General features: G+C 40.9%; 2 protein-coding genes across 2 annotated transcripts; both read right to left on the bottom strand.

Moving 5' to 3' along the window:
- Positions 1-4,345: 4,345 nt before the first annotated feature.
- On the bottom strand, positions 4,346-9,703 carry LOC311018515 (uncharacterized protein). The gene is made up of 5 exons (XM_084017515.1): positions 9,661-9,703; positions 7,669-7,778; positions 7,434-7,541; positions 5,262-5,405; positions 4,346-4,697 (listed from the first exon to the last, which is right to left on the bottom strand). The coding sequence occupies exons 2-5, from the start codon at positions 7,743-7,745 to the stop codon at positions 4,607-4,609; spliced, it is 420 nt and encodes a 139-aa protein (XP_083873641.1). The 5' UTR covers positions 7,746-7,778; positions 9,661-9,703; the 3' UTR covers positions 4,346-4,606.
- Positions 9,704-12,095: 2,392 nt separating this feature from the next.
- On the bottom strand, positions 12,096-35,254 carry LOC311019029 (ceramide kinase-like). Its single transcript, XM_084018190.1, has 13 exons — positions 34,912-35,254; positions 23,450-23,587; positions 22,989-23,111; positions 22,772-22,897; positions 22,613-22,679; positions 22,265-22,410; positions 21,628-21,702; positions 20,618-20,770; positions 19,768-19,873; positions 19,473-19,552; positions 18,508-18,713; positions 17,384-17,598; positions 12,096-17,289 (listed from the first exon to the last, which is right to left on the bottom strand). The coding sequence occupies exons 1-13, from the start codon at positions 35,045-35,047 to the stop codon at positions 17,202-17,204; spliced, it is 1,659 nt and encodes a 552-aa protein (XP_083874316.1). The 5' UTR covers positions 35,048-35,254; the 3' UTR covers positions 12,096-17,201.
- Positions 35,255-60,948: the final 25,694 nt, after the last annotated feature.

Below are 60,948 nucleotides of genomic sequence, written 5' to 3'. Positions count from 1 at the left end.
GGGAAGCATCTTTTTAGTACTGTATTAGAACTACAACCAGTGAAGATGTCCAGCTAGTAACAAGTTAAAAGCAACACACATGGTCTTCTTCTATTCTCTTGTTTTGAACAAGAGTTACTGTCATGTTAACATTTAGACACATTAAAGCTGCATGCTTAGAACCTGATGATGTAAATGTGTCTTAAAGTGATAGCGTATCTAATTCCTCTCTCCATCACAGAGGAGGGGGGTCACATGGGAGAATTTGGGTAGATTGAAGACGAGGCGTGCTGCAGCGTTCTGGATATGCTGCAATGGTTTAATCACAGAGGCCGGGAGTCCAGTCAGGAGAGAGTTGCAGTAGTCAAGGCAGGAGATGACCAGTGCTTGGACCAGGAGTTGTGTTGCATTCTTTGTGAGGAAGGTCCGAATCCTGTGGATGTTGTAGAGGGCAAATCTGCAGGATCGGGCACCAGCAGTGATGTTGGGGGTGCAGAAAAGTAATACTGTGATGAATACTGGGATGAAGAGGAGTTCGGTTTTATTCAGGTTAAGCTTGAGGTGATGTGCAGTTGTCCACTGGTGGAGAGATGCCAAGATGCATGAAAGCTGGGATTACAAATCAGGGTTATTCCACCAAATATTGATTTATGAACTCTTCGCATTAGTATTGTGTTGTTTCAAAAATAATTATGAACTTGTTTATTTTACATTATTTTGAGGTCTGAAAACACTGGATCTTTTTTGTTATTTTGACCAGTAGTTATTTTCTGAAAAAAATGCTGTAAATGTCAATATATTTTTTAATAGAATAAATCAAATATGTTCATTTTACTTGAACACATACCTATAAATAGTAAAACTAGAGAAAGTGTGTGTGTCTGTGTGTGTGTGTGTGTTTGACATACAGTATATATACTGTATGTCTGGCCTTAGTCAGCACTAAATATGACTGAGAGTCTTCACAAGCATCTGCAGATGGTGATGGTTGTCATTCAAATGTTATCAACCTTTCAGAGTCAGATATAATATCTACTGGTGAGAGTCATCAAATCAATCCTGTTACTGCTCCCCAGAGGAGGAACCCTTTAGACAACCACAATCCCTCCTGTGGTCCCACCCTCAGGACAAACGACGTCCTTTGCAGTTTTTTTTCAGTCGCTAACAAGCGTTTGTCCAACCAGTTGTCACATTTTCAAAACTCTAAACACAATTAGCACAGCATCAGTCTTTTGTGGCCATACCATTCACACATGTCATGTTGTTTTCACACAATATGCAGTCAGTGAACACATTTCCACCTCCCAACAAAATTATGGATTGTTTTTGTATTACAGTTTTTTTCAATTGTTTACACGCAATTTTGAAAACCGGGTTCTTTTTTTTCAAAATATAATCCCAATTATCCAAACACCACATTCACTTTGCATAATTCCTAGATTGTTTGCAAAATGACACACTTCAGTCAAAACATACACACATCAGTCAAAACATATACACATATTTGTGAAAATGCTATTAGTTTTCATTTAACCAACACGGTCCTCAATGATCAGACACTATTGTAGCCAGTTTCACACTGCTGTGATAAACAAAAAAACACATTTGTAAAAAAACTAATTTTAGGAAATAGCATGTGCTAGATTTTTGGCCAGACATTGTTATGTAAGTGATCATTTAGATGTCAAAAAAATAGTGACAAACCCACAACATTCTTCATGATTAGTTTAAGATATAGGGAGAATGTACACAAATAGGCCTACTATAAACTTACCAAGCACAACACTGATGCTGCAGACTGAATATTTCAAGTATTTATTTTATCTACCTCTTCCTCTCTCTCCTTCTTCTCCTCTTCCTCTACCTTGGCCTCCTCCTCTACCTCCTTCTCCTCTCCTCCACCGCCTTCATCTCCTCTTTGAGCTCCCCCTCTCATTCTCACTCTTCTTCTTCTTCTTCTTCTTCTTCTAGCTCCTTCCATTTTTGTTGAATACAGGTGAACTCACCTGGGGCCCGTTTCACAAAGCAGGTTCAACAAACTCTGAACCTAACACTGAACTCTGAGTTGACCAACTCTGAGATGGGCAACTCTGAGTTTTCGGTTTCAGAACAGCGGTTTTGAATTAGTTCAGTCAACTCTGAGTATGTAAACTCTGAGTTACGCGCGTGCCTGCCGACTCGACAAAGCCATCATCAATGGAGCTCCGATACTACGATTCACCATGGCAACGGGGAGAGCGTCATTAGATATTACTGAGTGTTTATGTAGAAAACGAGCTCATCCTGAGAAAGCGGAGCAACGTAACTGCAGCAAAGTAGCGATAGTTGGCGTGGCAGACAATTACTGCCCGATCTAATGTGTATAACTGAATGAAACAGTCTATTGATCTAAAGGTAATAAGTCTTTATTTTCAGAGTTGCAGAGCGACACTGTGGTGTAATGGTTAGGACAGGGGTTCAACTCCCGTAGTTCACAAAGTAGCGCAATGAATGAATTATCATTTTCATTGGGTGTAATCCCCCCAGGCACAGAAAGAAAGTGGCGTCAGTTGAAAATTAAGCATAAGAATATTGCGCAAATACGTTGACTAAGGCATATGATTTTAATCATATTTCACATATTAAACAGTAAATATAAGCAGATATTTCAACACAGGAATGTACTTAAACATTTCATAAATCTCCCGTTCGCAAAAACACTACCTCCGCAAAGAATCTGGTTGCGGATTATGTCCGCGATATGAAATGTTGAAAAGGTCGGAGAATATTGTTTAGATAATATCTAATGTGATTGGAAGGAAAGGTAATCAAAATTCTCTCCCGATGCAAAGCTGCTAGAATCACTTTTATTTCCATATCAATTAGGTTGACGATGAAAGGACGGCACATTTTTTTCAGAGTTGGTTCAGATTCCGGAAAAAGGCGGAGACATGTAGGGAGAAACTCACAGTTTGTTGAAGCAAACCTGCTAGCGAGCAGGTTAGGTTCACGGAGTATGTTACCCGGGTAACTGACTCAGATTTATGCTGAACTGGCTTTGTGAAACCGAAAAACCAGAGTTTCCCTCATCTCAGGGTTAACTAACTCAAGGTTTTCACTAAACCTGCTTTGTGAAACGGACCCCAGGTGCCTTTTATAGCACACCTGAGTGCTGCATTTTCAAAAAAGCACATGTGTGCTTCCACACTTGGTGGATGTGATTATCCAATTTGTTCATTAGTGTGGTCATTGGCAATCCGGGGCTTTGTAATGACAAGGAAGTAACCTCACAATCCTTATCTGTGTCTAAGGTGTGAAAATGTGTGTAGCGTTTTACAAATCCCTGTGTGTAATGTTTTGCAAAAGGGGTGAAGCAGACATTGTGTGCAAATCTGTGGAGGTGTTTTACTGCTTGGAGTAGAATTTCGCAAATTGTGTGTAAACAATCGTAAAAAACTGTATTGACGAATGTTAACACACAACATCCCACAATAGCAAAAACAATATTCCAAACCATAGATACAGTATCAAAACCTCTGCTTCTGCAATGATATCAGTTCATAAACAATATATCTCAGCCGATAATAAACAAACAATTGAATAATTGACACACAGCTGATTTAGGTTGGGTAAATTGGGCCAACCACAGCTGATTCCAGTCTGGCTTAGACTCAGTGGCAGGGGTTATTTTTTCTATTACATTGAAACTTATAGAGTAAAAGGAGGACTTTGAGGAGTGATGTTTTCGGAAACAGAAAAATACTTTTTATCTGGGCTTTTTTTTTTTCAGAATGCTCTTGTGTGTTTCATGGATATTTTGTTGTAAGCAATACTGTAAAACTTTTTCTGTTCTATCATACTGTAAACAGTATCTCTACTGTACCTCCTGTAGTAAACAGTAAAGGAAAAAAACTGATTTGCTTTTTACTGGAATGCTTTTGAATGTGAACATTATATTACATACGGTTCCCAACTATGAAATTTAGTGTAAAAACGGTGGATTGCATGTTTTGCATGCAAATACCTGTAAAAATGAAACATAAAAGTCTATGCAGTTATTGTAATGTCAACAATAGCCAGTATTTTGAAACCTGGTATACTTTGAGTGACTGCATGTACCTTGTGAAGTGAAAAAAAATGTTATTCTTTGACAGAATAATTTCATTTTGAGTCAGATTTCCAGTGTTTTGGTAAAGTTAGTGTGCAGAGAAAGATGTGTTCTATTTTGAAATGAAGAGTTACTATATATTTAACAAAATGTGTTTTTGAGAAGAAAATGATCCATTCCCCCAATTGTGTTTTGTAGGTGTGAGTCTGTGTTAAGAGTTTAGAAAAAGTATTTGAAGTATGGGTAGGTGCTTGTTAGCGATTTGAAAAAAAAACTGTAATAGTTCAGACTTTTAGTCTCATTGTTCACATCAATGTATCGGAAAGATCAGCTTCTTTCTCTGGCATCAACAACTCTAATGTAACAATCCTTATGACTAAAGAGTAAAAGCATTACCAAACACACTAAACACGTAAAGTACTCCATAAAACTTACTTTAATAACAAAGATTTCTGTGTTTCCAAATATGATTACAGCTTTATTCAGTACATCAGTAACATGTTTGTCCTTCTACCATCAGCTTCAATGTTTTCTTCACATCTACAGGTCGATGGGCCAGTTGTTGTAGACGGATGGACACATGTATTGTTTGAGCAGCAGGTTCACCCTCTCCGAGTCTCCTCCCACCCCACTGTGGACCAAAGCACAGCGACACAGTGAATGTTAAGAGGGTATATTCATTATTGTTTTGACGTTTATTATTACAACTTATCATGTGATATTGTTATACAGTAAAAAGATGTGCTTGTTGAGATGTGGTTAGAAAAAGAAAAGATTGGAGTTATCAGTTTCTGTTTCATTTTTGAAGAAACGGACCAAAGATGATTATTAGAATGCCAGTTCTCAAATAGTGTTCATTCACCCCGCTCGTAAAGAGAACCAGGCCTTTGTTTGAAAGTTACATTCTGATACGTTTCTCCTGTTTTAAAAGTATATTTCATCATGGTGTAGAAAGGAGCCTCCACTTTTGTATCTGCTGTTGATGTGAACTCACCCCTTCATGTCCATTCCATGTTTAATTGCTGATAGAATAATGTGTTCTACAGCCAACACCTCAAGCCACTGTCTCTGTTTAACACCATTTTCATTCACTGATTATTTTAATCATTTCTACTTTGCTGGTTTTTGGCCTCTCCTAACATCACTAAGCCAAGTGGTTCAACAGTAGACTGTTGCTACAGTCTGAGTGTCGCACCTCTTCCTGACACCCTGCATGCGGCGCAGCAAGGAGCAGATGGAGCTGTGTTTGGCTTTAGAGCGCAGGAACTCTGCGTATCTGTTGGAGAACTCGATGTCTCCCAGCTGCCTCCTGCGGTCCAGACCTGGAGACAGTAGCTGCCTGAAACACAACACAGCATCTTTTTTAAGGCACTTTCACAATTTAGATGTTAAAGTGATGGTTCGGAGTAAAATGCTTCCAAGGTAATTTCCACCGTGACATCCAGCCAAATACCCCTTCGGAAGCATTTTTAGCGATGGTCAGCATTGGTCAAGATAGCCGCCAGGAGTTTATTTAAAAGAACACTTCGTGTCACGGCATCGGACACGGAAGTGGCGTCTACGCTGCGGTAGCATAGCAGCCGAGGATAGAAGCTATCAGGCAAGTGTTCTTTTAAATAAACTCCTGGTTTACTTACAAACTTTCAAATGCCTCGTTTTGTGAGTACAGACCCTATGTGTACTACTGCAGAAGTTTGGTAACATTCCATGCATTATTAGTGGGGTAATTTACGACATATACCCCCTGTACCATAGCGCTAGTACTAAGCCATTCGGCTTAGTGCCCAAGCACATTTGACCCCCAAAGTCCAGTTTGTTTGACTAATGAGTCAAGGTTCCTCGGCCCTGGCATGGTTGGAAGAGGTGGGCTTCAGCACGGTTGGAAGAGGTGGGCTTCAGCATGGTTGGAAGAGGTGGGCTTCAGCACGGTTGGAAGAGGTGGGCTTCAGCATGATTGGAAGAGGTGGGCTTCAGCAGGTTGGAAAAGGTGGGCTTCAGCACGGTTGGAAGAGGTGGGCTTCAGCACGGTTGGAAAAGGTGGGCTTCAGCATGGTTGGAAGAGGTGGGCTTCAGCATGGTTGGAAGAGGTGGGCTTCAGCATGGTTGGAAGAGGTGGGCTTCAGCACGGTTGGAAGAGGTGGGCTTCAGCAGGATGGAAAAGGTGGGCTTCAGCACAGTTGGAAGAGGTGGGCTTCAGCATGGTTGGAAGAGGTGGGCTTCAGCACGGTTGGACATGACGTATAATCAATCGGCTCTTCCGCTCTTTATCACTTAGTGCTCAACTCCGATTGTGACTAAGAGAGAAATTCCACATTTGGACAGTCTGCTTTCTCTATTAAGGGCTGTCAACTCTGGAACACGTTGCCAACTGAAATCAAATCAATTCCTGATATAAAACAGTTTACAACAAAAGTTGGCTAAAAGAAAAACAAACCTGTACCCATTAACTCTTTGTGTTCTGATATTGAACTTTAAAGGTATGATTTTGTGGTGGTACTGTGTAATGTATTTTCTATATCCTGTTATGCTGATTATGCATATGTATTTTATGAATGTGTAATGTAGTTTTAGCAGGTTGATCATTTATATAATAATAATTGGTGCTGATTGTGTTGTTCATGTACAAGCCCAACGAGGGATAAGAGATTAAAATTAGCAATAGCTCTCATCTCTGTATCTCTGTACATCACATCAGTTACATTCTTTGTATTGGAACTATGTTAAACTGTATTTAAATAAAATTCTATACATTTCTAATCTGGGCTGCATGGTGGTGTAGTGGGTAGCACTCTCGACTAACAGCAAGAGGGTCCTGGGTTCGATTCCCGGGTTGGCCCGGGTTCCTTCTGTGTGGAGTTTGCATGTTCTCCCCGTGTAAGCGTGGGTTCTCTCCGGGTTCTCCGGCTTCCTCCCACAGTCCAAAGACATGCAGGATGGGGATAGGTTAATTGATGACTCTAAATTGCCCGTAGGTGTGAATGTGAGCGTGAATGGTTGTTTGTCTCTACATGTCGGCCCTGTGATAGACTGGCGTCCTGTCCAGGATGTACCCTGCCTTCTCCCAATGACAGCTGGGATCGGCTCCAGCCCCCCCGTGACCCTGAATACAGGATAAGCGGTAGATAATGGATGGATGGATGGACATTTCTAATTTATCACTCAAAATAACATCTTCTCCTCTTGTTTTCACACTTTCATTTCATACTTTGTTATTATAAAATTAACGATTATAGCTGCTTCAAGGGACACTTTAAACTTAGACTGTAGCATTTGTGAGAGTGCAAGAGTTACAAGCTCCACAGCGCAGATTTATTTTCTTTCCCAAAAAAAGTGTAAAACCTTCTTTTTCCCTGCGGCGTGAACTCACCTGAGCCTGGCCTCGAGCAGAGCATCTGCAGAGTTCACCCCCAACAGAGACAATGGTGTGTTCAGGTGTCTGAGCTGAGTCAGGAAACTCTCCACCTCATCTTCATCCCTGAGGTCACATGAAAGGAAGACACAGCAATGAAATGGAGGGGCAGTATGTTTTTTAATGACAGGAAGGAGGGAGGGAACTCTTTGGCTGATGTTTGTCAGCACGAGAATCGTCCAGGTGATGGTACCTGACAGGAAGTGATGAGGTCAGGTGGAGGAGGGCCAACAGCAGGAACACCTGAGTCACACTGGTGGACAGCATCATGAGGACAATGAAGAGGAGGCAGATGATGACTTCCTGCAGACACAAATGGATACATCCAAACCTCTGTTAGAATTGACTTTTACTTTGTTCATTTTCATTTTAGACTTGTACTTTTTCACTGAACTCATGTAAATCAGTGGTTGTGCTCTTTAGAACAGTGTGACATGTTAACCTGAAGCAGGAACCTGTTGAATCTTCAAGGCCCTATTTGATCTGTCAGTTAGGTTTTCTGTAATAGATACACGCCTGAAGGACAACACCAATACATGTTTCATATTACATTTCTGTTAGTTCACGTCAGAGACAACTGACCAGTGAGACTTGTGAAAGTCCAACCTCTGTACGGGGCAGTCCCAGCCTAAGAAGATAAAATGTGACCAGCACCAGGAAACGGGGCTCACTCTGACTGAGATCCTGTGGGAGCTCTGCCATTCCAAGCCCAGACCTGCTATACTTTACCTGTGACCTGAATAAATACTATATCTGTGAACTGAAGAGTTCTCTGGTTTATCCTTGGGCTTCCAACAAAAGTGTGGTATTATGGAATAATAGTGTAAAGAATGCCTTTATTTTGTAGTAACCGGGGGTGACGTCAGTTCCGGGGGTTGTGAGCAAGAGAGCCGTGCATGCACACTAGTCGACTGCTGCTGTACAGAGATGCTTAATAAAGACATACTCCGATTACGTCGTTGTACGAGCCTCATTATAAGTATAACTTGACAAAAAGAACCGGGATTAATACCTCCAAACAGACAAATGCATCCTATAATGTCCTTTTCTTCTGGGTCTGTTTGTCCTGGAACACCTCATGCTGCAGCAAAAATCGATCATTTAGATTTAGATCATTTAACAGTTGGCTTTCATCTTTGTAGCAAAACTTTGTGTCTGTCTCGTTTCTGTTTCTACATGACATTGCCTTTGTGCACAAAATCAGCTCCGTAAAGAAATGGTTTTCCCAGTTTGGAGTGGAAGAACTTGACTGGTCTCCACAGAATCCAGGCTGAAACCATGTCCAACACCTTTGGGATGAACCGGAACGCCGCCTCTGAGCCAAAACCAATCACCCAACATCAGTGTTGGAACACATGATTCACAAGCGTGAGAGGGAAGGTTAATTCAACTTCTGACCAATCAGTGTGCGTGGAGCTGCCACTACCAATGCACTTTTCACAGCAACACCCAGGTCTCCTCATTATGACTGTTAAAGCCCAATAAAACCGACGTGCCACTGAACAGACTCTCAAATCAGCCAAAAGCATCTCTCAATGGATTTAAACCCAAATTGAATGGACATGGTGTTATATTGTTTAATCCTTCCCATCTCTCCCTGATAACATCAATGCATTGTTAGTTACTAAGGTCAGTCAAAGCGTTTACGGGTACAAACTTTGATATACAAGCTTACAAAACTAAGATCATATTTTTCAGGACAGGCTTTTTAATGGCCATAATAAAACTAAACAATATGTACATAAAATCAAGTTGAGAACCTCCTCAAAAAACAGGAGGAGCAACAGATTGATACCGCTGGCTTTGGAATGTATGTATGTATATATATATATATATATATATATATATATATATATATATATATATATATATATATATATATTCTAAAATTCTGTTCCGTTTTTCAACCTGAAAGTTTACAAAAATATACAAAAAGGACAAACACAACCACGCGTAAAAAAAAACACCCCAGCAGAGATATTAATAAAATTAATTAATCAATTGATTATCACCAGTTTGTGACTTAAACTGATGTTTAATTAAAGTGCTTAAGGTTTGATTCCACCACACTTCCTGCAGTGTCAATTAAAAAAAAACTAAAGAAAAATAACCTAAAATAAAAGCTTGTTAATCCATATTTAAACACTTCCAAAAATGTCTCCAGTCGGTGTATAAAGAGACTCACCTGGAGAGATCCTGCTCAGAAAGGAGACCAAACCGGATCAGACCTTCAGACTGGGTGTTGAGGTCCAAGCTACAAGCTTCCCTTTTGTACCCGTCAGGTATCGACCCTCCGACAGACTCTCCACTGACTTTACTGCTGTGATTATTTGCCGTGCCAACAGCTGAGCCAGATATTCATGTTTGTTGGCTTCCTGAAGTCTTAATGAAGCTATCTGATCCCACTTCCTTAATGAGCTCTAATCACCTGCGAAAGCTGCCTGCTGTTTGACATCCTCCTCACATCAATACGGAGTATTGATCCACAAACACATGTTTCTTCTTTTTATTACTTTGATTTATGCTTCTATTTGCTCTGTTAACAATTCATCAGAGGTGAGTTTAATATGAGTCACAGGGGCCAATTTTCAATAATGTGTTATTTTTGACACTTTAAGTACATTTCGCTGATAAGACTTTTGTGCTATGACTTATGGAAAAGGGTTGGACTGAGTTAAAAGTCAGCATTCTGACTTTAATAGACTTGGAATTCAGAAAACAGAACAGAGGGGTTGATTTATAACACATTTGAACAGGTCTTGCCTTCCCCTGATGCTCTGGATAAGTCCGTTATTAACGGTAAAGGGGGGAAAGTTGCCTATTCCAAACCATAGATACAGTATCAAAACCTCTGCTTCTGCAATGATATCAGTTCAAAAACAATATATCTCAGCTGATAATAAACAAACAATTGAATAATTGACACACAGCTGATTTAGGTTGGGTAAATTGGGCCAACCACAGCTGATTCCAGTCTGGCTTAGACTCAGTGGCAAGGGTTATTTTTTCTATTACATTGACACTTATACAGTAAAAGGAGGACTTTGAGGAGTGATGTTTTCAGAAACAGAAAAATACTTTTTATCTGGGCTTTTTGCTGTTTTTTTGTTCAGTATGTTCTTGTGTGTTTCATGGATATTTTGAACAATGTAAGCAATACTGTACAACTTTTTCTGTTCTATCATACTGTAAACAGTATCTCTACTGTACCTCCTGTAGTAAACAGTAAAGGAAAAAAACTGATTTGCTTTTTACTGGAATGCTTTTGAATGTGAACATTATATTACATACGGTTCCCAACCACGAAATTTAGTGTAAAAACGGTGGATTGCATGTTTTGCATGCAAATACCTGTAAAACCGAAACATAGAAGTCTATGCAGTTATTGTAATGTCAACAATAGCCAGTGTTTTGAAACCTGGTGTACTTTGCTTGACTGCATGTACCTTGTGAAGTGAAAAAAAAATGTTATTCTTTCACAGAATAATTTCATTTTGAGTCAGATTTCCAGTGTTTTGGTAAAGTTAGTGTGCAGAGAAAGATGTGTTCTATTTTGAAATGAAGAGTTACTATATATTTAACAAAATGTGTTTTTGAGAAGAAAATGATCCATTTGGCCAATTGTGTTTTGTAGGTGTGAGTCTGTGTTCAGAGTTTAGAAAAAGTATCTGAAGTATGGGTAAGTGCTTGTTAGCGATTGATAAAAACTGTAATGTAAGAGCAGTTAAAACAGGCTGGTCTAATTTGACGGGAGCACCAAAGTAAGGGGGGAGAAACCCACATGATACAAAGGTTAATCTTCTTTTTTTTTTTTTTGCCTCACCAGTTACTGTAAATCCCTTTTGCTACAGAAGCAGTTGCTGATCACTCACAGCCGCCACGGACCAGTCAAGAGGAGTCAGCAGTGATCAAACGGTCGATACAGTTGTTTTTTAAATCACCACAACCACGAGAGGTCCTGGAGCACACAGTCATAAATACAAGTATCAGTATCTAGCAGGATGTGAGATTTTAGCCGTGGACAGACAGAACAACCCGTTCTCACGTCCAACTCTTCTTATACCAACGTGGTCAGAGTCCCTCGCCACATGAAATCTTCATGGAGCATGTTAGTGCCTAACACCAATGCAAAAACGCTCTTTTGTCATCAGTAGTCATTAGTGTCATAAGTCTCGTGAACTGTACTTCCGGTTCCCTCGTCTCAGGTCAATGGGATTTTGGTTAGATGTCCCATATTAGATCTGTGGTGAACACAGGGTTAATACGTTTTTACGTTTTGTTCTACGATACAAAAGACATCAGTAGAAAGGCCTCTAATGAATTGAAGTGTTGGTTGCTAACAAGTGGCTAAATGAGACTTGAAAATATCACCATGCCCACCAGTCATGCAACCATGGTAACATGCATTTTGTACTCTTACTAAAACCATAAAGTGCTGTTATTTATTATAAAATAAATTATTTTGCTGACCAAAACATGTGTCATCATGAACTTGTGTTTGCCACAGCGTTTTCTTTTTTGCAATAATCCAAAACTCACTCCTGAGACCGGGGTCCCTGCAGCACTGCATAATTCTTTCAGTGGTCAGATGTTAAGAATAAAATGAGAATTTGTACACAGAAGAGTTGAATATGTTTTTAATTCCTGATAGTTGAAACCGCTACAGCAGAAGAAGATGATTACAGTGCAGATTACAGCTCCTTGGATCAAACTAGATTCCAGAACAGATTAAACTACAGTGTTGAAAATAAATATTACTTGTTAGTTGGACAGATTAGGGAAAAACTAAAACGTCGCTAAACGTTTCAAGAGCCTAAAAAAATCATGTTGAACTCTGCTAATCAGAAAGGTAATTTACTTAAATTAATCCTTATATTCAAGGCTAATCCTTCATTGTATACATTCTATATGCTGTTCGCAAAGACACAAAACAAGAGATGATTTGATTGCACCCTTAACTCTGTTCAGTTTTGCGTTTACATTTCACTCTAAGGTCCCAGCATTTATAAATCTGCTTAATGTAATGACAAAATCTGCTTCAATGTTTTCTCTGCAACCTGTGGAGTAACAAGAGGGAATTCAATTTTAAGTTTATCAAAACGTGATCAAAAGGTGCAGATTTGCATTGCTAGTGTTGACCTCTGAGAGAACGGAAAGCTGGGAAAATTGAGAAGGCCATAATGTTAGCTGTTGATGCAACGGTGTCTCTGAACTAGTTAGCGAGGCCAGCTGGCCAACTGCTAGCTGGTAGAGATACTGTCACAGAATGTGAACAACATCTTTTTGGAAACCGGTGAAATGGTGATGTCATTTGGTCATTCCCAAAATCCCCAAAGAATTATCTAGAAATTACTGAAATTAAACCATTTCCCCCACTTAGTTGCTGATACATGTTTGCTCACATCTCATTTTAATGCAATGAAATAGATTAATTGCAAGTTCATCTACTTTGACGCGCAAATTCATGCTGTTGACTAACAGGAAGTTGTCATAGTGCTGATCGCTGCATATAGTTAAGTGTTTATTTAACCTCTAATGCCCGATGGTGTAGTCTCCCAACCAGACCTGCGAGTGGTCACTACGTCACCCAGCCTCGAGCACGGCCTTGTTGTGAAGAGGCGCAGCATTTCGCAACATTAGCTAGTAGAAAGTCAGCTAGCTAGGCAGTTAGCTAATTCTAGCTATCACCTGTTAGCAACTGAACAATAGCCTCGCTCACCGGCTATGGTCGGCTGATAAAGTATTTATCACATCATTATCACAAACATGCTAATTCATGTGCCAGTTCCTGGTTTGACTGGGCACGTCATCTCAATACTAAAACACAGACATTTCATTCATCAGCACAAACCGCTCATTGTACACAAACAGTTATTTCCCCTCCCTCAGTCACCGTCATGATCAACACATTTGGATTGTTGAAGCTTCAGCAAACATTCAGACTCGTATCAATACAATGCTGGGAGATAAATCCACATGGGACAGTCGGCTGAGCTGGAGGTCTTCGCAGGTCCACTCAGTACGACTGTGTTGTAGTCTCATCTGTAACCATTGTATTCACGTTGTACATTAATGGAGCACGACGCCAGCGTTGCTGCGCTCTCTACCTGCCTCCACATGTGGACCAGGTCTGACATTTGGAGCTGTGAGGACCTCTAAGCTGAGCTGCACCTGTCAGACAGACGGCTACATCATTTAACCCTGTCTGGTGTCGGGTCAGATTAGCATCAAGAGAAAGCTGATTGGTCGGTGTTGTGGCGCATTGTGAGATGCTACTGGTTCCCTCATCTGTCAGTTTGAGTCCAGCTCAACGTCAGCAGAGAGGAAACAGGATGGATGTCAACAAACAAACCACACACAAGAAACAGCATGTACACTGACATTCCAGTGCCCATAGTCACCTTCCTCTCCAGGTCAAAGTTCAAATTATTTTCATTTCATCCATACGGGGCTCTGTAAGTAGTTTGGAAAATAATTATATTATTATTTATAATCTATTTTTCTAGTGGCACTAAACGTTGATTATTTGTCCTGAGGGTGATGGAAGAGGAAAGTTTTAGGGGCTCATTAAAATCCAAAGGGTTCATCCTCTTGAAAGCAGGAATGCGTTTGGGTCATTTGAAGATGATCTGAAACGATCTTTGCTGAGGCTTAGTGAAGAAAATGCAACTTCACCATGAATAATATTACAAAAGAATATGGAAAAAACTAGTATAGATGCTGCTACATTCAGCATGTATTGTGTTGTGTTGTCGGTCACCCTGTGGACACAGTGGAATGTAGTATTTGGCTACGTCAGGCTACGACATGCCCAGGTCTGCTGCTGTGGACATTTCACATTCAACACATTGACCCTGAAAGTAACCCTGTGACATGGTTGGTTATTTGCTTTGTGAGCGGATGCTTGAATATCAACATTGGATTTTACAGTGCACAAAAACCAGAATTCAAAGAAATTCAAATCAATAATACAAACATTTAGGTTAACCATTAGGTTTGCAGATATTATAGACCCTTTTAGGTATTGACCATATGCATTCACATGTTGGCAATGACATCCAATGAGCAAGCTTTAAACACAAAATTAAACTCAAGATCAACAGAAACCCGACAAGAATCTCAACTGTTTCAGTGCAACAGGTGTTACACTTCAAAGCCCGACCGTGTTAACTGGTTCTGCTGAATGAGTCCATAGTTGCTCGTAGTAACCTAGTAAATTGTTGCCGTAGATAATAAACACAGATTATTGGATTTATAATGAACCGAAGGCTTTTACAAGGACACCCACATGTTCTGTGTGTGTTCCACAGCTGCAGCAACGCATTCGGCTGAAGGACGAGTTAACACGGTGACTCATTAAAGCACACACTATGTTAAATCCCAGCCAACTCAAACCTCTGAGTCCATGTGATGTTTGACGTTCTGTACATGAGCACGGATAACGCAGCTGGATCATGCTTGTTACAGGCTTTTGCCACCAAATACGCCTTCAGAAATCCTGGGCCACTTGCTAATGTATTCTACCCGCTCAATAATAACATGCAGATCTGGAAAGTCAATTTGTTGAGGTTGCGTTTGCAACCGTTGGAGCTTAATGCCCTTACATAGCTTGATAAGCTGTTGCACGCTGCTGGATTTCTCTGGCAAACTGTGCGCACTTAAACATAAATCATCATTGTTAAACTGTAAAAGGGTCTGTTGGATGAATTGAAATGGGATTTTGGATTCTGGTCTCAGATGAAACCAAACATGGATGTCTGAACCACATTTTATCAACGTTGTTGAGACGTTTGAGTCTGCATCAAAGTGCTCCAGACAGAGGTACTCTTTTGATCTTTTGTTGAATGCAATCTTATTTGCATCATAAAAGGTTCAGATTATTAAATTGAGGTTTTCCAAAACAAAATAAACAGACGGACAAGTTTAACACATCGTGTTACACAAATCCAGGGATTTTGAGGACAGAGCATCTGCAGTTTGCTGATTTGGTTTGATTTACTGTGAGTCCTGTGTTTGCTCAGTTCACTTGCATATCGAGCAGAAATGGAAGATTGAAAACATTTACACACGTTCAGTTTGCTCAGCCACGACCAGTTTGACTGACATAAACATCTTCTTGACTAAAATGATGGGTTTTTACGTTTTTCTAAATTACTGGGAATTAAAATATGTAAAAATACAATTTCATAAGTATGACTGAGGGAACACGGAGGACTGGAGACTAATCTGACAGACCTGTTTGAGAAGCAGAAACTAAATCTCCTGACCTACATGACCACGTGCAGGAGATTTACTTCCTCCAACTCCTGACCCTTAATGACTACATGATCATAGGAATGACTGGCAGGTGTCCGGCATCATTAAAACATGTAACAGATCATTCCAAATGATTTCAAAGTGCAAATAAGCTAACAATGTCAATGTCATCTATTGATAAGCTGAAAAAATACAAAAACTCAGTGTGTTCTCGTCTGTTCCACTCGAGACAAGTCAGAATCAAATCTTCCACAAATCAGAGAAAAGTCCAGAGATAATGGAAAAAAGTGCTTTAGACCGGATCATTTGGGCACTAATAAAGAATTTGGAAAAATACCTAATTAATAAAAATCTTAGTTAGCAGACTATTTGAATAATGTCCGCGTGAAAGCTGCTTTACTTTCAGTTCCAAATAGGGGTTGAGCTCATGTCTAGCAGTAACGGGTGAGAATAATCGGTGGCCGGGATCAAGACAAGTCAAAACGCCTTCAAGAGACTGTGATGAGTCCGAGGTAAAAGAAAGTGATGTCTGCAGCTCGACTATGTCCACACAATAAAATCAAAAATACAAACGCTAATAAAGACATGAAGCAACAGGCTACTCAACTCTAGTCCTCGACAAGTCTGAGCAGTTTGGTGATCAAGTCAAGGAAGAGTCCAAATGGGGTCATGTTGAGACCCGTAACAGCAACTCTGCTAACCCAACACCTGGACTCATGGACTCTGTCAGAGTTGGCGGCCAACACTGAAAAAAGTCAAATTCAGGTCAGAAGTGGAACAGCCACAAGACTCCAAGACTCCAAGAGTCCAAGTTCAGAGTCAGAGTCAAAATGGCCCAGAGACAGACGAGTCTAAGTCAAACCATCTATGTGACCCAAAACAAGTCAGTCTCCCTGGACCAGATCCAAACCACTTCAAGTGCTTCATCCCACTCTAGAGGCAGTGACGCACAGCATTCTGGGCGACACAGCTGGTTTACTATTATGTTACTGTTACATGTCATTTGTAACCTCCAAGTAACAACATCATCAAGTCATGATCTGAGCATAATAAGACAAAATATCATCAACCAGGACAGCCTCAGTCCAGTCACGGAAATCTCCTCACGTCCCAGACACCCGGCAGCCATTCTGTGACCCAGAAAACGAACCCAATCTGAGGGTGACGCTTTTCTCTCCAGGTCAGACATTTCCTGATGAGTTCGTTATAACAGCTGCCGTTCAGGACATTTAAAGGAAACCACATCTCACTTCCTGTCCGTCTGACCTGGAGAGGAAAGTTTCGTCTCGTTGCCAACGTCTAATCTTTGTTGAGTGAGTGTACAACGTGTTGACAGCTGGGTAAATCCAGTCCAGTCCCCCTGGTGAGGCTTGAGTGTCACATGATGGCGGCAGCAACAGTGAGGCGGGCCGAGGATGGAAACGGGGAGAGGACTCCAGTGTCCGACCGGGGAACCATGGGGACGTGGGCCTACATTGCACAGGGGTTGGTGAGATCCTCGAACACTGTTGGTTCTTCGATGCCTCGAGCAAACAGCTTGATCAACTGGCAATGCACTCTGGGAAAAAACAACCAAGGAGAATATGTTTGGAAATGTAACCCGTGTTAAACTATTTGATGATAGTAAAGTAAGTCCCAGAGGGTCTTGGCACCTGACGTCGATTGCTGTGTGGGTCAGAATCTCGCCGTCGCAGTTCCAGCTACTGTAGGCGGGGGCACAGCCGCACGCTGGGTGGTCTCTGCAGATCTGGCTGAAGATCTGGTGTTTGCCGTTCTCCCGCAGGTCCAGGTCCGAGTCGCTCTGGCAATGACGCGGTGTGAAGCGGAAACGCCGCACCCGGTGGACCTCAACAAAGGTCAGGTCAAACTGGTCAAGACAAAAGGAGACGGTGAGGGGATCTGGAGGAAATTACCTCTGAATTAAAATGAGAATTCATCATGAGAGCGAGCGTTTCTCTAAGCGTTCAGTAAAAAAGAACTCTGGTCCCTTTGCTCAGTTGCTACAGTCTGTCTTGAGTTGGTGTGAAAGCTACCAATTTTTCATTAACAATACTAATAATGCTCATAATCATGTCTTCATCAAAAATATAATATATACATCAGAAGAATTAAAGTGCTGCAAACACTGAGAGTCACCAGAATGTATTTTCCCTGATGATACAGGATGATAATCACCAACATGTCCAATCAACAAGTTCCCTCTGGGTTGTTTGTAAAGTCAGTTTGCGCCCCAGCAACCAGATTAAAATGCAACATGGGGGGCGGTAGGTGGTGCAGTGGATAAGGCAGCTACCCCATGTACGGAGGCTCGGCCTCGGCGCGGAGATTAGGGGTTCGACTCCCGGCCCGGCGATCTCCTTCGCGCATGTCTTCCCCCTCTATCTCCCCTTTCCACACTGTCTCTCTCTACAAAAACAATAAAAAGGCTTGCATGGCACTCTAGCCAAAAAAATCATCTTTAAAAAAAAAAAAACGCAACATGGATCATTTTTAACCCTCAGTCTGGACCAAATGCACCACACCACAAGAGCGACAGTGGGTTGATGAAAGTACAACAAAGTTGGTATGAATAACTAAATAATGCTAGAAATAGACTTCCATAGGTTCATATTGAGCCTGTGATGAGGACCCACACTGCTTCCAGGGATCAGTGATCTGCCCCAAACATCCTGATGAGTGCAACATTAGTGACTCCACTGTGTGTAGTCTCTAATGTTGATGAACAAGGATCCAGTTGTTTTATCATGATGATGTGGCGAGGGTCTTGATTGGTTACCTGGTCGTCTTTGCTGGTGTGTCGTAGGAGGTGTCTGAGGAAGTCGAAGCGAGAACACTTCCGGACCAGGATGAGGTCGGTGGTGCCGTCGGCCAGGTGAGCAGCAGGCGAGAGGCCTTTAGGGCTGCGAGGACAAGCACAGCTCATACTGGCGGCGTTTATAGCCAGGAACTTCCCTCGGATTGTCCTCCACTCGCTGTCATCTTCTACAAGCAAACCACCACCCCCACAAAACACAGATTTGACTAATTTACTGTGGAACACGTTCATATTAAACATGCTTGAATGCAGGGTGTCAGGAGTAAAACCACAGGCAACAGTGAAAACATTCAGTATGATCCAGCCCAATCAGATACCAGCATGGAGAGGAAACAATACTGAACAGCTTTTATTTATTTATTTTTTAGATTTTTTAAGGCATAGATGCCTTTTATCTAGCAGTGGACAGATAGGAAAAATAGGAGAGAGAGGGGGGTGTGACATGCAGCTCCAGCCGGGATTTGAACCGGGGTCGGCTGGGTATGCGTACGTGGCATACACTCTCACACACTCTAACCACTCCGCCACCTGCGCGCAAATACTGAATAGCTTTAAGAAGTCAAAGCTCCTTCTTGACCTTGGAAATGTCGAACCATTTACAAAACATCATGCTCATAGTGTGCAACAAATATTCTCCTCCCCTCAAGAATAAACACACAGCCCACAACTCAATAAGGCGTCTCCTTCCAATTTCAACCTTTTTACACATAGATATTAACTTTCAGCAGCTTTTTTGATCAACCCACATCGTACCAACTGGTAACATCACATATGCTGCTCACGTGACATCTCTTTCAAGTTTTACATCATTAGTTTAATAGAACGGATCAGATTCGTTCATTTTGACCAGTATCAGACAGATCCAAAGACTCATTTTACTCATTTCACCGTTTCCGAAGCTCTGAATGAGGATTTGTTGGACTCACCGCTGTCCGGTGCGTTCTCCACCTCGTACCTCTCAGCTTTCTCGGAAAGTAGATGCCCGTTGTGCTGACAAACCACACAGCTGGAAAAAAAGACATGAGAAACAATGACATGGTGTTACCACAACAGCACTGTTAGTTACTCAGTTAGATGAGCTGGACCAAGTCATCTTGAAACTCAACAGAATCAAACTGTTGTAGATCATCTGAACTGAAGCGAGTTGGACACCACAATAAAACTGTTCACTAACTTGTTCAATTAAAACACAATGTCACATCCATGTAGCATCACTCTCACCCGGAACGACACCTAGCGGCGTCCCGTGGCGTTCCCATGATGCCTCTGGCTGGCAGATAGGACACCGTTCCTTCATAATAATCGTGAGACAGGAACATCTTCACACCTGCAGGAGTCAGCGGCATCAAGGTCAAGAAACACATTCCTCTCGCCGTCATCATCAGTACACAGTACAGTACACAGTACAGTACACAGTATGTTTATATCCGAAAAAATTGCCGTCCTTTCCTCGTCAACCTAATCGTTATGGAAATAAAAGTGATTCTAACAGCTTTACGTCGGGAGAGGATTACCGATCACATACAAACAATATCCTTTTTGCGAACAGGAGTTTTCTGAAATGTTTAAGGACATTTCTTTGTTGAATTTGGCCACTTATATTTACCGTTTAATATGTGAAATATGATTAAAATCATAACATCAATCGACTGTTTCATTCAGTTATACGCATTAAGTCGGGCCGTAAACGTCAGCCACGCCAACTATCTCTACTTTGATGCAGTTAAGTGGCTCCGCTTTCTAAGGATGAGCTCGTTTTCTAGATAAACACTCAGTAATATCTAATAACTCTCTCCCGGTTGCCATGGTGAATTGTAGTATCGGAGCTCCATTGATGATGGCTTTGTAGAGTCGGCAGGTGCGCGTAACTCAGAGTTTACATACTCAGAGTTGACAGAACTAACTCAGAACTGCTGTTCTGGAACCCAAAACTCTGAGTTGCCCATTTCAGAGTTGGTCAACTCAGAGTTCAGGGTTAGGTTTCTGGAATACCCCCCAGGAAGCTTCGGTTGCTAATAAACAACAGCAGCTTGATTTCCCCAGAAGAAATGTGAACACTGTTGTATTCTACCTGAGAGGTCATATCTGGCAGGCCCCATCCAGCGCTTCCTCTCACTGTCAGTCAGCACGTCGCCGTAGAAACCGTAACCCAGTAAGGAGACGGAGTACCGCAGGAAGGTGTTGTTGTTGTGAACCGAGCTCACATCCATTGGCTGAGAGTCTCCTGCACGCACGCACACACACACGCACACGCACACGCACACACACACACACACACACACACACACACACACACACACACACACACACACACACACACACACACACACACACGCACGCACGCACGCACGCACACACAGCTGAACTGTGATCATTTCATTGTTTTTGTATTTGTTTTTTATCCTAGTATCTATAAACCCTCGTTGTGTACTTGTACTACTACAAATACCACACTACATATCCGGTACAGTATGGCAGAACTGACAATGAAGTTGACTTTGACTTGAAGCTAAACTGATATGACTAGTTATTACTATTAATATAACAAGTGCATTTTCAGAGCCCATTTCCTGAAGGAACACTAGATGGCAGCAGAGACCAGAGAAAGCAAAGTAAGGCACATCACTGGGTTTCCGTTACACTTGGTGTGACTGTGTTAGAAAAACATCGATACAATCTTGAGGTAATAGAAAACATTTGGTGTATAAAGCATCAGAGAACAGTGAGTCCAAGGTGACGTCCTCTGATGTCTGGTTTTATTTGACCAACATTCTGATCATTGATGCAACACAAGGAGATGGATTCTCATGCATGTCATCATGAAACTGTTACTGGATTATTAAACAAGTTAACGTTCTGTTGATCAACTAAACTACTGTGTTAACTGTTCAGTAGATATTTTTGTAAGAAAAGTGTAGATCAATAACATTTGAATGTGCGAAGATATTCACCAAAATAAAAGCATCCTTTGGTCATTTATGATGGCCACTGGTCTTTTGTCCCGTGTCCATGTTAGACAACCTGTGTGGTGCGGACGTGATTCACATTATAATCCATGTGTAATGACGCCATGTGACTGACCCACAATGATGTGCAGTGCAGAGGTCACGGGGTCGTTGGTGCCCACGGTGGCGAAGCAGATACAGTCTGTTGAACCTGAAACAGACAAACAGATGGTATATTGTTTCTTACGCCTGCTTACATGCAAACTTTACACACTTTACACCGACGACACACCGACTGCACCCAACATCAGCAGCCTTTAATTAACCAGGTGAGCTGCTTCTCCTCCACTGCTGCAGAGAGAATTAATGTCTCCCTGAGGACTACAGTGTGTGTGTGTGTGTGTGTGTGTATTTATTGAGCACTTAAGCAAAACAACAGAAAACACAAAAGGACACAAACAAACAGTAGAAACGAGGCCACAGTCAGTAACAGCATTTACACCCTGGTCACAGAAACTCCTGCTCTCTGATTGGCTGTCAGACCTCTCCACATAAACATGGTTCTCACATCATCAATGTTTACCCTCAAGCTCTAACAACCCTCTGGAGCCATCAGGGAGCATGTTTTATTAATGGTGACACAACCTTATTCATATCTCGTATATATGTCGAGAGATGCTGAGAAAACCAATCACAAGTGCCGCTAGAAGCAACGCATCTCAAATCTTACGGACTGCCACTTTAACTAAACAAACAACATCAATGTTTCTGACCAGCAGGAATGATTCCAATGTGAATGGAACAGGGAAGCAGAGCTTCATCCGGACAGTTTGGATCCACGCCGCCGTCTATCTGCGTCCTCCAGATCAGGCCATGGATGATCTCGCTGAACATGCCGTCACCTCCAACACACACCACCCTGAGAGGGAATCAAAGTGTTACAGGGTAAAGTTTCCATTTTCATCATTTCTCTGGCTAGTCAGTATGTTTACAGTCTCTCCACCTATAAGCAGTCTGTGATAGAATAGACACCTGTTCTTTGTGGTTATTGTATTTAGGCAGTTCACCTACAGTATGTATGCTGTCTTTGCTCCGTGATGTCGTGGAAGAACTAAACTCACCCATCAAACTTCTTCAGCTCCGCCTCCGTCTTCAGGTGGTCCCTTGCATAATTGGCATACTCTGTCACTATGACAACAAACACACAGACACAACGTGTTAGATGTGTAATCCTTGACGCAGGAAGCCCGAGGACAGGAAGTGAGTGATACAGGACGTACCAATGACGTGCGTGGAGACGCCTGCCTGAGCAAACAGTGGAGCCACCTTCTGCTCGTAGATGTGCTTTCCCTGTCGCTTCCCGCTGCACGGGTTTATGTAGACCAGCAGGTGTTTGGGTCTGCTGGCTGCAGCAACAACAACGACAGTGTTACTGATGATAATGGCAATAATCAATCACGTGTGTGTCGGTCAGTGTGTGTCGGTGTGAAATCGTACTTATAGCGGCGAGCTGCTCTCTGATGCTGCTGACCCAGTGTTGACACAGCACCCCCTCTGGACAGGTGAAGGTGACCTCGGCACACCGCCAGCGGTGCTGCCGACCCCTCTCCACGTACAACACTGACACACAACACACACAAGTCAAAAGGCTTCATTTAGAATTGGCTTTCATTTTCCAGGTGTGTTCACTGTATTTACAGATATGTTGCCAGGTTTGCTTGTTGTGTTTTTAGGTGTGTTTCCAGAACAGTTGTCCACATCTGTTTATTGTACAGATGGTTTTGTATTATATTTCAGGGTGTTTTATCAAGTCTTTTCAGGTGCATGTCCAGATGCGCCTGAAAGTTGTTTTGTGTGTGCAGATGATTTCATACTGTGTTTTCAGATGTGTTGAATACATTGCCAGTGTATTTTTCATTCATGTTTCCAGGTGCAGGTGTGTTTCCAAGTGTGTGTACCTGTGAAGGTCTGCCTGCAGTCCTTTCCTTCTCGCTCTTTGATCGGTTTCCAGCTGCCATCGTCTTTTCCACTGCTGCAGTTCTCCTCTTCCTTTCTGACCGAGATGATCTCTGACACTGACACACTGTGACACACACCTGCGCGCGCGCACACACACACACACACACACACACACACACACACACACACACACACACACACACACACGTGAGTGTTGATCAAATTTCCGAACCTGAAATCTCTGCAGCACATGAACGCATCACAACTTTCATATTTCACATGATATTTCAAGAAAAGACCTGGGGTGCAGTCGAATAGTCAAAAAATAAGGTCCTAACTCCTATTCCTATCTCCTATTCCTTGACCTCTGGGGAAAACGTCACGGGGTTAAGGAAAGGCGATAGGAGAACTCAAAAGGATTTAGGAATAGTCGACCGCGGTGCTCAGAGAATCCGACCGGACTTTCACTAAGCTACGTCATTATAACGCGGCCGCTGATGATTGACAGCTGATGATCGGCACCGGCGATTGACGTGCGTCTGCGCTGGAGAAACTACAATAATGGACTACAAAAAGCGCATCGTCCACTTCTCCACATGTTGGTTTTATAAACAGCTGGTTCACTGACCGGCTTCAGGTCCAGCAGCTCCTCCTTCCTGTTTGACCGGTTGCTTTATTTACTTTTCATTTGTGGTTTTAGTTTCGTTTTTGTCAAACATTTGTAACATGATTGAAATAAATAAATAAAAAACATTCAATTATTATCACTGTCCACACATTTATTATCACTATTCCAATTACTATATGTCTGCATGAAAGTCATTGTTAAATATGTAAATGCACATATGTTTGTTTTCATGAACGGCCGAGGTGTGCGGCACTTTAAATGTTGCTCTCGCAAAGAATTGTGGGTCGGCGTAATCTCCTTTCCTATGGCATAGGAAGGTCCGTTGCATCCTATGCTAAAGGAGCTCTGAAAGGAAGCATTGGAGCTCCTTTCCTTTGCATTTAGAGAATTCGAACAGCTCTTATCATGGCGGCCACTTGTTTACTTCCGGGTCACTTCTTCAGTTAGGAACCTTCCTAAGCAAAAAAGACTATTCGACTGCACCCCTGAAACCTGAACTAGAACTGAAAGAGGAACAACAGAAGAAAACATTCACAGTGGGCTGAGTAAGAGTTATTTGGGGTTTTGAACGTCTGAACTGAGCTGCATGGAAACTAGAACCTCCAGGTGCTGTTCCAGAAGTAATGAAACCTCATTCGAAACACACGGATATAGTAATAACCTAAATAACTACAAACCCAATAAAATAATAAGAAATAATAAAAAGTGTTGATACAATAGGGTAATTGCATGCCAACTCAGCCACCCTTGTACCCATGTACATGACACCTCTCAGATTTTGCTGAAAAGCGGTGAAAATATGCCTTATGTTACCAAACAAAGGAATCTGAAGTTTCAGGTCAATATCTCAAACAGTTTGCCCGTGGCGTCCATTTGAATTTCAAGTGCCACACCCATTTTTGACACTCATTTGGCCTCATTTATAAAGCGCTTTTATTCAAAGCACTTTACAGTAATGACTGACATTCACCCATTCATACACACATTTACACACCGACGGCGGAGTCAACCACGCAGGGCGACAGCCAGCTCGTCAGGAGCAATTAGGGTGAGGTGTCTTGCTCAGGGACACCAGGCACTCAGCTAGGAGGAGCCGGGGATTGAACCGGCAATCTTGCGGTTGCCAGCCAACCCGCTCTACCTCCTGAGCTAAACCCCCCTTTTTGTCATTTTTGGAGGCCCATAACTTCTGTTATAATAGTGATAGAAGGCTGAAAATTGGTCTGTTAGTTCATTGTAGTTTGTACTACACAATTCTGAGAGAATCAACATTCCTTACTGTTTGGGTGAGAGGTGGGTCACCAAATTCCTAAAAAAAAAAATTGACGGCATGTGTGATTTTTCACTTTTTGGGTGCCCCTAACACCACGATTAATGATCATATTTATTCTAAACAGGATTATTTGTTATATTTGGGACCTTTGCTCTTGCCAAAATGAATTTGAAGGGTATGGTACCACTGGTGGGGGTTTTATGGGGGTCCTAAAATCCTTTCGGGCAGAGGTGACTCTTTTGGAACCCCATATTTGGACCCCCAAATGACCGCGTGGGCACTTGATGATCCTAATGGGATTTATACCAGATAAAGATACATATTTGTTCTTTTTAATGAAATAAAACCTTTGACTATGAAGCTCCATAATATTAATTTTATTCTTCATTATGCACCATTTTGGACATTTTTAATGAACTACCACACCAATTGTCAGCCTTCTATCACCATTAGAACAGAAGTTATGGGCCTCCAAAAATGGACGCCACGGGCAAACCATTTAAGATATTGACCTGAAACTTCAGATTCCTCGTTTGGTAACATAAGGCATATTTTCACCGCTTTTCAGCAAAATCTGAGAGGTGTTATGTACATAATACCCCAATATTGGCTGTTTTCACATGGAATGAACCAATATATAAACCTACACTTTGAACTGGTTTACAAGTAAACATTTACCTTTTCTGTGCTTTGGTGACACAATGAGTCAGGAAAACCAACATCATTATTTGCCATCCAATCTAGTCATTATTTACACACCACCTGAGGCCTTTAGTTTCCTGTTGATCACATCTGTGTCACACATTCACACGTTAAATAATGTTGAGAAAAGGAGGGAGGAAACGGATATACAGGTCAACTTTGAGAGGTAAAACCTCTTAAAAGCTTCCGTTATGACAGAGACTACTGAAAGAAAATTGAGTCAGAAGATGTAATGTTGACTGCTGTAATGTCATCAAGCAATTAATGAAATAAAATAAATGAAACAACTAAAAATAGCAACTTCATGTACTTGTACATGTACCAAAAAAAGAAAATGTCTTAGTGGGGACAAGTGGTGGCAAAAAAAAATGTTTCCCCATTTTGATTGATTGTACACAATGATGTGTCCAAAACTAAAAAAAAACATTCAGTTTATAATAATAAACATTTGAGATGCTGGAATTAGAGATGCAACAACTGACAGACAACTTGTAATAAAATAAGATTATGGCAGATTATCTGATGAGAAAAATAACATGAACCACATCATAATTGCAGCCAACATTCTGACTGCCAGCGAGCAGAAAGGAACGACATCCTGATTCCAGCTTTAACACAGCCATGAGAATGATATCCCTCTGAAGAGCTCACCCTGACACACAAAGATATGTGGGCAGAAAAACTGGAGAAGAGACATGACAACAATTCCCAAGATACAAATCACAGAGCTTCAAATTCATGTGTTTCTTTTTAAGATTTTGGAGGCATTTGGGGCCTTATTTGACTATTATAATATATACAAACTTACACTTTAACCTGGTTTACAAGTAAACATTTACATTTGCTGTGCGTTTTCGTGACTGACTGAGTCACGAAAACAAACATCATTATTTGACATTCTCACGCATTATTTACGGACCACCGGAGGCCTTGAGTTTCCCCTTGATCACATCTGTCACACATTCACACGTTACATAATGTTAGTCCTGAGAAAAGGAGGGGTGTACCTGCTGGAACTATGCTAAGCTAGGCTAACGGCATCCAGACTCCAGCTTTAACACACAGACATGAGACTGATATCCCTCTGAAGATCTCACCCTCACACAGAAATAGAATTATATAATTAACCCAAAATAGAACGATTCCTTTAGAGAACATTTGTTTTCTGAAAGCAGCAACACATGAATCTACAAAATGAAAAAAAGTAATTACTGTTGAGATACTGAAACTATTGAGTCAAACTGCAAACACTGACCCAGGAGTAGAGAGGAAAAAAGCAACGAAACAGACATATTCTACTCCATTCCAAAAACATGAGTTTTATTCCAAAATGTGGGGTTCGATGTGCCAAAATTCTCTTATATTAATATAATAATATTTTTTAATTAATTTGCACCATTTTGGAACAAAACTGCAGGTTCATATTACAGCCATCAAACACAGAAACATGTTTTTTTAAACAGCAGCACCACAATCAAAACTAAAGCGAGACGTGACCCACTGTGTAGCGGGAGCAAAATCTCCTACCTGAGTTTGGTCGACGAGGGAAAGAAGGAACACAAAACCCTGCAGGAGAACCACATGGTTACTAAACACCCCACACAGCTGGGTTCACCCAGGAGACCCTCAACCTCAGTGTTTCCCTAAAGAGAACAGTGGGGAACATCCACAGTATGGAGTCCCAAAACTAACTAAATCTAAATGTGTTATGAAAAATATATAACATTTTTCCATGGTGATGAAAGCTGACTGCATATACACTATGTTGCCAAAAGTATTCGCTCACCTGCCTTGACTTACATATGAACTTAAGTGACATCCCATTCTTAATCCATCGGGTTTAATATGACGTCGGTCCACCCTTTGCAGCTATAACAGCTTCAACTCTTCTGGAAGGCTTTCCACAAGGTTTAGGAGTGTGTTTATGGGACTTTCTGACCATGTGTATTTGTGAGGTCACACACTGATGTTGGAAGGGAAGTAGAGGTGTAACGATCCATTTGATTAATCGATTAATCTATTGTCAGTCCTATTGATTCAACTAAATCGATCTGTTAAAATAAATAAATAGAATGAATCGTTTCGGCTTCACCAATAATCGATATAAATGCATTTAATCGGATAAATCGTGATTCTTACTTATGATTAATGTTTTAATACATTTAAGACACTCTCTCCCCTGTCAGCATGTAGCCTATTAAAAATAACTAAGCATTATATTTTTGTATTCAGCATAAAATATTATGCAGGACTACTTTTTTATAGTATGTTAAATAAGGGTCATTCCGTGCCAACTAGGGCTGAACGATTTGGGAAAATAATCGAATTGCGATTTTTTTCCCCCAATATTGCAATTGCGATTTAATATGCGATTTTTTATTTTATCCTCTTTTTTTCCCAACAAAGCCTAATGAATGATTTAAATATGACCAACACAATATTAGATACATTTACTAAATGTAATTTAGTGTAAAATGTTCTTTACCATAGGCTGGGCCTATTTGTTAGAATTAAATTAAAAGATGTATAACTTGAAATAAATGACATTTTTATTTAAATGCTCATTACAGAAACATCTGTGGCTTTGCCACTGTGCATTTAAGTAAACAAAGGCATGCACTTTGTAAACACTGTGCAAAATTTACAGTCTTAAGAAAAAAAATATTTAAAATGATATGTATCTTACTGCTCCCAAGTCAGTAACATTTCACACAACTGAAACATAGAATTTGCCTCTACTACTAAAATATTTTGTAAAATCAAAGTAAATAAAGTTTTAAATAAAAAACGGAGAAATGCACTTTTAAATTAAACAGTAAAAAAACAATTTAAATAAAAACAACATAAATAACATAATATATAGATCAAGTACACAACAATAACACACCACACAGACTAAAGTTCACTTTTTGTATGGCACTGCCAGCCATAATGATCCAACAGTTTTGTTTTCAGTGGCTCAAAGGTTTTTTGCTAAGAAAACCAGCATATTGACTTTTGCTGGCTTCAAGGATGAGCGAGTGCAAGTCACAATATTCCCTCCTGTGCTAAAAAGACGCTCTGAGGGAGCGCTTGTGGCAGGTACACAAAGATACTTGCGGGCCATGGTGCACAACTGTGGGTAGCTGATCTTGTGCACCCTCCACCAAGCCAAGGGATCATCTTCTCCATCAATGGCAGGAGTCATCAGGTAATTGTTTACCTCTGCCTCTGCGACATCTTCAGGTTTTACAGGCAAAGAAGGAGAGGCTGCACTGGTCTTGAAAAAACTGCCAAGAGACCTCTTAGAGGACTGTGCACTTTGAGGCATCTGAACAGTTTCAGTACGAGACCTCTTCTCCTATTAGATGAGAAAAACAGCCATTAGTTTTCCAGTTACATTTTACAGAAAAATTGTGTTTTTGTGAAATACATAACTATCATTTACCTGATGATATGTACGTCGGGCTACTTCTACCATCTCTGTCTTCAGTCGGGTCTTGATAGCAGGGATGTTGTCAGTACTGATGTACTGTGTTTTGAACCTAGGGTCAAGGAAACAGGCAACATCCAAAAGCTCCTGGATGTTTGGGTCTCCATATTTGCTACTGAGGTATGCTAGGACTTTGGTTTTTATCGATTTAGTCAGGTCAGTGTCCCCAGCATCTTCAGCCAGGACTGATGTGGCAAAAAGGTGGAGAACTGGCTTGAGGTAGGAGATGCTCACATACTCCTCTCCAGAAAGAGCATCAGTAAACTCCCGTAGAGGATGCAGTGCCTTGTGAATTGACTCCAGCACGTCAATATCCTGCCAGGTTGGGATGAGGGAGCGTGCATGTCGATCACCGGACAATACTTGAGAAATGGCTTTGGCCTGTTCAAGCACTCTGGCAATCATCATTTCTTTAGATCCCCATCTTGTTGGGCACTCAGTTATGAGGTTGTGCTCAGGGAGTTTGAGCTCCCTCTGTGCCTCCGTCAGTGCTGCCTTCTTCTTCCAACTGTGGGAAAAGTGCCCCACCAGCTTCCTGCACAGCGCTGTTGCCCTTGAAACTCTGTCATCTTTGAGTGCATTTTCTGAAACAAATAAAAAGTAGTGTATTACACACAATTTGAGTTTTGTGATACAAGGCTATCACTATTACACACTCACATTCTCTGTAATTCTGAAATACACATATCCACACCCGTCCTCTATCTCTCTCTCACACACACACAACACATCAACAGTGTGTGTGTGTGTTAATTTCAAACATGTAAAAACAAAAAAAGAAAATAAATGCAGGTGGGCATTTCAACACAGACAGACATATAAGCACATAAAATCAAAACATAATATTTCAATTTACATATTATAAAAAGGAGTGGGAGTAAGTATGCATTTATTTAATCCCATCCACTTTCCAAAACTCAACATAATTTATATATTTGTATATTCAGCTTCCTGATTACTAATCAACGCATCTCTCTCTTTTGCGCGCACACACACACGCACACACACACACACACACACACACGACATGATAACTTACCAATGGCAAGATGTAATCTGTGGCCGAAACACTGGAGCCTCGTCCAGTCATTGAGCCGTGCAGCCAGCACCATATTTGAAGCGTTGTCCGTCGTGATGCAGACGTGATTCTCCTCAAGGAGATCCCAGCTGGCAAGCCCTTCTCTCAGGCCGGCTGCAATATTCGCCCCCGTGTGGTCGTCTGGGAAGTAGGTTGTTTGTAGGCAGCGAGCTCTGAGGTTGCAGTCTTCATCAATAAAATGGACTGTAAGACTCTGGTACGGCTCAGCTGTGCGGCTTGACCACATATCAGTAGTGCTAGCAAAACACTTCACCGTTTTAAGCTCCGCGGCGACTTTCTCTTTGCACTTTTTGTACAGCTCCGGTATGGCAGTCTGACTGAAGTATGTACGGGAGGGTATACTGTACCGTTTATCAAGCGTATTTATCAATGCCGTAAACCCAGGCTTGGTCACCGTGCTGATAGGCATCATGTCTTTGGCTATGAACTCGGTTACTGCCCGAGTGATTTCTCCGTGTCGTTTTGAATTACGCTCATATGGAGTGACACTTTCAAACATGTCGGTCAGTGATGCCTGTCTTGAGGTACTTGGCTTGTCTGGCGCACTGGTGCTCGGCATTCTGGCCATACAACTGTCATACATTGATTTGTGGTATTTTTTTAAGTGCTGGAACAAGTTTGTAGTGTTACCCCGTGAAGTAGCAACGGGAGCACGGCATGCTCTGCACAACACCTGACGCTGCGCAGCATCTTCTTTTTTGTAACCAAAATAGTTCCACACCACCGACGTGCTGTTCCTCTTCGAGACTAAAGTCTCAGCTGTGTCAGTTTCTGACGGTTCCGTCGAGCCAGAGGCCATTGCGCAACAGGTTCAGGGGCAGCATGAAAAGTTGTTGCTGCCGAGTTCTCCACTCTTTCGCTCGCGTCACGTGACCACCTTGTAATCGCGCAAGTTGCGGTTAGCAAATCGCGTTGTATCATATCACGAGATTATCGCAAACGCAATTAATCGTTCAGCCCTAGTGCCAACTCAGCCACCCATGTACATGACACCTCTCAGATTTTGCTGAAAAGCGGTGAACATATGCCTTATGTTACCAAACGAGGGGACTCTGAAGTTTCAGGTCAATATCTCAAACGGTTTGCCCGTGGCGTCCATTTGAATTTCAAGTGCTTTTTGACACATTGGAATTTCGCATTTCATTTGTTGGCATTTTTTGGAGGCCCATAACTTCTGTTCTAATAGTGATAGAAGGCTGGAAATTGGTCTGTTAGTTCATTGTAGTTTGTGCTACACAATTCTGAAGGCAGAATCAACATTCCTTACTGTTTGACGGCCAAAATTATTTTTCACTTTTTGGGTGCTGCTAGCACCACAATTAATGATCATATTTATTCTAAACAGGATTATTTGTTATATTTGGGAACTTTGCTATGCCAAAATGAATTTGAAGGGTATGGTACCACTGGTGGGGGTTTTATGGGGGTCCTAAAATCCTTTCGGGCAGAGGTGACTCTTTTGGAACCCCATATTTGGACCCCCAAATGACCACGTGGGCACTTGATGATCCTAATGGGATTTATACCAGATAAAGATACATGTTTGTTCTTTCTTTTAATGAAATAAAACCTTTGACTATGAAGCTCCATCATATGAATTTTATTCGTCAAATGCACAATTTTGAATTTTTTTTCCAGAAGTCTGGAATGTAGATCAGGCAGAATTATTGATGATAAAGCATGAAAATAGTCGAAATAACTTAGTATTATGCTCAGTGATGGCAAACAATTAAATATTTAGACTGCTGGCCATTAATTTCCTGAAAATCACAAATGAACCCCTTATCCCCGATGAAAGAGACCCGCCTGTGATAAGCGACTGTGACAAGTCTGCAGGCCATTGATGCAAACCATATTCTGACACCAATGGAGATGTTTCAATGGGCAAAAGAAAACATAGAGAACATTACATTCTTCTTTGTTAGTGCAGAAAATATAAAAAAACACAAGGAAACGTACGAATTGGAGAGACGTTACGCCTCGGCCAAAACGATCAGTGGAACACGATCGCATCATTGCTTTATACCAATTTCCAAAGATAAGATACGGATGAAAAGAATATCATAGGATACAATATTCACAGATGTCGATGCAGGACAACAAGCGGATTCAGAACACTTGGATACAGAACACCTGGAGGCAGAAAACTACATTTTCCAGCCAGGAAAATACATTGCCTGTAGCTATGATGATGACTGGTTCATTGGAAACATTGTTGAACGTTCAGATGAACATGGTGACGTTTTTGTGAAATTCATACGGTACTTCAGTGAGCCTGCCATTGACAGAAAGAGTGGAAATCCATATGATTGGTGGAAACACAACACCAACAGTTTCACCAGACTGTCAGCTTTGGCAAGGCAGTACCTCTCCTGTCCTCCCTCCTCTGTGCCGAGCAAAAGAGTGTTCAGCACCATAGGGAATATTTATGAGGATAGGCAAAGCTCTTTGAAAGGAGAGAATGCAGAGAAACTTTGCTTCTTGTACTACAACCTGCCTCTGCTGGACTGGAGCTATTGAGGATTGACTGATTCAGTACACTACCTCATATACTGTTTGCAATTTATATTCTGCTGTTGTTGTTATTTATCAGAACTTATATAACTTAACAGAATTTGTCTCCAGTCTTGTTCGAAGTTATATTTATGAAGCTTACCAAGTCTTTTAATACTGGTAACTTTGTGTTTGGTTGTTGTTGTTATTGTGTTTTTGTTCAAAGGACTTTAAGTTTTATATCTTAAGTTTGTATTTGTATACATTTAATTTATCAGAACTTTAATATATTTTGATGTTCCTCTGTGACAATATTGTGACAATTTAATAAAGTTTATTTTTAAACTGCATTATCATATTATTTTTGTGAAGACTCATAAATAACTACACACCACTACACTAACATTTGTATCGGTATCGGCCTTCAAAATCGTTTATCGGTTGGGCTCTAGTAGCGATTGACTCTGCAGGAAGTTGGTGACCTCTGTGCACTATGTGCCTCAGCATCCACTGACCCCCGCTCCGTCATTTTACGTGGTCTACCACTTCTTGGCTGAGTTGCTGTCGTTCCCAATCGCTTCCACTTTGTTATAATCCCACCCAGAACATGACTGAAACTTTACTGACAAGTCACATCTCAAATTAAGCAGAGTGGATTTTGGCATTTTTTAAAGCGACGGAGCATTGCCCCATGTCCTACTCCAGTACCGCTCATACCACAACTCTGAATCATGCCCAAGCCCAGCCCAGAATGCATCTGTGTCATCAACATTATTTTCAGTCAAAAAATGGCTCAATAGCTAAGTACTTGTGCGTGAGTAACTATGGTGCTGGAGCACAGCTCTTCCAACCGTGCCAGGGCCAAGGAAGTGTACCGTGCTTGAGCACTCACACTAGTCAAACAAACTTGACTTTGGGGGTCAAATGTGCTAGGGCACAGTAAGGATTGCAAGATTAACACCTGAAATACAAACACACACACTGCCGTCTGTCTCAGGTTGATACACAGCTGGACTTCGATCCCCAGAGACACCGAATCAGGGGAGACAAATAAGAGACACAAACAACTGTGTCAGTTAGCTTTTTCTTTGATTTAAAGACAGAAGCTACAAGCCTGTGGACATAGAGACGTTGACTACAACTCCCGAAATGCATTTCAGTAATCCCCCTCACTCTTTGTAAACAGTTTTTTACTTAAAGCATGGAGACAGGAGCCTCTTCTAGAAAAAAAAAGTCTAGATTAGTTCACTATAATTAATTTCATATTCATATGGTGTGTTAATAATTCGAATCTACAAAGTAACTTGATGTCAAATGACTGTCGTAGAGTAAAAGTACAATGTTTGCCTCTGAATTATGTTCCACTTAAAACAAACGTAAAATGGAAGTACAAGTACTTAAGAATTGTCTTTGACTACAATAGCAGTTGCTTCTCCAAGTTCCCCTACATTTAAATCAGTGTAATACATGAGGTTTGTATTGTTCCCCGCTGCCTGCAGCCTCACCGTGACCTCCACATATTGTGTGTCACAGTGGATGTGGTGCGCTATGTAACCGGATGAATCACGTCTCAGTTATTATTACAGCTCGGACTACATCATATGTTGTTCAGAACATAAACGTGTGCGTTTTCTTCACGTCCAAACACCGTCTATGCGTCCAACATGTCCTCTGTTTGTCCCCAATGCCCTTTGTTTATCACACAGGATGTCGCGGTGTGTTCAAGGCCGAGCGACACACAGACAGAGCGAGGTAATGATACATGGACACAAACAGATCTTATCCGAGTCTTACTGGGTCTGAACGGGTGGTACACTGGGCTGGAGATCCGTCTCTTCCAGGTGAGCAGGGACCGGCTCAGGCTCACATCGTACGCCGCGTTTCTGACGCGCAGCTCGGACAGCAGCAGCAGCCTGCCCGGCCTCTCCATCTGCGTCTGTCCGTCCTGCTCCTGTCCTTCAGCCGGCTGAGGAGGCAGCAGCAGCCCGGGGACGGTTACCTCTGCCCGGGCATGTTCTCGTTGCGTGTTCGGAGAGGCCCAAAACGACGAAAGTTACTATCAAACAACAGCGGACTCAGAAAAAGTGTGTCTATGTAGCGGATTTCAGTTTAGGATGTTTTTGTTCTGACAGATAGCGGTTTCTTACCGGAAGTAGGAGGGGCCTGGTGGCGCGTTCACGTGCTGCCAGGAAAAAGATCCCACTTTTCAAAATATCATTATTCACATATTTTTTGCATTGCACTGTTATCCAAGCTTGTTTGCGTGACATTAATAACGTTATTAACAGGAAATGTACATGCTCAAATTAAAAAGTGGATCTTTATTTTCATATTTTTGGTAACTACTCTGATGAGATTTGTGTTGATCATTATTTTTTTTCTAAAGTCTTCCATCTTTATATTGTAGCCTACATAAATCCTTAGCAGGAAACATTCAAATACTGCATTGAATTTAAATACATTAAATGTAATACAATGTTATGTATAAATAATGTATTATTTACTTTGACGGGCTGCATGGTGGTGTAGTGTTTAGCACTGTCACCTCACAGCAAGAGAGCTCAAGTTTGTGTCCATTGCGGAATTTGCTTGTTCAACCCGTGTTTGTCTATCCAAGCTCTCCAACCGTCACCCACAGTCCGAAGACATGCAGAAATGTGAGTGTGCATGGTTTTCTGTCTCTATTGGTCAACCCTGTGATAATCTGGCGACCTGGTCAGGGTTTACCCTGCCTTCACCCAATGTCAGCTGGAATCTGTTCCAGCGACCCTGAACAGGAGAAGCGGTGATTAATAATGTATGGGCTTATTTTGGCTACCTTGTATATTTTAGTCTGTGAAAGCTTTATCGTAGGCAACTGGCCAAGCTTGAGGTTTTTGAGGACATTTCGCCTCTCATCCTGATCTTGTGGGTACATTTTGGTGCTGAAGGGTACTGATGACCACTAACTTGTGCTCCAGTGGGTGTGTGAGTAAAAAAAAACAAGATTGATCAGGGTGTGAGGTTTTCCTGTATATTTCAATGTTGAGGCCAAAAAGGCTAGACTATTTCCTCTGACATCCCCCCAGGTGAACTTGATGTTGTTGTCCATCGCAACAAATCACCCGAACGTCCCGATGGCCTTTGGCACGAGTCTCTGCCATTGCGCCAACTTAATTGAATGTAGTGCTGTGTCCACAATAACAGACCATGTAGAACAATGATCCCTGAGCTGAGCAGGCCACATAACACGGGTGATAGGAATTAAACGAAGCCTCGAGGCAGAGATTTTGCTTCGACCATTTTTTGTAATCAAATTATTCAAGTTACTTGAGTATTAATTGCAGCCCTAGTTGAGAATCATTTGCAGTAAAATATAGGCCTTTCAAGTAGGTTTATGGTTTGGGGGCAGGTAAACCGAGTGCTTTATATGTTCACGAGTGCAGGCCCTGCAAGTCAGGACATGAGTCATGGCTATGAATCTGAACCTTCTCTGCGAAGAAAGCAACAAACTAACGACGTGTTTCGTCCAGACGACTCCTGAACACCTGCCGCAACTTATATTGATATTCTATCAGTCTCAGTGTAGATGATCTATATGACTGACGTTGAACTGCTGTCTCCACATTTGAACAAGTGAACCAAACACTGCTTTCTTGTTTTTTGTTTTTGTTTTTACCAACCATTCTTTTCATCTGTTTCAATAAATGAGCATCCTAACAAATAAGCCAACATACACATATTTCTACATCTTACATTCTTTGCGATGTAGAACACAAGTTATGCAAAAAGTGAAAGTAGGATGTAATCTTTATTATTTAAATATGCTCACAATTCTACTCGAATCATCGAAAATACATTCAGTCATCGACTTTGACTCCATCTGTAATGATATGATGACAGAGCATGAACCGTGTACAGAATCCATGTCTCCCCCTAACTCCCCCACAGTCGAGTTGAAGGAGGACCAGTGGACCCGCGTGCCGTCAGCTCATCCTACCAAGCTCACCTTGAGGAAGCTGCAGAGGGTGAGTACCTCTAACCTACCTCAGTCATCCAGTGAGCTTTTACAATGAAGCCCCCCTAAACCACGTGAGGCATCCAGTGGGTTTTGGAACGCAGACCTAAGCACTTTTTGTCTTCAATTCAGTTTTTTCCCTGATGGAATTGAGCTTAGTTGAATTTATTTTTATGGATTTTTTCTATTTAATTGATTTTAACTGCTTTACATTAATGTAATTGATTACTTGAATTGATTTTCATTGCTTTGAATCAATTGAACTGCATTTATTTGAACTTTACTTATTCAAATGGTATATCTTTGAAATTAATATTTGAATTGATTCATTTGAATTGAATATATTTGAATTGCTTCATTTTAATTGCTGTGAATTGATTGATTTGAACATATTTGAATGACTTTATTTTAATTGAATGTAATTGAAATGTTTGATTTGAATCACTTTGAATTGATTGATTTTAATGTATTTTAATTTATTTATTTGATTGCTTTGAATCAAATTATTTGAATCCAGTGAGTCTTGAATGAGAAACTGTTGTGAACTGAGTTGTGTTCAGGTGAATTGGATGAAAGGCCTGCTGTGGGGAGAACTGTGTCCTTGTCGCTGCTCAGACTCAGTCAGGGTGTCTGCACAGAGGGAGTGTGATCTTGGGGGAAATCATGAACCTCCAACATATTACCTCCTCCAAGTGAAGCTCCTCTTTGCAGAGAAGGAAAAGGATGGCGACACCATCAAGGAGGTCCACATGTCTGTCGACGCTTTCCCGAGACCAAGAAGAGTCTGTAGTGACCTCAGGACCTCAACACTAAATTACCTTCTAATTGCTTCTTACAAAGGACTGGTTTCTGTACTTGTCCTGCTAGATCTTAGTGCTGCGTTCGACACCATTAACCATGAGATTCTAATATGTAGACTGGAAAAATGAATTGGCATCAAAGGAACTGCATTAAGCTGGTTTAAGTCCTATTTATCCAATCGATCTCAGTTTGTGCATGTCAATGAAAAATCCTCCAGGCACACTGAAGTTAATTACGGTGTCCCTCAAGGTTCTGTGCTCGGACCAATTATTTTCAACTTATATATGCTTCCTTTAGGCAATATCATTAGAAGACACTTTATAAACTTCCATTGTTATGCAGATGATACTGAATTATATCTATCGATCAAGTCTGAAGAAACCAATCAGCTAGTTAAATTCCAGGCATGTGTTGATGACATGAAATACTGGATGACCTGCAATATTCTGATGTTAAACTAAATGCTAAACTCCTCCGAAGCTCGCTGTCTAAAGATATAGCAACTATTGATGGGATTGCCATCGCCTCAAATAGTACTGTAAGAAACCTTGGAGTTATCTTTGATCAGGACCTGTCCTTTGACTCGCATATTAAACAAACTATGAGGACAGCCTATTTTCACCTGTGTAACATTACTAAAATTAGGCCAATGCTGTCTCAAAAAGATGCAGAAAAACTTGTCAATGCATTTGTTACCTCAAGGCTGGACTATTGTAATTCCTTATTACCAGGCTGTTCAAATAAATCTCTTAAAGCTCTCCAGCTGGTCCAGAATGCTGCAGCGCGTGTTCTGACTAAAACTAGAAGAAGGGATCACATTTCTCCTGTATTAGCTTCTCTGCACTGGCTCCCAGTAAAATCCAGAATAGAATTTTAAATCCTTCTCACTTACAAGGCTCTTAATGGTCAGGCACCATCATATCTTAAATAGCTCATTAAACCCTACTGTCCTGCTAGAGCACTACTCTCTCAGAATAAAGGGTTACTTGTAGTTCCTAAAGTCTCCAAAATTAGAACAGGGGCCAGAGCTTTCAGCCATCAAGCTCCTCTTCTGTGGAACCGTCTTCCGGTTCTGGACACAGACACTGTTCCTCTCTTTGACAACGCTTATAGTTAGGGCTGGCCAGCTCTTAGTTGAGCTGCTATAGGCCTAGACTGCCAGGGGATTTATTTATAGTGACACACTGAGCCTCTCTAGCTCTCTCTCTCTCTCTCTCTCTCTCTCTCTCTCTCTCTCTCTGTATGTTCCCCGGAGTCCCTGTGCTTTCTCGCCTAGCAGGTCTCCCTGGACCGTGGTGGAATCTGATCCAGACTGCAACGATGCTGTGGTCTTGTTTGACTCTTACCGCCAGTATTTTTAAGGCGGCTGACTATTGATTAAAGTAATTCACTAAAATTGGCATCTCTACTGTTACTCCCGGGAGTCTGGCTATGCTTTCTGGTCCAGCAGAGTCCGCTGAGGTCCTGACCGATGCAGACTGCTAACTGGCCTGATGCTGTAAACACCATATTGTAGCTCCACCTGCTGCTGTGTGACTGCTCAACTACTCCTGCTTTTGGTCTATGGCGACATGGTTGGGATGGATACATCTCGGCGTGGCTGTGCCTGCTGCCATGGACTACTACTGTTGATACTATTGCTTCTGTTAATACTACCACTACTGTTAATGCTACTACTACTACTATACTACTACCAACACCAAATGCAGTTGGAACCCAAGGGCCTGGGCTGCACGAGATTTCTGCCTAAAAGCCTATTAAGGCAGTTTTTCCTCTCCACTGTCGCTGTAAAGCTTGCTCCTGGTGATGTTGGGACTTTGAAATTGTATTAACTCTGAACATAATGAACGTATTCTAGTCCTGCTCAATGTGTTAAGTGTCCTGAGATGACTTCTGTTGTATGACACTATAAATAAAATTGAATTGCTACATTCACAGCTGTAACGGGGTCTGACGCTCTGCCTGCCCAAGAGTGAAAGAGAAGAGGTGTGGACCACACTTTCATGCTGCATGAACAATCACCCAGAAGGTCTCCACAGGTTTCTAAACATGGACCACCCAAGAAGAAAATGAGTGTCTACAGATGGGCTCAGAATCACAATCCGATGAAGAGCAGTACACAGGTACAGAGCAGAGCTGAGCATTACTATGGAGGACTGCCCCTCGCAGTGGTGGTCTGCTCATTCAAGAGCCCATGACAAGCTGGCCCTGCTGGCTCGCAAATATCTAGCCACTCCTGCATCCACGGTTCCTTGTGAAAGACTCTTCTCAGTCGCAGGCCACATTGTGCAAAAGAAAAGGTCAGCTTTACTTTCAGAAAATGTGAACCAGTTAGTTTGCTTCAGCAACTGGCTAAAAGATGAATAGCTAAGAGGACCAGCATGTAATTGGGTAAAGGTGTGGTTGTTTGTTTGATTTAAAAAAGAAAAGAAAAAGTTCTATTCAACCATCCTTTATTTGCTAAAGAAAAAGACAGCAGTGGCTAAGATGCCCAAATTGTTTAGGATAAAGGTTATCTTTTAGTTTGATTGAAAAAAAAAGAAGAAAAATGTTGTAAATAAATTCTAATAAGTTCTATATTTGCTCAGAAGCATAGCAAAGAGACAGCCAAATTGAATTATGGTGTATGGGTATGTATGGGTATGATTTAGTTTGATTTTATTATTATTAATTTGAATAACCATCATCTGGATTTGTCATAAAAACAAATGTTAAATGTATATACGTCTTCTGTCTTTATCTTACCGTTCCCACAATAATATACCGAGAAAATGGGAATTTTTCGGACATATTTATAAATGGTGATTAATCGTGATTAATCCACAGCTACTTTGTGTATTATAAATGTATTATATATGGAGGTTGTCTTCAATAGGGAGCTGGTGAGGCAGGTGAGGTGGGCTGAGGGAGAGCTTGAGCTTTAGCGAGTGTGAATGTGCATGTGTTGTATTGTATTGTTGTAATGTTTCTGTCCTGTATCTCAAGGACCCCCTTGAAAACGAGATGATGCATCACAAGGGTTATCCTCCAAACAATACATTTCAAATTTCAAACCACACACACAAAAAAAAAAAAACTTCTGACAAGATTACTCGGGTCATCAGGAAATAACACTCACTAAATTAAATTAAGAATTAGTATCAAGCTGAACTGAACACTAAATTACTTTAACACCATCTGAGCATCACATGAATATTTAAATGAAAAATATTATAACTGCACAAATAAAATTCACATTTCCCTCACCTGAAATGGATGCAACTTATACATAAATGAAATATATTCATCCAAATATTTAAGACAAAAGAACAAAACACAAAAAACTGATATAAATCACGCATATAGTATTATTATGAAGACATTTTTGTCATCAATAACCATAAAGTTGAGTCGACACATCTCTAACAGTGTAAGTATGTTACATACCTGGTATGTATAACAGGGATGTACCTTTGTTTTGCATTATTTTCACTCAGCGCAATCTGAAAACTGTTAATAATAACGGAAACTGGAAAGTTTCTCCAAGTCTCTGTCGTGAAAACTGAGCAAACTCGTGTATAGTACTCAGTAAAAACTAGAAGCTTGCCTATGCTATAGACCAAGATTTTTTAGTTTACACAAAGTCGACATTTCAACCACATTTTTTAAAACAATAATGCATTAAAACCTGTAGAAATGTTATATAACCACAGCACACCCCTGCATGTATATTCTAAATGTTTATTTTTTGTCATATACACAGATTCTGTTTAATCATATATGAGTAAACAGAATCCGAGTCATGTCCCGCAATGCAATATTATGTTGAATGTATGTTCAAAAACATGCCACTGAGCAATTTTAACTTCTAAAATAAGTTTAATAGAAAAATAAAAAAAATGTAAAAGTGGACATTTTGTCTAAATTCATATAATAGAGGTTAAACGATCCTAGACGTTCATGTAGACATTGAAAAGCAGCTCAAACAACGTCGAGGCTAGATGTCTACTAAACACACACTCACACACACACAAGATGTTTGATGCAGGTGGCTATCGCAAAGTACTGCACTGGGCTGTTTTTAGATGGACACTCGTTTTTATGAAGTATGAACTATATTCATTGTGGAAAATTCTCTAGATCCTTCTCCTCGCACCTCTCCTTGCATCTCTCTCTGCTCCTCTGGACACACACACATAGTAATGACAAGCAGCTAATTAATGTAGCTAACGCTACTCAGCAGCTAAAAACGTACTGTTACCGTTGGCTTCAGAAGCTGTAGCATTTATTAACTGACAAACTACATGTTCTGCCAACTTCCTGCTAATCTCTTTCTGTGCTGTTGCCGCTCTGTTCGCTTTTATCACTTTAGTCACTTTCTCTGCTCGCTCACTTGTTGCACATTTCCATAAGGAGCTACGCTACTCTACGTTACGCTGACTTGACACTACTCATGCTACTGGCTACTCTAACGTTTATAAGCATGAGCGTTACATTTTACGTAAATGTCCTCTGAAGAATGAGAGGAGGGTCTCACATGATTTGCTGCGCGAATTAATGACTCAATAAAAGTCCGAAATAACACCGTGTGTCGTTGTGCTCACACAGTGGGTCTCATTCATGAAACGTGAGCAGCACGGATTTGTGTGTAAACCCTGAGCAGCGCAAATTTACGTGGATTTCCGCATTCATCAATCTTTTAGTATTGCTGATTTTTTCGTAGCTACTCACAAAATCTACACCTGCTCCTGACTGTGTGTAGCGCTTGTGTAAATGTAGGAATGCAAATAAATACTGCTTGTCACTGTTGAAAATTACAATTTTCATCCGTATTACTCTCTCTCATGTTCAAAATACGCCGACGCCTTTGAAACACGTAATTTAAACATGACAAACAATTAGAAATATTTGGAGAGAGAGACGTTTTAGGGATCGGACACGCACAAACACGTCAAGGCTCCATCTAATGATGATAATAATCTGATATAAAACCGGAAAAAACTTTTTTGTGTTGCTACACGCTTGGTGGACGCACACTTCACCCTGCGCAGTAGTGCAGTCGGCACCGGTTTGGATGGAGCTGTGACAGACGGCTAGTGCTTCTGTAACAATATAACCTGCCTATATAACTTAATGTGTTGATACAACCATGCTCCTCTACAGCTGAGGCTGTGAAGAGCCTCCCCTTCCTGTCGTAGCTCTGTAGTTGTGTGTATTTTTTTTTTTCATGTTTCATATCGAACTATTCGGGCTTTACTTCTTAAACGGTTCTTTAATCAACCAAGGATAGGCCTACTTAATTCACAAAATCTGTTTCTTCCCTCCACGCCTTTGACCTGTCCCAGTCACACCACTACTAACAGAAGAGAATTAAATATTTTTTCGATCCGTGATCTCTCTTTTTTTCTCTCTCTCCCTCTTTCCTCGTTTGCGTCATGGCTGCAGGTGAGCAGGATGCACCTACCTCCTAATATGGTGGTCAGGATCTCCTTATATGGCTATTCATGTATGGAGATCTATGCTAATTGCTGATCACGGGGGCGTGTTGTTAGTTTACGATGGGTTGGCATTCATCATCTTACACACGTGTTTACGATCAAATCTGAGTTTACCGCACCGTTCATGAATCCGGAGTAGAGTTTTAGTAGAGTGAGCTTTTATGTGCAAATCTACACACAAATTTACTCACGTTTCATGAATGAGACCCACTGTGAGTAAAAATCCTTAGTAGCGCGTTGGCATTAATGACCTTGTGAAATTTCAGCAGTGGCGCTCGTAATCTAGCGTAATCTGAATGAATATATGGGAAACACTGCACTCCAGTATCTCTGCACTTTGGGTCAGACAGAAGCTGGTGGAATGTTTCAAAATACCTGATAAGGTTAAGGGCTGTCAGGTCGCAGTGTGTCTTATAAGTACAGCACATAACTTGTCAAATTTGAATAGAGGTGAGCCCATTGTGTGAGTAAGTTGTGTCACTTGTGTGTCAGTGGTGCATCTCTAAACTGAGTTGTAAGGACAGCTCTCCTTGTGAGGACCATCGTATATCCTACTTGCTGCAATGTGATGTCTGTTGTACATATTGCCAGTGTTGTAGCACAATAATTGCTGCATGACAATTCATTATTACTGTTCATTACTATTCCAATTGTTTTATTTGCACCTTTCTCTTATCTCCAGGAATTCTGTGGTGAGACGAGCAAGGCTCTGACACTCAGCAGTGCAACGTCTGACACGCCAGCTGATGAAGTGAGTATTAGAATATATTCTTTCACACACTCACAAGATGTTTGATGCAGGTGGCTATCGCAAAGTACTGCACTGGGCTGTTTTTAGATGGACACTCGTTTTTATGAAGTATGAACTATATTCATTGTGGAAAATTCTCTAGATCCTTCTCCTCGCACCTCTCCTTGCATCTCTCTCTGCTCCTCTGGACACACACACATAGTAATGACAAGCAGCTAATTAATGTAGCTAACGCTACTCAGCAGCTAAAAACGTACTGTTACCGTTGGCTTCAGAAGCTGTAGCATTTATTAACTGACAAACTACATGTTCTGCCAACTTCCTGCTAATCTCTTTCTGTGCTGTTGCCGCTCTGTTCGCTTTTATCACTTTAGTCACTTTCTCTGCTCGCTCACTTGTTGCACATTTCCATAAGGAGCTACGCTACTCTACGTTACGCTGACTTGACACTACTCATGCTACTGGCTACTCTAACGTTTATAAGCATGAGCGTTACATTTTACGTAAATGTCCTCTGAAGAATGAGAGGAGGGTCTCACATGATTTGCTGCGCGAATTAATGACTCAATAAAAGTCCGAAATAACACCGTGTGTCGTTGTGCTCACACAGTGTGAGTAAAAATCCTTAGTAGCGCGTTGGCATTAATGACCTTGTGAAATTTCAGCAGTGGCGCTCGTAATCTAGCGTAATCTGAATGAATATAGGGGAAACACTGCACTCCAGTATCTCTGCACTTTGGGTCAGACAGAAGATGGTGGAATGTTTCGAAATACCTGATAAGGTTAAGGGCTGTCAGGTCGCAGTGTGTCTTATAAGCACATAACTTGTCAAATTTGAATAGAGGTGAGCCCATTGTGTGAGTAAGTTGTGTCACTTGTGTGTCAGTGGTGCATCTCTAAACTGAGTTGTAAGGACAGCTCTCCTTGTGAGGGCCATCGTATTCCTTCATATGTGACTCGTCTCCAGTCTAAAATGGCTTGCTTTGACATGTAAATGTGAGTATCATTGTCACAAATTTTTATCTTTTGTTTCTACTTTTGTTTGAGACAAATTTCAGCTAAACAATCATTTAAGTATAGATAAGTTCTTACTGGAGTTACCTACATCTTTTAAATAAATTTCTTTGCATAGCATGTTCAAAACTAAAGCATTTTTTTATGTGCTTTCAGTGTGTTCAAGATCATGGCACAAAAAATGTTTCATCAAAAGCAATTCATCACCGGTACGTTTACTTTATTTAACTCCTCCACCACAGATTTTAGCGTTAAACTGTGACCTAAAGGGGTAGTTCGGGACATTGGACCTCATTTCCAAGTGAGCCAGTGTGTTATTTATCATTGGAGACCGTTTTCAACACTTTCATTTAGTCCTTCTAGTTGCAGAAAACGCTTGTGCTAGGCTAGCGCAAGTCGAGGGGATCTGCTAGCCTGCCAATAAAAACAGTTTTACCCACTCCACAGTACACCCAAGGCAAACCAATTATAACGCCAGACTGTCTATGTAAATGTCTGTGTTGATAGAATAATGTTAGAAATAAACTTACCATTGCATTACATTTTGTTTATAATCCCTGTATTTGGAAGCAGGCTATGGCAGCGGCGGACTGATATTAACCTGGAGTGTGCTTCTCTGTTTACCTTTACCAGAAAGTAGTCCCCCAAAATGTAATGTGATCATTGCGAAACAAGGATAGTTTTATTTCTAATATTATTCTATCAACACAGACATTTACACCGATATTCGGGCATTATAATTGGTTTGCCTCGGGTGTACTATGGAGTGGGTAAAACTGTTTTCATTGGCAGGCTAGCAGATACCCTCGACTTGCGCTAGCTTAGCATCAGCAATTTCTGCAACTAGAAGGACTGAATGAAAAGTGTTGCAAACGGTCTCCAATGATAAATAACACACTGGCTCACTTGGAAATGAGTTCCGATGTCCAAAATCCCGAACTACCCCTTTAATTTTTTTCCTTTTTTCATTTTCTTAGCTAAAGGACATTGAACGTTCCAGTCTGGAAACTCCAGACGTCATTGCAGAGACTTCATCAGATAGTGATGGATCCACATCTGATATAGACTATGCACCTCATGAAGCAGAAATCAGTGATGGATCCAGCACTGACGATGATTATACACCTCATCAACTCACTGCATCAACTTCCTCAACTTCCTCAAGGTATAAGGACAGTACAGAGAGTGTTGCACAACACATAGACTGTGCTGAAGATGGAGACGGGGCTGCTTCCAAGAGCACATCAGACACTGTAAACCCAAACCCCAAAGACATTTGCACCAACAAAAATTGCTGTTATGTCTGCAATATCCCTCAGTCTAAGATTGCACGGCACCTTAAAAAACATGAAAAAGTAGAACCAGCTATTGCTGAGGCATTCATGTTTCCTCCACATTCAAAAGAGAGAAAGAGATTGCTCGAAAAGCTCCGTAACCGAGGGAATTACCAACACAACCAAACGGTTATGGAGAATCAGAGTGGACCTCTGAAAGTAAAAAGAAGACCGGGAAAAAAACAGCCACTAAACAAAAAAATGTATGTTCATTGTTTGTATTGCAAAGGTATGTTTGTACGTAAAGAACTGTGGCGCCACCTGCGTAGATGCCCTTCAAAAACTGCAACAGACACCGAAGCAACTGGTCAGACCAAAGTTCTTGCAATGGCTGATATTGCAGAGGCAACATCTTCCAAAGCTATCTCTCCTGGTTTCTGGAAGGTCCTTGGGAACATGAAACAGGACGAGATTGCATCTGTTGTCCGGAACGATTTTCTCATACTGCAACTCGGTCAGTCTTTTTACAATAAACACGGCAACGATCCAACAAAAAATGAATATATACGACAGAAGGTTCGAGAAATGGGGAGGCTCTTGTTGAGCCTGAGAAAAAATCATTCAATTTTTAGTTTTGAAGATGCTGCAAAACCCAACAATTTTTATAAAGTCATTGAGGCTGTGCGAGATGTTGCAGGCTTTCATGAAGACACGCATTCATATCACACTCCGAGTCTTGCTTTGAAATTAGGGCATTCCCTAAAAAAGATCGGGGATATTATGATCTGCAGGGGTATTGCAGCAGAAGATGACAAAATGATCAGCGCAGCTGAAAGATTCCAAGCTCTCTGTACAAAAGAATGGACTGAGCTTGTCTCACACACTGCTCTTGCAACTTTGAACAAAGCAAAGTTCAACAAACCGTCAACAATTCCATTTACTCAGGACGTGCAGCGGTTCCACCAGTACCTGGAACAAAAATCTGCTGACGCTGTTAAAAATTTAACAGAGAATGAGTCTCCACAGGCATATGCCGAACTTGCCAGGGTAACTCTTGCGCAAATAATTATATTCAACAGACGTCGTGCAGGAGAAGTGTCGAAAATGAAACTGGAGTCTTTTAAGAAAAGAGACAAGACTGAGCTCCATGAGGACATAGCTGTTGGTCTCACACCATTTGAACGAAAACTGACCAGGCACTTCAGCAGGGTGGAACTCATGGGGAAAAGAGGGAGAAAAGTTGCTCTTTTGATGAACCCTGAGGTTGTCACTGCAGCAACACTTCTTGCAAATAAAAGAGATGCATGCAATGTGCACAATGACAACCCCTTCCTATTTGGAAGGTCACAGTGTCCCTCCACCAGCTTCTACAGGGGGCAGGACTGTATCAGGATGTTTGCCAGTCAATGTGGAGCAAAGAATCCAGAATATCTAAGGTCAACGCATCTTCGCAAGCATGTAGCGACACTCTCCCAGATTCTCAACTTGAAGAACAATGAGCTGGACCAACTGGCTAATTTTTTAGGGCATGATATTCGAGTCCACAGAGACTTCTATAGACTCCCAGAGGCAACAATTGAAATGGCGAAAATCTCAAAGCTTTTGCTTGCCATGGAAAAGGGATCTCTAACGAAATTCCAAGGAAAATCTCTTGATGAGATTGAGATTGAAGGCAAGAGTACTTTTTATTTTTTATCTTTATTTTTAATAGCTTGTTACAGTTACATCATGCATTACAGGTAGTACAATACATTAAAGGAACAAGAAATTCAATAACAAGCAGTTAGTCTGGAATGGAGAATTTTATAGAGAACACTTTGTGAAAGATGATAGTAGTATTATGATATTATTATTAATTAGTAAATAATACAATGTATGAAAATGATGTGTTCATCAACATGCTTTTCTTTAGATGAACTGGAACCGATTGATGGAGATGCTGAAGATGATGAGGACAATGGTGGAGACAGTGACGATGATGGGGAAGATGATGGAGATGAAGTGGCAGAACCTGTCCTTGGACTGCAGGGTATGTAACATATATATTCTTCGAAAATGCAGTGAAGGGTTCAGTGTCTAACATTGGAGTACACATTCTATGTGAATTCCACATTTGTGGCTTTATTATTGCTTTATATAAAAGGGAGCTACATCTCAATATATTGTAAGAGTTCAATGCTTCTATAAACCACAGCCTCAATAATGAATGTAGTTAATTGGCCTCTTGATGAAAACTCCAATTTATCTTTGTAAAGGTCTGTCTGTGTCTGCTGTCTGTGCCCTGTCTGTCTGTGTCTCTGCTGTGTCTGTCTGTATCCTGTCTGTCTCTCTGCTGTCTGTGTCTTGTCTGTGTCCTGTATGTATGTCTGTCTGCCTCTGTCTGTGCCCTGTCTCTCTGTCTGTCTGTGTTCTGTCTGTCTCTCTGCTGTCAGTTTCCTGTTGTCAGTCTGTCTGCATTAGAAAACATGGCTATGTGTGGAGTGGCGCTGAAATCTTATGCATTGTGTCATTTCTTTAGCAATTGTCAAGTAGCGTAACTTACAACTTGATTCACAAATTGCAAATGGGGACCTGGCTGCAGCTTAAAAAAATTGAGTCAAAAGGTCATCTGTAAAGCTTTCAATTAATAAATGTGCCTTTTCAAAAGTGAAGATAACTTAACTGCTGTAATAATTCATATTATGGCAAGCACTACTCAATTAAGTTGTAGTAGTAGTTATGGTATCCCTGATGTCCAAAATTTGACAGATACTGTATGTATGTATATAGCAGAGCCACCAGGATGACCCTATTTATTTATTTATGAGTATTTTATTATCCACCTTGTATATTGTGAACCGGTGTAACAAGTGAATGTCTGCAGTGTGGAATCAATAAAGTCAATCTTATCTTATCTGAACAAATATGCATGTCAGGATCATGCTTAAATCGCAAAACTAAAATCACATCCTGAAAACATTTAGACTCCATTACTTTTGTCATCATTACTTTGATTGATGACACAGGCCTGTTTTGCTTTATCTTGAAAATGTAGGGATGGAGAATCCTGAGGAGATCACCAGCTCAGAAGGTAATGTGTGGGAATACCACAGATTTTTCTTTATTTTTATTTCATTGGAGGTACTACTAAAGAATTGGTTTGGAGTTTTATTCTTACAAAAGGTATTTTTTGTTTCTGTAGAAAAAACGAATCAGCTGAAAAATCAGAGTGAGGTCACCAGCTCTAATGGTAGGTCTCCAGTCATTCATAACTTTTATTTTGTACTTCAAATGTTGTACTTCTGTCAGTCTTAGTTTCAGGTAGGGCCTGAATGTCATGTGCTTTGGCTTAATTTGAAGGCCTATGCACACAGCCATCTACTTATCAATATCACTTTGGGTATCATGGTTAATTGGTTTTGTTGTCAAGGATGAAAAGATTTGTGTTATATTATGTTTTTTGGATATAATTGTATCACTGGAGATACTTTTGAGATGTTTTAGTTTTAGACATTGAGTGATACAATTTGCCTCTACAATGTATATGGTTCCAAATAAAATAGTTACATTATTGCATAGCTTTTCAAAATAAAAGTTCAGATTCCTGATGCTCAGAAATTTTGAGGAATCGATTTCAACATTTGTTCTTCTTCACCAGGAAAAAGAAAACGTATGCATTCAGCCCAGGAGGAGGCCAGCAACCGCAAAGGTAAATATTATTATTATTATTATTATTATTATTATTATGCTGCTGCCATGGATTGATTTTCTTTTTAGGTAGTGTAACATTAAAAGTTATGTTGATGCTACTTAAAACCTGTAGAGAGACAAAGATTTGAACAGCAAATCTTTTTTTGTGGTGTAGGTTTCAGATTGTCAAAACATCAACTGTAGTGCACATGCCGTTGGTGTCAAGCTGCCATTACTGTTCTTGATATGTCAGTCCTAAAGATAGGATTTGATAAACATATCTGATTTGTCTGCACTCTGAGCAAAGCCTAACTCTCTTTGTGTTCAGAGTTTTAGTAAAAAGAAAAAAAGTTGTCATTGACCCAGGATGAGTCTAAGGCCCCGTCCAGACGAATCCGTTTTTTTCGAATCCGGATAAATACTTTATTGGATTGTCCTCGCGTCCAGACGAATCCGGCGTTTTCAGGGGTGAAAACGGTATTTTTTGAAAACGGGTCCCAGAGTGGGAAAATTTGAAAACGCCGCCCCAGCGTTTTCGTATGGACGGCCAATACGGACTTTTTCTGAAACGATGATGTCATGCCCCCCGCCGCTCTACCTGTAACCTGAGACACACACACACACACCGCTGCAGCAGCTGCACACTGACAGTCTATAGACGTAACAACAACAACGGCCGACTAACGTTGCATCGCTCAGACGCTGCAGCTGAATCGCGCCTGTTTAATCATCACTGATCGTCATATTTACTCTGACACGACTCCCTGTCAACATTTAATCCCATGTTTGCGTTTGAATACAGCTGGGAACTTCTTCTTCTATTGAATTACAGCGGGGACTTTCCGTCTTCTTCTCTGTCTTATGTGTGGCAGCGCTGCAGCACCACACACGCTCCACACACGCCTGCAGTATGTAGGCACTACAGCGTTTTGGGTCGTTTTCAGGTGATCCATGTGGACGCAGATATTTCTGAAAACGATGCCGTGTTTACGGAGATTTTTTTCAAAACGATTAAGAAAAAGATCGGATTCGGTGAAGCCGCGTATTCGTCTGGACGGGGCCTAAGAGTTCTAAAGGTATAATGTGTGATTTTAGGGTGGGGGTCATGTTGAGGATGTAGGTAGGTATAACAGGGGATAAAGGTCTTATCGAATTTCAGGTTTATTTGTTATATGCAGGTGTCTGTCACCCTGCTGTCTCCTGTCCACGATCATCTCTTTAGTTTTGCTGATGTTCAGAGAGAGGTTGTTGATCTAACACCAGCTGGTTAGCATAGAATGTGTTGAGTTCGTCCAGGAGCAATGTGGTGTGCTGACCAATGTCTCTATTTCTCCTTTTGTAGTCTGATGCACCATAGTCCGCTCCACATGGAGTCAGAGCTGTTGTAGTCCGACTCCACTTTGTCCCTGTATATCTCGTTGTTCGTGCCTTAAACTTAGCACAAATCTCCTAACTGATCCAGGGTTTCTGGTTTGGGTAGGTGCAGATAGGAGCTGTAGGGACCACATCACCAGTGCACTTAGAGTCTGTAGTGGGCTACATATGTGGATATTCATTGATGTTGCAGTGGTCTGATTTTCAAGATAGGATGGGTAGGGGTTTGTAGCTGTCTCTGAATCAGGTGTAGCAGTAATCCAGAGTCTGCTCACCCCCAGTGGGAAAAGTGATGTGTTGGTTGTATTTTTGGGAGAACCTTTTTCATGTTGGCTCTGAAGTCTCCCAAAACAATAAATGCAGCCTCAGGTGAGAGTTCCATTTATACACATCTACAGCTCCTCCAGGGCTAGAGTCTTATCAGCCTATGCAAATGAATATTGTCTTTTATGTGTTGTAACTTTGGGGATACTGTGAAGAAGACCATTTACTCTGTTAGCTAAGTGAGCGATCTTTTATAGTTTGTTCTTTTTGACACTTGTAAGCATGTTGCAAAAACACATAGCACCATACAGAGGGACTGGCTGTTCACTTCCACAATGATTTTTTATCTTATAGTGTCTACTTCTCGTAAGATACAGCTTATTCAGTCTGTATACTGTAAATATTATAATTTGGCTTTGAAAATTAAGCAACTTTTCCACAAATGGTTTGTAGTGTGTACAAGCTATTCTCAAAAGAGCATTTCTTGTTTTCTGCAGGAAAAACAAAACAGTTGAAAACCCAGGAGGTCACCAGCTCCCAAGGTAAAAGCTGCTTTTCCTACATTTACAACAGTGCAGTAGCACAGTTGAGGTGATGACCCAAGAAAGAATTTGACTAAATTGAATTAGGTTTAATATACTTCATCTTATATCCTCTGGAAAGACCCTATCTGTGTGGTTTCCCAAGGCATGCTGGTTGTGTTGCGTTGATGGTATTTGTTCAGTTTAGATCTTAGTTGTGTCTTTTGAGTCGTCCATTCGTGTCGGTCAGCTGTCTTCATATACCACTGTAATTGAATAACACTTTATTCTATTACAGTGGTGAATATTACATTTGTATAGAACATAAAAACAAAGTAAACTATTTAGCTGTATTGGATATCTTCACAATCTAATCAAGAAAAATATGTTCTTGTGATTGGCAGTGTCAAGAAGATATGTGAAAAAGCCATGGAGTGAAAGTGAAGTCAAAGCAGTCACAAAATACTTCGGAACTCATATTTCTAAGGGACACCTTGCATCCAAACTGGAGTGTGAGCAGTGCAGGCTTGCAGAGGATCCTGTTTTGCAGCATAGAACTGTTCAAAATATCAGGGATTTTGTGAGGAACAGGGGGCTTAAAAATAAACAGGTCACATAGAGCCCTTTTTTTTTTATTTTTACGGTTATGTTTTGAGCAGTACTTTTGAGCAGTACTAGAAATACTAGTAGATATTGCCCAATTTCTTTTGTTGTTATTGACTGACTATTGTGCTCTTTTATTATATTATCAATTATTTTACTCTGAACCTTTTTTGCACTTGAATTCTGTGCATACGTGTTATGTTAAACTTTTATAGAACGTTTTATAAAGATTCAAAGTCTCATTATAATAAAAGTGTTTTTCATTGAAAGAAATTGTGGTCTAACATTTAATTTATTTTCCTCTAGTTGCTGACACAATTTCAATAAGAACCCTTGAAAAGGTGAATGTAAAACAAGAGAAATTCGAGCAGAAGTTCAAGCTGCTGAGCATGTCAGCCACTCGTTTAATAAATGCCCATTTTATCCCTTTTAAAATAAATCAATTTCTCATATTACTGAGGTTGTCATTGTTTACAGATGTTAACTAGAGAGGTTGAACGCAGCAAAATCATACTGTAGAACTAAAACTTGCCCACCAATTAGTGCTCTGTTCCATTGATCAAGGCTGAGCTAGTTTTCTATGAATTTTTGTGTATAGGTAATGTTTAGTTGTACCAGGTTGGTCCTCACAACTAAGGGTTTAATAGGCTTCAGACTCATCAGTTCAATCAGAAGTTTATTGCCAAGTAGGTTTGCACACAAGGAATTTGACTTGGTGTAGTTAGTGCAGAATAAACATTAAGTAAAAAATATAGGAAGATAAAAAAACAAGTATTAAAATCTAAACAATATAAACATATATACAAAATCTTCTACAACGAAGGAGCTGTAGTGCAAACTGAGGCGCAAGTATATGACATGTAACAGTGAGAGTTTACAATGTATTCACAGAATTCTATAAATGTGCAGATAAACAACAGGCTGAAGTGGTCACAAATAAATAAAGACTGTTAATGTTATGCAGAAAGTCTGAAGATGCTACGTTAATGTAGCATGTCGATCTGGATGGGGAGAGGGAGAGAGTCAGTGTCAGATGGGGCTCCAGAACTTGTTGATAAGGCTAATAGTGGATTGGAAGAAACTGTTTTTGTGGTGAGAGCTTTCGGTCCTGATGGACCGCAGCCTCCTGCCAGCGGTGAGTGTCTCAAAGAGTCTGTAACCGGGGTGGGAGGGGTCAGCCACAATCTTACTTGCACGCTTTATGGTCCTAGAGTTGTACAGGTCCTGGAGGGATGGAAGATTGCAGCTGATCACTTTCTCAGCAGATCAAATGATACGCTGCAGTCTGCCCTTGTCCTTGGTAGTGGCAGCAGCGAACCAGATGGTGATAGAAGAGGTGAGGATGGACTTGATGATGGCAGTGTAGAAGTGCACCATCATTGTCTTTGGCAGGTTTATTTTCTTCAGCTGCCGCAGGAAGTACATCCTCTGCTGGGCTTTCTTGATGAGGTCCTGGGAGATGGTAGTTCCCGGGAAGCGAAAAGACTCCAATGCGTCGATTGTGGAGTCACAGAGGGTGATGGAGGCAGGTGAGGCTTAGTTCTTCCTGAAGTCCACAACCATCTCCACTGTCTTTAGGCCATTGAGATCTAGGTTGTTCTGTCTGCTCCAAGTCACCAGATTGTCAATCTCCCATCTGTAGGCAGACTCATCACCATCAGACATGACCGATGACTGGAGGTGCAACTGTATGTGTACAGGTAATAGAGCAGAGGAGAAAGAACGCAGCCCTGGGGGGATCCGGTGCTGATGGTCTGTGAGTCTGAGACATTTTTCCCCAGCTTCACGTGCTGCTTCTGTCATGGTTATAATAGTGAACATAATAGTGAACATGATAAAAAGCTAAGTTTAACCAAGAGCTATTGGCTGAGAAGAATAATAGTTCATGGCAAAATGTGTTTAAAAGGACTGTGTCATGATTATAATGTTGAATGTTGTTTAAAACAGGATATAAGCATAGAAAATAATAGTAATTCATAATTCATGGAAAGACCTGATTAATAAGATAGTTCATGATTTTCATATGTTAATATAGCAATTCATTACAAAGAGTGAGTTAAAGAAGAAGAAGAATTCATTGTTTTCATGCGTCTTGAGTTAAAAAGGTTAAAATGATGATTGATCATCTATTCGGTGTTCAACTGCTTTTGCCTGGCAGGTATGGAAGACGACAACAGAGACAGTAACAGCACTTACAGATAAAAATAGTTTATTTTATATCATTTTCTGTTTACAATCTTTGACTTACCTTTTATCAAAATTCACTTGCATAAGTTATATTTTTGGAAATTAAATTGTTTTATTTTCTTTATCAAGTCTGTGGCGAATGTGCTGCACAGTGATCGATTGTTGATGCCTGTTTCCGTGTTGTCGAAGAAGCAGTATGGCTGACTGACGAGAATACACACTGGCTGCTAACGTGTTGTGCTCGTGTAGTTTTTCCACCTTTTTTACTTTATCTTTTCCCCGGCAACGGGGCGTAACACTTCCTGTCAGAAAGGAAGTCTGTGATCCACCTGCAGCTGGAGTCAGGCACGCTCAGCTGGGAGAGCTTCTCCTGAAGCAGAGCCTGAAACAGGATCCTGGCATAGGTTCTTGTGGAGTCCAGGTGCTGGAGGATGTAGTGAAGGGCCAAGTTTACTGCAATGCCGACAGACTTGTTGGCTCTGTAGGCAAACTGCACAGGGTCGGTGATGGCTTTCAGGTGTAAAAGCACAGAGGTCAGGACAAGAGGTATGAAGTCGTTAAGTCCTTTGGTCCTTGGCTTCTTGGCTTGTATAGGTAATGTCCAGTTATAGCAGGTTGGTCCTCACAACTAAGGGTTTAACTCATTGGCTGCCATCGACGTCTATAGACGTCAATCTAATTACAACCGTTCACTGCCATTGACGTCGATAGACGTCAATTGCGTTTTTCAACGGGAGGGGCTGGAGGATGGTCTGGTGGAGCTTGTCCATCAATATCAGGCTTGTAAACTAGTGTAAAGACGTGTAGCTGTCCTGTAGGTGGCAGCAGTGCCCTTTTTGGATGAGAGATCAGCATTGATTATGAGAAGAAGCGAGATGACAAGAGATATAAGAAACTTATCGGAGCCTATGTGTTCCGCACGTTGGCACATTATGTACCGTATGTGTCGCGGTAGTTCGGAGAGGAAGAGGGTCGCGATCGTGAGAAAACGACGGAGATCATTGAAAAAGACACCGACGACCGACACCGACGCTGGACACCGGCGATCAAGCCGGGCCGAGCGGCCGGTGAGAGAGTCAGCAGCTGACGGCTCGGTGACCCGGATTCGTCAGATGAGCGGTTCCGTCCGGATCAACCAGGAGCAGCAGAGACTCGTCCCCACCCCAGAAAGACATGAAGGTAATAATATAATACATCAATGGTAAAAAAAATTAAATAAACTAACTTGCTAGCGAGCTAACTTTTACTGCTAGAAGGGCGGATCGCTTTGATCGCCGGCGGAAAGCTTAAAAAAAAAAAAAACTCCACATCACACTTGACTACAACTATAAGAGATGTATTTTTATGGTAATTATATATATTTCTATAATTTACAGGTCGTGGATCAAGCAGTGGTCGACCATGGGGCAGAGGTCATGTGACAGCTACAAACGTACAAAAAAGTTTTTATATATTTTTTATAATATTTTTACTGATATTTGTAAATAAATTATTATTTTGCCATCAAAAGTCCTTTCTCTGTCTTGTTTTTGTTGTTTTATAGAAGGAGAACACTGTTCAGATGTGTGAGGTGTCACTAAAGCAAAAAATATCAACGTCAAAGTCACTGTTCTGCTTGACACGTTTCTTTCCACAAAAAGCTTATTTTCTCAGTGTTTTGGTCAAAAACTGGTGTTTTTGGCGAAACCAGCCTATGTTCTACTGCTGTTTACAAAAGAACGGAAAAAGGTAGAAACAAACTTTTTTTTCCTATTGAACGAAGAGAGTCTACTCTTTCTCTTGGTAGTTTCGGTGTTTACATACATACATATAACACAATATTCTGTGGGTCTTATAAGATCGTTCAAAATGCTCTAAAACGGCTGGCAGTATGGGGCTCTCTGCTCTGAAAATGGCTGGCAGCCAATGAGTTAATAGGCTTGTGTATGTGTATGAGTGATGTGCAGTTATAGCAGGTTGGTCCTCATAACTAAGGGTTTGATAGGCTTGTGTATGTGTATGAGTGATGTCCAGTTATAGCAGGTTGGTCCTCATAACTAAGGGTTTGATAGGCTTGTGTATGAGTAATGTCCAGTTATAGCAGGTTGGTCCTCACAACTAAGGGTTTGATAGGCTTGTGTATGTGTATGAGTAATGTCTCGATATACCAGGATGGTCCTCCTAAGTCATATTCATGTCTGGAAACGCCTCCTCCCGCCCCGTCCTCACAGTCCTGTAGAATGTCAGGCCTTCATATCTCCAGATTCTTTTACTAGAATTGAATTCTGAATAGTGGGGAATTTTTCTAAATTCAGAAATACCAGCTTAATGTTTGTTACAGCTCTCTACAACCACAGGAAAGTGGTGCCTCCATAAACCATGGTATGAACTGGTATGGGAAAAAAGACCTTATAAACCACCCGTACCTGTATGTGTGAGTGTGTGAAAGAATATATTCTAATACTCACTTCATCAGCTGGCGTGTCAGACGTTGCACTGCTGAGTGTCAGAGCCTTGCTCGTCTCACCACAGAATTCCTGGAGATAAGAGAAAGGTGCAAATAAAACAATTGGAATAGTAATGAACAGTAATAATGAATTGTCATGCAGCAATTATTGTGCTACAACACTGGCAATATGTACAACAGACATCACATTGCAGCAAGTAGGATATACGATGGTCCTCACAAGGAGAGCTGTCCTTACAACTCAGTTTAGAGATGCACCACTGACACACAAGTGACACAACTTACTCACACAATGGGCTCACCTCTATTCAAATTTGACAAGTTATGTGCTGTACTTATAAGACACACTGCGACCTGACAGCCCTTAACCTTATCAGGTATTTTGAAACATTCCACCAGCTTCTGTCTGACCCAAAGTGCAGAGATACTGGAGTGCAGTGTTTCCCATATATTCATTCAGATTACGCTAGATTACGAGCGCCACTGCTGAAATTTCACAAGGTCATTAATGCCAACGCGCTACTAAGGATTTTTACTCACAGTGGGTCTCATTCATGAAACGTGAGTAAATTTGTGTGTAGATTTGCACATAAAAGCTCACTCTACTAAAACTCTACTCCGGATTCATGAACGGTGCGGTAAACTCAGATTTGATCGTAAACACGTGTGTAAGATGATGAATGCCAACCCATCGTAAACTAACAACACGCCCCCGTGATCAGCAATTAGCATAGATCTCCATACATGAATAGCCATATAAGGAGATCCTGACCACCATATTAGGAGGTAGGTGCATCCTGCTCACCTGCAGCCATGACGCAAACGAGGAAAGAGGGAGAGAGAGAAAAAAAGAGAGATCACGGATCGAAAAAATATTTAATTCTCTTCTGTTAGTAGTGGTGTGACTGGGACAGGTCAAAGGCGTGGAGGGAAGAAACAGATTTTGTGAATTAAGTAGGCCTATCCTTGGTTGATTAAAGAACCGTTTAAGAAGTAAAGCCCGAATAGTTCGATATGAAACATGAAAAAAAAAAAATACACACAACTACAGAGCTACGACAGGAAGGGGAGGCTCTTCACAGCCTCAGCTGTAGAGGAGCATGGTTGTATCAACACATTAAGTTATATAGGCAGGTTATATTGTTACAGAAGCACTAGCCGTCTGTCACAGCTCCATCCAAACCGGTGCCGACTGCACTACTGCGCAGGGTGAAGTGTGCGTCCACCAAGCGTGTAGCAACACAAAAAAGTTTTTTCCGGTTTTATATCAGATTATTATCATCATTAGATGGAGCCTTGACGTGTTTGTGCGTGTCCGATCCCTAAAACGTCTCTCTCTCCAAATATTTCTAATTGTTTGTCATGTTTAAATTACGTGTTTCAAAGGCGTCGGCGTATTTTGAACATGAGAGAGAGTAATACGGATGAAAATTGTAATTTTCAACAGTGACAAGCAGTATTTATTTGCATTCCTACATTTACACAAGCGCTACACACAGTCAGGAGCAGGTGTAGATTTTGTGAGTAGCTACGAAAAAATCAGCAATACTAAAAGATTGATGAATGCGGAAATCCACGTAAATTTGCGCTGCTCAGGGTTTACACACAAATCCGTGCTGCTCACGTTTCATGAATGAGACCCACTGTGTGAGCACAACGACACACGGTGTTATTTCGGACTTTTATTGAGTCATTAATTCGCGCAGCAAATCATGTGAGACCCTCCTCTCATTCTTCAGAGGACATTTACGTAAAATGTAACGCTCATGCTTATAAACGTTAGAGTAGCCAGTAGCATGAGTAGTGTCAAGTCAGCGTAACGTAGAGTAGCGTAGCTCCTTATGGAAATGTGCAACAAGTGAGCGAGCAGAGAAAGTGACTAAAGTGATAAAAGCGAACAGAGCGGCAACAGCACAGAAAGAGATTAGCAGGAAGTTGGCAGAACATGTAGTTTGTCAGTTAATAAATGCTACAGCTTCTGAAGCCAACGGTAACAGTACGTTTTTAGCTGCTGAGTAGCGTTAGCTACATTAATTAGCTGCTTGTCATTACTATGTGTGTGTGTCCAGAGGAGCAGAGAGAGATGCAAGGAGAGGTGCGAGGAGAAGGATCTAGAGAATTTTCCACAATGAATATAGTTCATACTTCATAAAAACGAGTGTCCATCTAAAAACAGCCCAGTGCAGTACTTTGCGATAGCCACCTGCATCAAACATCTTGTGAGTGTGTGAAAGAATATATTCTAATACTCACTTCATCAGCTGGCGTGTCAGACGTTGCACTGCTGAGTGTCAGAGCCTTGCTCGTCTCACCACAGAATTCCTGGAGATAAGAGAAAGGTGCAAATAAAACAATTGGAATAGTAATGAACAGTAATAATGAATTTTCATGCAGCAATTATTGTGCTACAACACTGGCAATATGTACAACAGACATCACATTGCAGCAAGTAGGATGACGTGTTGTGTAGGTGCTTTTTTCACACTATAACCAAAGACAACAAGTGGCTGTGATTTTACAAAACACAACTTGCCGTTTTGTTTTCTGTTGAGGCTGTTTTTTTTGTCTTGGACGTTTGGGGTTCCTTATGTGGTGCCTGCAATTGTACAGAGGAAATGTATGCTATTGTCATATAATTTCTCTATAAATCTGACCTTTTTGTACATCATATTTCATAATTTACAGGGATGTGTGTTGATTCACAACATATATACACTACAATACATTATTTCACTCTAACAACTTTGACTGCTCAAGCCCCTCACTGATTATGATACAGATTAGCTGAAGACAGGTGAAATTCTCATACTAAATTCTATAACACTGTACAAATGTCTCTTCATGAAGTGAATTCCTGAGATAAGCACTCATACTACTGTTACTTTCCCTCTCATTTAACAAACACCATCATTAAGAGAACATCAGAACATAAACTCACTATTGAGCGCCATGGCCAAGGGGAATCACCATAGTCTACCATAGGTTAGTTCCTTTCCTGGAAATATGTCCCTAACTGCAAAAAGGCACAAGTGTGGCCTTCCTTCGACTACTATTTTTTTCATTTTGCAGTTTGGATTAATGTGGTTGTCATTTGCTAGGCGCCCAAGTGTCCCATCTTCTTTGGAAGCATCTATGCTGTAACAAAAAAAAACATTGCCTGCGATTAATTAATTCAAGATGTCATGACAAAAACATTTTCAGTGTAAGCCTTCTTTGTAAACTCATTAAATCATACATGCCATATTAGTTAAAATTTTAATTAATTTCAATCATACAGTATGAATTCAAAATGTTGATATAAAAGATACATTTTTCTACATTTCAGTAAATTAACAAGCAACAAACTTACCAATAGCACTTGCCATTCCAAATAAAATCAAATAAAAATGGGTTGTTTTTGTCATTGAATCGTTGACTCAATGACAGAAGTCCACGGTACTCCAATAAAAAGGA

This window comes from Eutrigla gurnardus, assembly GCF_963514095.1.
Source record: "Eutrigla gurnardus genome assembly, chromosome: 9".
Classification (NCBI taxonomy): Eukaryota; Metazoa; Chordata; class Actinopteri; order Perciformes; family Triglidae; genus Eutrigla; species Eutrigla gurnardus.
Note: the sequence above shows the minus strand (reverse complement) of the source record. Positions and strands in the feature narration are given on the sequence as shown.

Bases quoted from the DNA above. Each gene is read 5' to 3' on its own strand.
- LOC311018515 (XM_084017515.1), bottom strand. From the start codon at position 7,745: ATGATGCTGTCCACCAGTGTGACTCAGGTGTTCCTGCTGTTGGCCCTC. The intron at 7,542-7,668 runs GTACCATCACCT...ATGTGACCTCAG, and splicing joins ACCTCATCACTTCCTGTCAG to GGATGAAGATGAGGTGGAGA. The intron at 4,698-5,261 runs GTGCGACACTCA...TTTGGTCCACAG, and splicing joins ATGCAGGGTGTCAGGAAGAG to TGGGGTGGGAGGAGACTCGG.
- LOC311019029 (XM_084018190.1), bottom strand. From the start codon at position 35,047: ATGGAGAGGCCGGGCAGGCTGCTGCTGCTGTCCGAGCTGCGCGTCAGA. The intron at 19,553-19,767 runs GTGAGAGTGATG...CTTTTTTTCCAG, and splicing joins GCCGCTAGGTGTCGTTCCGG to CTGTGTGGTTTGTCAGCACA. The intron at 18,714-19,472 runs GTGAGTCCAACA...GTTTGCTTGTAG, and splicing joins GGAGAACGCACCGGACAGCG to AAGATGACAGCGAGTGGAGG.